Here is a 72,089-nt window from a genome sequence, read left to right as displayed (position 1 = left end):
TGTATGCAGTGCGTAGCTGTCACTGTCTATGGCAAATGAAAAAGGACATGCTGTTCTTTGACACAGTATGTAGGTGCCTCAAGGTGCAGAGCTTCCAGCTTCTCCCTCTGCCTCAAAATGCCAAAGACTTCTGGTCTCTGCCTCATATCAGCCCATTTTAGTGCTTAGCAATCATGCCCCTGCCTCAGATCATAATCCTAATCTCCAAACATCCTGCCATTGCACTTTAACTACCAACCTTTAACTGTTCAAGTGGCACGAGAGGCATCTTCAGCAAGACCCTTCTTTCTGGACTTAGGAGGGTGACATTTCCAGATTCTCTCCTTTATGAGGTCTGGCACTGGAGGGTTTGTGGAAGAGAGAGAAGGGTGTCAGAGAGCAACTTCACACACTGTTCAGAAGAGCAGAAGGTGGAACAGGCTGAGATGCTGGGCATTTTTGGTTCTCTTCTTTTATATTGTAAAAATGATGTTGACTTTCTCTCTTTCTTTTCTCCCCAAATTCCTTTGGCTGTTGAGAGAAAAGGAAATACCTCTGTCTGTTTTCTGTTATCGTAACAGGCAAAACCATCCAAGGCAAGGTGTTTTCCTGGAGGCAGAGCTGAAACTTGCCAGAAAGTTGATAATTCTTTTATCATTGTGAAACTCTTGGACCTTTTCCCAGCCAAAAAATTCATTAGGTGTAGAAACAATGACCAGTGGCAATTTTGTGATCCATAGTTTCCAGAATCTTAAATGAGCCATGACTGTTATGAGAAGAAATTATTTGTTCCGTTGTCATAAGAAAACAGTCCCAACCTGAAATGGAGGGAAATGCTGTTTAACTTCAATGAGGGAAAACAGTGGAGTGGAAGACCTCATCATTGCCAAGAGACTCCAGCAAGACACTGCAGTGAGAGGAGGCAAGACTTATTTCAGGGCTATTGCATACATGATCCTCATATGTTCATCTGATAATGTTTGCATGATATGCTCTAATGAACAAGTAACCATAGTAGCCTCCCAGTGTGGTCCCATGAGCTACATCTTTCTTCACCCACAACGGTTTCTCCTATGCAGGCCTTGGTGACCTTCCTCCCTGAGGATAAAAAAGGTTAGTAATCTGGTAACTGGGTCAGATAACTGGGTCAGAGGCACAGGCTCTCCACCATTTTGCAACATCCCACTGGGGAGGGGGAGTGAGCGAGCGGCTGCGTGGTGTTTAGTTGCCAGCTGGGGCTAAACCACGACATTTATACATCAGCGGACCGTTGCGTGATCGCATGGAGCAAGTCAGAAGGGTGTGTTTTCCTTCACTCTGTAGAAACATAAATGGAAACAAATTAAAGGGCAATAATACACCCATCCTGGTACGCCTATAATGTGCTTTTCTTTTAAATTCATGTACTTGGCAGGTAGCTAAACTGAACACAAAAACTGCATGGGAGGCTAAAGAGGTGGAAGTGTCACTTTTGGGACAAAAAGAAAGTGAATGTGGCATTTGGGATGGCCCTCTGGGAAAGATGAGTGCCAATCCAGACCTAATCAGTTTGACAGGAACCCTGATTGTTTAGATGACCCTTTCTTCTTGAGATGCCTGTAGGAGGCTGTGCAAGAAGTATGACTGTCATGGGAAAAGGGGAAGTTTGGGTCCCAAAATGTGAAATCTTCCAAGATCTTGAGAACACCACAGAGACCTTTTTACGGTCTCACACATGTATGTTTTGTGAGACACTTTCTAGTAACATAGAGGTTGCCTAGATGGATATATTGTAGAAATCTTACAGGAAGACTGTGTTCACTTTTCTGAGGTTTCTTTTGAGCACAGTATCTCTCTTTTTTCTTCTTCTTTTACTTATTTTTTTTTTTACCATTTTTTCTAAGGACCACAGAATAATCTTCCCCGAAAAAAAAAGATGACAGTCTGAATGTGCTGCATGCTTTCACCATGAGTTCAGCAGCCAGAAAATGCATGGAGAGTCCATTTCACAGTGAAATTTGATCTGACATTATTCATTAAAGAAATCTTGTCACTATGGAGTAAGATGTTTCTGATTTTAATGTGTGGAGGGTTTTTTTTGTATTTATTTTACCCTCTGTCTGTGCTGCTGTATTTGGATAAAACAGAACAAAGTGAAACCACTGGTTATGTTATGTTGTTTATTATGGAGATGTTTGGCTTAAAAGTAAGTTTTTTCTCATTGAGAGTCAAATAACTTATCTCTTTGTGTAAAATGAGGTGACATGCAAAGAAAATTCTTCTTCACAGGAAGTTGTATAATGTCAATATCTGTTCTGTGATTTGCAGTGAAACAAAATTCTATGATGCTAAAATTACCAATAAAATTATATTCTTAGAGAAAATTGACATAATTGAAATGTTCACACAATTGAAATATGTTTAAATTTAAATCTTGTTGCAAAAATGTTTCTTTTTGCAAAGGAAAAAAACCCACTCCTTTCCAAAATCCTTAGGATATGATTAATTTCATGCTTTTATCAAGATCATTAGCATGGAAACATTTTAAAATGTTTTCATTTTGAAAATTGCATATGTTTTTACTGAATGGACACTCATTTTAAAGGAAAAATTCCTGATCAGATTCACAGTAGTATAGGGGATACATTATTCCCACCTTTATGTTTTATAAGTCAGGCTAACTTGCTCAGAGTGTTGTGATGTAAAACAAACGATCTGTCCCTACTAGTTGGAAGATACTTTTTAAAATCATCCCCACTGATGTGATCTTGGGCATGTCATACCCAGCTGCTACTGGGACTTGTTCTATTTTAAGCAAGTTTAGGAACAAAATTTGCTTTCCATCCTTGCTATATGGATTATGACCTGACTATATTTCTACTACATGAATTTTAAATGACACAGTAAAGATGAACATGACTCTGAATTACAGGATACAGCACCTAAGCACTTGGCAGAGAGTCTTTGAAATATGTATAATTTCCTGTATAATTCCTGCTTTTTTATGCTTGAAAACTCTAGTAGGCATAGTCTCCATATGCTGCTTTGTTCCATATACAGAGTATGATATATAATTCCAACTTCTATTTAGTCATGTTCTGCTAATAAAGGATAATGAGATACCATAATATAGCAATAAAATTTATGAATAGGCATAAAGTTTGCAAAAGGAGTAAAACAAACACGTATGCTAACAACAGTAACAATAAAAAAAATCTTCCTTCTACAACATTGCTTTTCATAGTCTGCCCTTGAAATTAAATCAAAATCGGGGAAAGCACTAATATCAGAACATTGTGAACAAGCTGTTTCTTACAGCTGACTAATTAGCCTGTATACCCAGCAAATCAAAAATATTTGTTACGTCTTAGGTGAAGTAATCCTACAGGAATTTGCATGTCAGTACAATAAACTTTATCTGAAATAAGGGGAATACCTCCTGCTTGAAGCCGCAGCTCGCTACAAGCACTAAAGGTGGCTGGAGGGGAGAGAGGACCCAGTCCACAGCTGAGTCGCAACAATTCCCGGTATGATCACCCTCTCCAGCTCTCCACTGTTCCTTTGCACTGGTAAAAACAAATCTCCAAAGCCCCAAATGACCCCTTGATCCAAGCTTTTTCTGATATCTTGGTTATGTGAACTGAGGCTGGAATACAGAAAGGAGGAAGGGAATGCATGCTAACTGGAAGCTGTTACATGAAAGTATCTCTCTGTGACCCTGGCAACACACTTAATATTTTCCATAGCAAACAAATCTTTATTATCTGACACAGGGCTCAAGTTAATCCCTGCCTGGAAACGTAAAAATGACAGGAAAGGATTTGATGTTGCAGCTTTATCCGTTGCACTGACAATGCCCGTGGTTAGCTATACCTTATACAATGAACATCCTTGTTCTTGCACTTATATTTTCTTCTTTAATACACCAGAAACTTACCCAACTACCCATACTGTAATACAGTCCCCATGATTTGGGATGGATCAGGGCTTATTTGCATACAGAAAATGAGGCTGAACTTGAAGTAGTGCTACAGCTGTGTTTTGGGTATCTCTGGTGAAACTGTTGTGATGAATGGGAAGATGACTCCAAACATCTGTGTGACAGATCTTACACTTAATGTCTGTGGCTGCACTGGAGATGAAGTTGTGAGATAGGTCGGGACTACCACTGTTAGAGGAAACCTTTACGTCTGCACACACATATATATATATATAGGTGACCGATGACCTTAGCCAGTAGGGATTGGACAGCTGAGTTGCCTTCACTGTAACAGCTGAGTTCTGGTGTTCTCTGTTTTGGCCTTCACATGGTGGGATCCAAGATACAGCGAGAACAGTCCACCAGTAATTGTCCCTCTGTTGTGGGGTTTTCTGTGCTATTAAATCACAGAGTAATACTGATAGAAATTGTTAACTACAGAAACAGCCATGTTTAAAAATGGTTGTTCTTTCATTCAGAAAAATTATTTCAGGAAAGATTATCAAATATAACATATTAGGACAGAAGAACAGTGATCAGAAAACAAATATCTTTCCCAGCTTATCTTTAGTTTCTCTACTATGTAGTTCCAGTTCTGTTAAATTACATGCTATCTTGCTAATTTCTGCTCTGCCTTTGTTCATGAAAGTAGTGTGAAAGAGAAAAAAATCACTCTTTGAATCTTATTTTTAGCCCTACTAGGGATTCTCAAGCTGCAGAGGAATTGCAGTTCTTCTCAACTGGAAGTTATCTATGGTAATTTGGCAAATAATTTTTGTAAATTTGAACATTACATTAACAGAATGAAACAGCTGAAATGTGGTGAGATGAGTTTCATGTCTTTAAACAGTGAACAATGGTCAGAATTAAAAAGAAAATAAATCCAAATGTAAGACAACATTCAAAGAGTGTAATAGAACAAATACCCTTATGTGACAGACATAAGTGTCGTAATTTGTAGTTGAGATATCATAGCCTTAATCTACATAAAGTTAGCCAGACATTAAAGCAGTAGAAAACATTCCAAGAGTTGTTACGATAGTTGTTAGATGGATCCTTAGTAACAAAACAAAGATACAATCTGGTACCTAAGGAATAGAATTTTGGGAGCTGCACAAAAATGTGCATCATACTTTCCGAACCAATGCTGGTGCAAATGTCTCTATATAGGTACAGCTATCTCCATTAAGCACTTCAGAGTCAAAGAGCGTTTTACTCCTACTGTTGCAACTTGACAGGAAATTTTACCAAAATATTATTGCATCAGAAAATACTCTTTGTTAAAATTCTTCTAATGATGTAAAAATATTTATTTGAAATGTCTTAAAACAGTGAATATTCACTGAATCTAAGTGGCAGTCCTGGAAGCTATTTAATAGGTTTGGTCAGACTTGGTGATTGTAAGATGGAATCTTCAGCCATAGGTGAGTTGATCTGATTGGGAGGCCTCTTAGCTGAGGACCTCAGAAAAACACGTTTCTTTAGATCTGCAGCTTTTACTCAACAATGAGTACTTAAGCACTCTTTCGAGTAAATCTGCAGAATTTATATTCCAGATCTATAATGTTCCATATTATATCTATATTCCCTGTTTCCCCTCTTTCATAAATGATAATGGATTATGAGCTATTACACAGAAAAGCAGATTAGAACATAATTTTACAATGGAAAAACAGGAGTTCTTATTATTGACTGTGAGTGCTAGTGCTCATAAAGCTTTGTTTGCCTGATGAGACAGCCGTGTCTCTACAACAGTGGCGGTGGGTTCTCCAGGACACAGCTATGAAATGTAGCTTAAGCTTCAGGGGTGGGATGGGTCCTTTAGCATCCCGTCTCATAAACTGAGTCCTTTAAAAATAAGATTCAAACTTTGAATTAGGCCTAGGAGGGCCATGTTCAGGAGAAAGCTAAGTGAAGCAGCATTAATACACCTGAACAATGTGTACATCTGCAGAGTGCTTGTTCCTTTTTCAGTTCAGCATAATCACTGAATTACAGAAATGGAGGGAGACAAGAGACCTCATGAGATCTTTCACTCCAAGTGTCACTTCCTTCTATCCTGGGTGCAAAACATGCCAACTGAGCAGATTTTGCACAGTATGCACCAGGGTGCAGGGCAAGCTCCAAAAAGGCAATGAGAGAAAAATGTGTGAGAAGTCATGTTTTCCACTTCCTTGCTCCTATCTGAGCTGCCAAGTCAGAATAAGTATGAAACTGGTGCCTTATGCAGAAACAAAATGCCTTCAAAAAAGTGTCCAGCATCTTTTCACCTCTGTGTGATACAGTCTTCTGGGTTCCTCTGAATTTCTGTCAGCTGAATTAGCCTATAATTTGGGAAATAAAAATACAGGCTGGCAAAGACCCGTTGAAAGCCTGTCCACTTTTGACTAAGTCCATCCCTTGACTGGACTTTAAATAGGCTATCTGGAAATATTTTCCCCTCAACTTTTCTTTAAAATGACCTACTTAAACAGTTCCGTTGTATCTTGGCACCATCTATTATAGTGTGTCATGGTCCCTGTAGTGATAACATTTTCCCTAATATGTAACCCAGATCTCCTTTGTCACAGATTAGGTTGTTTTCTAGTTGTGCTGTCCCTCACCGACATAGCTGATCACTGTCTTGTTTTTACAACTTTTATATAAATTAAAAGAGTCTTTTAATATTCATTATGTCCTCTCTAATATAAGCACTCAAGTCAGTCTTTTCCCACTGGTTATGCTTTCTTACACTGCTATCATTCTTCCTAATTTCTCCTAAACTCACTGCAATTCATACACATATTTCACAAAGTGGGGTTTCCAAAAAGATAGGAAGTGTATAAATATGGCCAACCGGGAGTTGCCATTGTACAGAGGAATCCTGTTTTGGTATGTTTCACACAGTGTTTTGTTGAGTAGCAGGGAAAGAATGCTTATTAATATGAGAGACTGAGAATTGTCATTTTTCTTATATGTAAAATGTTTAAAAGTGAGATGTGGAAATTTTGAGAAAGATCAATATTATCTTTCTTTGCAAGACTACAAGCATTTACATTTTAGCAATGAATTTACAAGAATCTCAGCTCTGAAGCTTGTCCTTGTTAAATTAAATTCAATGTCACAAACGTTTACATAAGCAAGGATAATTAGCACCTCTGTAATCACTTTTACTGGCAGTCTATGAAAGAGCTGAATGCTTCAACTTTAGCCCTTTAATCTAAAGTGAAGAATAAGTCAATGTTATGTAATCAAAACTATAAATATTGAACACAAAATTGCCAATTAAGGTTAGGTACTAATAGATCTCTAGGAATAATAATAAAAAATTACAGCTTTCTAATTTTAAGCAAAGTTATTAATAAGAGTTGGGTTTGCAGAATCTTCATTAGAACATCAACTTGTTTTTTCAAGATGTGTTTACACAGTAAATATTAAACAAATATTGACTAACTCTGAGTGGGATAGCAGTAATATTTTTAAAGTGGTAAAAATAGTCCCTGAGACTACCAAACAGGGCTTGAAAATAAAAGGCATGCACAATCAAAGGATCAGTTTCTCCTGATGGCAACTTTTTCTTTATATCAGAAGTCATGAAAATTCTGGAAAATTCTGTTTCATAATTGCTTCTTAAATACTGGTAGGAAGACTGCTCTTCAAGGTATCTTGCCGGTCACTTCTTTCATGGTCATTTTTAATGAGAAATAGCATTCAACTTGATTTCCAGGATTAGCCACAATTTGACTCTATTTCGTGTGATCCACAATCTGATGTGCCTTAATTATGCTATTTTAAAAGATGGTTTAGGGTTTTTCCATATTCAGGAGGCCTGCCCATCTGCAGGTGCTTTTCTTTCTGATATTAAATATACACAGCTATTTCAAGCATGGATTGGCTTTTATATATCTTTAAGCAAAACTATTGATACTGGAACAATTCACTTTTTTGTAATATCTATTTGATAACAAAATTAAAATGAATAATGCCTGTCTTAGCTGTGTGTCTTTTGAACAGCTGATCTTTTCTGATTTATATCAATGACAATGTTAAACCCTGTAACATTGCTTGTAAAGGTTTCCTATGATGAAATGTTCAAACATCAATCCTTTTATTTTCCATTATAAATATCTATTTAGAAAAATGACCTGGTTCTCGATGTTGCATATTGTACTTCTATTTTGGGACACCCCTCTTCATTTTAAGATTATAAACAAATAGCTTCCTGAAACAAACAATATGGGCCAAATTGTTCCTTTAGGGGATTATTTTAGACAGCTGCACAACAAATGACTAGTGTGAGGCTTATTTACACATGGTCATTGAAGCATTAATTTCACTGATTTATAGGACAGCAAAAGGTCTTTGAGACACAGATCCAGCAATTTTGAACTGAAGTTGAAAGAGAGGATTTTCTACCCCCTCTCCCTTCAAAGCTGTTAAAAAAATCAATTGAAGGATTTGTTGCCAGAACAGATAGTTACAGTGCAGTCCTACACCCTGGATAATATTGATCTCATCTCATCATGATGCTGAGTCTCTATTTTTTATACTGTAATCATAATATATATTTGCAAAAGTTTTAATAATATATGGTATTGCTTCTGTAAAGGTAAAAGTAAAACTTGCAGACTTCTTTGTAACTAAAATGTGAAGGTAATACTGTGACTCATGCCAGCAGATCATTTCGAAAGTGAAATGGGCTAAATGTTAATGTGCTGATCTTGGAGACCGAAGTAGGTCATGTTTTTCATAACCATTGAACATATTCTGATTCCATTGACATGTTTTATTGATATTCAGCATTTCTTAATTTCATCTACCCTAAGTAAAAATAATTACATCTCTGCATATGAGCTAGTTATGCAAGCTCTTACATAAAGCTATCTCCAGGAAGTGCTAGATCTTATTGTAAGATGAAACCTCCAGGCTCTGGAGGTTCCTGTTTGTCTTGACTGACTGTAGGGGAAGGGAATGACTAGCTTAGACACAGAAATATGTTGTAAAATTAGTTAATATTACCCCCGCCCCAAGGTATATCAGTGTAAGTAACCAAAAATTAAGGTATTTAAAACCAGTATTCGTTGTTGAAATGTGGACAGCTTTACTGAAAAGGGCAGAAGAAATTTAAAACCTCTTGATTTCTAGTTTGCACCACAACCTGGTGTAAATCAAACATCAAGCTAACAAGTTATCAAATTCAAAGGTAGCTGCATGGAATTTATTTTGTTTAGCATCCACACAGGTTTAAAAGGCAGCTGTAGCAACAAGACAATAGCAAGAAGACTTAGATGGTGGTATTAGCATTACTAGTGTCAGTGATATTGTTGGAATATCATGATTTCCAAGCTTCAAAATATATTATTTTTTATTTGGAAACAATTCAGAAAGAAACCAAATAACTCACACTTATTTGAATTCTGGAAAATTTCCTTGCATTGACACACGAATATCGGTCCATTTAGTCTATGCAAAGAGAAGGTTAAGAAGTTGAGTGTTCTCACAATTTATGATCTTTTCTACCAAATCAGGCTGATCAGCAGATCAAGGTCAGCAAGCTTGTCAAGAACACACAAATTCAGAGAGTGGAGAAGAGACTGCCAGTGACACCTGGTTACAGCTGTAGGGGCAGATCTGACTTCTGTTTGGGTTTAGAGTCCTCCTCATGTTGCTACTGTGTTTGAGATGCTTAAGATAGGAAGCTGGGCCCAGGGGAGGAAGGGTTTTTTAGGAGCAGCATTTTCTGTTTTTCAAAAAAAGAGAATAAGTGGTATATTGCAGGGTACAGATGTGCCTCTTGCTTGGCTAAAGGCTGCACATGTGCAATGCTACAGCCAGCCTGCAAGTACTGAGTCTCCATAAATCTTTAATTATAAGTATTTCAGCAAAGGATGGCTCTGTTGTCTATGAGAATACCTGTTTCTATTAATTAAATAGAAAGTCTCTCTCCTCCACACTTTTCTCCTCCCCTAGTATGTATATACAGTACAAGGTCCTAAAGTTATACAAAATTAATCTTTACCATGGAGATTTGAAAAGAAGTAGCCTGAATAAGAGACATCTTTTAGAATTTGAAATCAATAGTGTGAATGTTTACTTATGAAAATGTTCTTTTGTCATTATTGTTGTTGAAAAAAAATTCCAAGGATTAAAAATCATTCGTATCATTCTCAAAGAACACGTAAGAAATTTCAGCTGTCTAGTTCATAGAGTTTTGAGAATGATTCACACAGAGATTATAAAATTTTCTTAATATCCTTGCTCCCCTATTCAGCAAATGTCCCTGCTTGAATGGCTGTTGGAAGTCACAATGAGTTTTTGTTGGTATATTGGCAATGTTATTATCAGTGTAACTAAAAAGAAAAATACAGTAATATCAGTAAAAATGACTTTGGGATGTCTTTGGAAGGAATAATCTCTCAATTTCAAAATAATTCGGTTCAGAAGCATTACCAGAAACAGGTACCATTATGGTAAATGGTATATTTTCACTTGATTTATTAGTCAAGGGCAGAAAAATAATGCTTAAACTGTCTTCTAAAGGTTAAAAACATATACTTATCATAGACTACATGTTTCTTAGAAGGAAAAAAACCAACCCTATTATATTTTATGAGCATAGATTCCTTCAATTTCCTTTATACCTCATACCTTCCAACTTCCCATGTCACCTCTGCAAAGCCTTCAAAGAGAAAATATTTTAGGAAATTTAAAAACTACTTGCATAAGATGTGATAAAGGAGTAGGGTATCCATGAATAAGCTGATTTTCAGGACTCAGATCTGTCAGAACAACACTGATATTTATGCAGTATTCTAACTTAGGTTCAAATGCTTAAATGAATTTTATGGATAAAATCAACTGCTGTAATTTTGAAGTTTTTCACAATAATGTCTTTGAGATTGCAACTCCAAACATCAGAACTTCTCAGAATTTAAATCAAACAATTGAAATATTCTATACAATTAAAACTCAGTTTCCACACCTTGCAAATAAAATGGTTTGTATTATTTAGCTATCCTTTTCTCTACTCTATGGAAAAGTCTTTATTTTCCTTTGAAAACATTTAATTTTGCTTCTACATCATTCTGAGAGGAATTAAATTACTTTTAATAAATAAATAAATACTGTTGCCTTTTCTCTCTACCTCTCTATCCTATCCTGTATCACTTTTGATCCTCTTCTGAGCTAAATTGGCTATCTGTGGCTTGTCAAACCTACTGCAAAATGTAGTAGAAGACATGGAAACATGAGTTATAATATTTTCCAGGTCTCTGTTTACGTGCATATGTACCAGCCTTGATATGGAAAGTGCTGTATGGTCAGCTACTGCAACTATTTCTTCAAGGAATCCTAGTTCAGTGGTTGCTCACAGAGGATCTGAAGAATCATTTCCAATTAGAGTCTAAAGCAGAGAACAAACCCTACATTTGCTCTTTCCTTCCTGTCACTCTTTCTCCCACAAAGCCATGTTTAAGTAAAAACCTTGCATAATTGCCAGATATTATTCCCCTGAAATACATTTAAAGGTGTAGAAACTTGTTTGTTTAAATAAAATTTAAAAAATGCTTGAGGGGATGGCAAACAGACAAGTTAAACAACTCTGAATCAGTTACAGGTTGGAAGCAACATGTATACACTAGTGAAGTGCTCAGCACATGCTAAGCTACCACTATCTAATACTTCATCTTGATATCACTGGAGCCAACTAGTGATGTCTATCATAAATGTAGTCTCCATCAAGCATATGATGGCATGATTTAAATACACGTTAGAAGAAATGTTAATTTTGTTCACAAATTTTTATTTCAGTTTGGCTCAGAGAACCTTCTCCTTTAGATAGAGCCATGTATAGGCATGAGGAAAGAGACCAAAGACAGAAGATTCCCAGGATTCTTCTGCCCCACTCTGACTCTGGCTCCTTGCACAGTCCTTCCTTGGGTATGAGCTCTGTGAGGCCTTTGGGAGAGTTCAGGGATATGTGGAGGGCAGTGGCTTCTCCAGACAACCTATATCTTCCTTTCATCCTCTTCTGGACCCCTGGCAGCCTCTGCACATCAGGAGGTACACACAGTCCAGGGCTGGCTGCAAAATCATCCCAAGAGAATTTATTGTCACCAGGATCGAGGCCTGCATTAGGAAGTTTCAATATGGAATGTGTAGGAAACTCCAACCACTAAATAAAGTGGTAGACATATATGGTGTAACAATCATTGGAATAACTTCACAAAATCCTTTATTTATTTCCCATGTAGAAGAAAAACTTTTGCAAACATCATTCGGTGATGACCCATGAAAATAGCTCACACCCTAAAGGTCATACTCAGCCAAAAAAGCCAGTGAAGTCAACGCCTGTCTGTTTCAGTACAATTTGGTTTAGAATCCTAGTGGTATGCAGGAATACAAAGGAAACAAAAGGTATACATGAAGGATTGCAGCATGAGGGTAATAGATGACAATTTTATGCTTGTCTTTAAATACATTTCCAAAAACAATAGGATTCTGTGATTATGAAACATCTTATATACGATCAGTAACTAAGAAAGCTATGAAGCAGTTTTTGAAGTTAGACATTTACAGGCAAGCCCAAATTGTTTCAAAGCTTGCTATAGAGATCCATGGATAATTTATGTTAGTTTTCTACAGCTGTTACAGCAAGGGGGAAGCTCAGGAGGAGGAGAGAGATAGTGTTGTGCCAATATTTAAATGGAATGACCCTTAGTTATCAGCCTGATATCGATTCTGTGAAAAAAAAAAAAGGAACAAGTGGTATGAGACACAAGTAATAAAGAATTAGGGAGGGTAATTAATGTCAGTCAACAGTTTGTATAAAATAGATGTTATTAAACTAACATCTTTAAACCCTTTTAATAAGATTACAAGTTTGACTGATAAAGGTAGCAGTACTGATAGAATACAAATGCTTATATATAAACCTCTGCAAAGAGTTTGACTTGAGTTTCCATGACATGTTGATTGATAAAACAAAATATAAAATTAACACGATTCAGATTAAATGTATGAAATAAACTGACGACTTGTCTCTACTTTTGACCGTAAAGAGGGAATCATCTTGAAGGCTTAGTTTTCCATCAGGACACACAGGGATCCTTGGTCCAAGCTACGATTTTTTTCAAATCAACATTAAAGAAGAAAACGGAGAGTAGCCATTGATCAAATTTACAGATTAAGAAATTTAGGGGAGAGGTAAAAAACAAAGGAGGGTCATCACTGCAGAAAGATCTGGATTATTTTTTTGCCTGGACATACTTCAATGTAGTTAAACATGCAGCCATCACTGTCTGTTCTGAAAAGTATTTTGACCTCCAAAGGGATTTACCTGATGTATTAGATGACCAGCTAACAGTAAGCCTCTGATCTGATTCTTTCATACTTCTACGTCCTTGGCCAACTAAACAGCAAATTATCAAGAAAAGCAGACATTTCATTTTACAACTATATTTAGCATAGTGAGTCCGTTCCTGGCTTACTGTAACCAGGACAAGTGGTAGAAAGCTAGAATGCACACTTCAGCAGGCAATTTCATACCTCAAAATTGATTATCTCAAGCTACAGAGATCTAAATATTTTAAAATATGTGATGATATTGACATTCAAATTGTATTTTTGATAACTAAACCTCATTCTGGGGTTTTTCTTTTCATAGATTTTTTCATTTCTATATAATTGTACGTGCTATATGGTGCTGATCCTGATATTCAGTGACAGGACGCATGGGAATGGTTCAAAGCTGCATCAGGGAAGGTTCAGACTTGATATTATGAAACATTTCTTTACCGAGGGGGTGGTCAAACACTGGAACAGGCTTTCTAGAGATGTGTTCAATGCCGCAACCCTTTCCATGTTTAGGAGGCATTTGGACAATGCCCTTAATAATATGCTTTAACTTTTGGTCAACCCTGAAGTGGACAGGCAAATGGACTAGATGATCATTTTAGGTCCCTCCCACCTGGAACTATCCTGTTCTGTTCTATTCTATTTTAATTCAGCTGGTCCCCTAATTCTCTTAGGAAAAAATCTCTTTCTGTCATCCTATTGCTTAATTATATAGATTATATCAATAGCAATTTACAGAATACACTGTGCATGAGCAAACAGCATACAACCCTTTGCTAACTTATTACATCTACTAAAAATAAACTTGTTTTGCTTTATAATCAGAAACCTAAGTAAGAAAATATTGTTACTTATTCATAAACTGAAATATCAATGCTATCAAAAACAATTAAACATTTAATGCTAACACAATTGTAAACCCCACTTAATTATGGTATTTATACTATTTTTATACTACTAAAAACATATAAAAAGCTGAAATCATTTTTATTTCAGTGTGTCTTGAAGCATCGTATGACGCTGTAGAATAATAAAGTCATTCAGACTGGAAGGGACATCAGGAGGTCCCTGGTCCAAACTTATGGTCACAGCAGGGAGAGCTATTGGTTCAGAAAAGGTTGATCCAGTTGGGGCTTGAAAACCCTCAAGTACAGAGACTGCCCTGAGCAGCCTGTTCCGCTGCCTGACTGTCCTCATGGGAAAAAGCTTCTCCTTACATCCAGGCTGAACTCTTGTTTGAAGTTGCACTCTTTGTCCCTTGTCCTGGCGCCATGTACTGCTGTGTAGAGCCTGGCTCCTTCTCGATAACTTCAAAGTTCTGGTTCAAGGTGTCAGGTGTTGGCATTGCAATAAAACGTTTTTGTATTTTGCACATAAAAAACAGTCACTTTGCTTAAATACTAGAGCTAGAATCCTTCCATTAACAACCATTTTAGCACCATTTCCACTGATTTTCATCGAGGATTTTGGTGATACCTATCTGTAATATCTATAAATAATCATGCCAAATTAATACAAACCAGCCTCACAGCTAAATACTGGCAGAGTTATCTGCATAGTTTAACAAAGGAAAAGTTAAAACATGACCTGATAACAGGGAGGACAAAATATGGATGTCTTCTTCGATCTAGCAGAGCACAACAAAAGCCCAGGGCTGAATGTTGAAACCATGCCAATTCATGCCAGAAATAAGGTGTACACTTTTAACACTGGGAATAAATAATGTTTCAGATAACCTGCATGAGGTCATGGCATATTCTCCTGGAAATATTAAACGGGACTGAATGCTTTTTCCCCTAAAATATATGCTCTACTTCAAAGAGGAATTAAATTAGGAGCATCCTGTAGCTTGTGTTATGCAGGGGGTCAGACTAGATGATCACAATGGTCCCTTCTGGACTTAACATCTATGAATCTAAATGGAACATAGCACCAGGAGAACTCAAATCCCCTCGCAGATTTAATAAAAGTCAAGAGTACACGACTGACCCAGAAGCAATTTTAAGAGTTGCTAGCATGACCAACTGCTGATAACATAGGTCTCTGCCAAGTGGCCAGACACCAGCACTGAGAGAACACATTTCACAACCTGACATCTGGGATTTCAGGTAGTTGTGTGCATTACATGTAGCAATGCTAATGACTGGAGAAGACGAGGAACACTTTAAGCTACTAAGAAAGAGATTCTTTTAAAGAAACAAATAGAAGACATTTCAGTTTTCTTAATTTTGTCTCCTTACAAATTAAATAATAGGATTCATTAAATCAGTATTGCAGTATTTATTTTTTATTTAGAAATTAATATCTAGTAGTTATTAACACTACATACCAAATTTATTCAGCTCCTAACATTGGTATTTATTTTGAATTGTTAGCTGAAAACCTTATTATTAACTCTGCAATAAAAAACAGAGAAACTATAAAGGAAAAAGACATAGCTATAGCTGACATAGTGGCTGAGCATGGATTTTTCATTTCCATATCTCTGTAGACGATGAACGAGCCAATTTTATTGTTTCATAATCACTTTTTCTTGACCACCTCAGCTCTATTCATTTCTTGTATGCTGGAATCGCTTCACTAATTTAAATATATTTATCTCTCATTTAAAATAAGATATGTCACAGAAACAGAGGATGAGGCTGATCTCATTTAAATTTAAAAATATGCAGCACAAATGTGGTTTTTGGTTTAGTCATTCTGGGATTCCTCAGTAATCAGTAAAGAGGAACTTGCACTTTTGAAGTGTGATTTGTCTGATCTACTTCAGATGTTATATTTGAGGATGAGATTCATTTCTCAGGTTAATATTCTTCAGTCTGAAAAAGAGGCAACAGGGAGAAAGGATGTGAAATGCTAATGGACTACAGCATCATGAATGGCCTGCAAAAAGGTGAAAAGAGATTAGCTGTTCAGTGTTCCTAAAAAAAAAATAATTAAAAAATAGACATTAAACGAAGGTGACTGTAGCTTCATGAAATCAACGACACAGAAAATGAACAAAAAGGAATTAGTTCTTCAGATCTGTGGAACTCCATGCCAAAGGACTGTGTGGCTGCTTAAAGGGTGTATGGGTGTTAAAAGAAGGCTGTACAAGTAGATGTAGAAGAAATAATTCGTGAATTGCTAAAATCTCAATATTACATGCACTGCACAAAAATCCTTTGAGTTGAAATAACTGGAGACCAGGGGAGTAATCAGGAAAAGTGCCACATATGTTCTGACTCTTCCCTGAGGGAGACGGACTCCCGGTCAGCCTAAGTCTGCTTGCTGTTATGCTCACACACTGACCATAATGGATGGCTTGGAATAGTGGTTTTAGATTAAAGTTAGCATCTACACTGCAGATGACTGCATTTCATCAGATTAAGTCCACAGTGCCTTTGCCAGTAAAATCAGCTCGGGTTTAAAATAGGTTGTATGTGGGAGAAAGATGGAAACCAGCCAATAAGGTGCTGGATTTAACATTTTTGTAGGCAATCTAACTTCTCACCATTTTTCTGCTTGTACTTGGTTCCTACAGTCCTTTAATACAATCATAGGGCTATTTGCTGTTCAAATATTACTCCGCTAGTTCTTGAAATCTGAAATCCAGCAGGGTTTCCCCGGGCAGGTGTAAAAGGACTGCTGTGGGTTCGCCCCGTAGGCAGCCGAGCCCCACACAGCCGCTCGCCCGCTCCTCCCGCGGGGGCGAAATGAGAAAACTGAGTTACATAGCCCACCGGAGGGACCTGATTCTCAGTTATTTACAAAAGGAGGTTCAGCTGATTAGACAACTTAGTCTTAATTTAAACTAGATTAATTCTACCCTTCATTTCTGTGCTTTTCAGAAAAGGTTAAAATTATTCTGTGTTAATACATTGGGGGGCAGAGGCGTGTATGTTTGTACGTATCCATACACTGACAGAAGAGAGAAACTAATGTATGTTTGGACTATCTTCCTTTCAAGATGTGACTCTTCTCCCCATCAATGTTGAATTTAAATAAACTGTATTATGTTCATCTATGAATTTAGAAGAGCATCTCAGCAGGTTATTTCAATTACTATAACCCTCGACTATTTGCTTCAAACACCTAATATAGCACACGTAAAAGCCTCCACATCGTCTCCCGTTTTCTGTGACTCCTGCCAGATCTTGTAAGACAGCTTGGCATGTGCATATCGTCACATTCTCTTTAAGAAACTGCAAGGTGTGTATGGCTTTCCTTTGGTCTTAGTTGACTACTCTGATGAAAGCCCTGGTAAGAAGCAATACTGCCTTTGAGAGCAGAGTAAGAAAACAGTGCTCAGAGGGCTCTGCAGAGTTCAGGGTTTCCACTGCACATGCTCTTTACGTGATCCTCATGGTCCATTTTCACAGTGTTTCTTTTATTCCCTGATGGACCATAGAGAGAAATCTGAGCAACATTAGCAGCCATGGGTTGCTGCCCAGTGTACTTCCTTCTTATTTTATTCTCCCCTCTCCAAACTGGTGTCCAATATATAATGAAGCTCAATATATTCTGCTGGATCCAGAATAATGTATCCTATATTTATACTATGGTGATACTGCCATATCAGCTGAGTTAACAGGTATTTTATACATATAATTATGCATTTGCTGAAAATCTGAATTATAGCATCCTTAAATCAAAAAATAAAATGAAGCCAGAATGTGTAGCAACATTATTCAGATAAGTATCTCTACGTTGATCACTTTGAATTTTTCACACCAGAGATTTCATAGATTTAATCATAGAGAAGCTTAAAGCAAGTGACAAAAACAACCCTCCAGACTTCCCATATGCTTTTAAACAGAATGTGGAATGAAGGGGGAAAAAAATGAAAAAAGACTTTATAGTACATTTTGAAGGATAGGCGACTTTACCTACTGTAACAAGTCTCCGTGTGTTTCAAAAATGTGCAGCATCACAGATCATAAAGAAATAAATAGATCATCAGCTAACAGCAGAGCAGGGAGGTTTTTAAAATATTGAGTTCATGTATGCAGAGCAAACTCTTCTGCAGCATTGTAGATTGAAAGGGATATAGATCAACAGGCACTTTTTTGATAAAATGTCTGCATTGTTCAAACATTTTTATGGAATACACAAAATGATCTTTGGAAAATTATAGCATGCTGTAGAGTACAAGGAAACAGATTCTGCTGTAACAAATAGAGCAACAGTGTGGCTGGAGGTAGTGGAAAATATCCTTTGGTGGTTTGTAGTGGCAACCAATGCAGTTTAAGGGTTTTCTGTATCTCACTATTGTTCATGTAGCGTGAGTATTACATCATAGAGAAGCTCTCTTATGGATTTATGAACAAACTACAATGCTCATTTTGCTATTGACATTATCTGTCTCAGCTCTGTGTATTGATGGTAAACAAAAGACCCACCAAACAGCAAGCAAATCAAAACAAAAGAGGTTGATGATTTCATCAATGGAAGGAAGACAAAAATATGGTTATTAATGTCCCAAAAGGAGCATAACTTCAGAAAGAGAAATATTAAAAGGAATAAGTCAGTTTTCCCACCAAGAATGAAGCCTTGCAATGAAAATGATACTGTGGTAGGCATCCAGCAATGATGACCAAACATTGCTAACAGCTTTTATAACCTTGAAAAGATTTGGAAAAATAGCATGATTAGCATTGTCCCCAAAAAAATTTTTTAACACTGTCATCTTTATGAAAAAGTCAGAAAGACTTTCAGTAGTGGTTAGGAAGAACTCTTAACTAATTCAAAGGCTTTGATCGCAGGAGTTTATCAAAATTTATTGGGAAGCTCATTATATTGTAATTTCTAAGTAAAGAAGCAAATGTCCTGAATCAACCATAAGAAAAGAATGGGGATCAAAATATTCAGGATACACTTCAAGAATAATATCAATATAACCTTTATGTGAAGTGGTAACATGAACACCATTCAGAACTAGAAGATGAATGAGAGCTAAGAAAATGTTACAGAGAACGATTGGGAAAGAAACTCAGTCCATCAGCATCACACTTAAAATCTGAAGACCATCATAAAAATAATGAAATAAATTGCAGAAACCAGGGTCCAGCCCATGAACAGGATGGCGCAGAAAAATAGACAAAACCAAGAGAATAATTACTTTTCTTCACTGAAGATATTATAAAAGGTTTTTACTCCCCAAGGAGAACTGAATTTAGTAATACTTTAATATTTATGATCAGTTTCTCACTATTCACAGTTTAGCTGTGCCTGTAGTCATTCCCCAGTATGCTGATTATGCTTAAGAAATGCTAATGAGTAAATTAGTTAAAAAAACCCCACTATGATATAAGACATTGTGATGGGACACAAGGGATTCCTTCACAACCCCTACCAGTCCCCATTTAATAACACAAATCTCAGTCAGATTTAAGAAGCATTGTAAAGAGTGAGGAATAGAGGTTTTGAGTCAGCTTCTCTTCATTTCCCTTAGGGACTTTGAACCAGTGTTAATACCCCTAGAAGTCTGTCTGCTAACATCTGGGAGCCCAGCAAAAGGGTCTTACCTGCAAAATCAGATTGGTAAAAGAACCCATGCTCTATATTGAAGGATTTTCTTTTTGTTACAAAATGTAGCTATTCTTTTTATCCCACAGTTTTCTGATAAATATATTCAAAACATTGTCCAAAGCTGATGTGTCACTATTTTATATTTTGTTTTAATTTTAAGTAGTGTATTCAGTTTTCTGTGTTTATTAAACATCAATATTTGCATAGTCATTCAGAGATACATGCTAAAACCATGGCCAATCAAGCCTGGCTAATGTTATACATATATTTAAACCTGACCTTCAGCTGTTCTCTCTTTTCAAAACCATTTCTTCACTGTTGTTCAGCTAATAGATTTTTAACACCGTACGTGGTGAGGAGTGTGCATCAGCATCTTTTACATTAACTATCTCCAGAAGACAGAAGAAGGAAAAAAATCTGACTAAAACCGCCTGAATAGATTCAGCTGTACAAGCACAACCTATTCATTTGTACAGGAGAGTCTGAATGACAGAGCTAAGTTTAAATGTGGCAAAATGCCAACTTAATTGAAACTGATAAATATGCATATGAAGGGCAGCAGACATCCGGTTTATTATTTGCGGTTTTTGTTCCTGTAGATTCCGCTCCGTGAAAGCTGGCAGTGAAATCTTTATGTTTGACTAGAATGAGCCCCTTTTTCAGACTTTATTTTTATTGAACTTCTTTACATTTGATGCAAGTGATTTGGGTGTTCCTTTAAGGGTCTTGCACCTGCTTTCTTCTAATGCCCGCAGCCAGGTGTGAAAAAACCCACGGAGTCTGAGGATGAAGGGAGTTCACTATAAGATGGATGCATCAACCTTCACTACCTTTGAATCTAAGAGTATGGATTTCCACAAAAAAATTCACGCCTATTTTTCCACAAAAAAATTCACGCCATTAATTCATGCCTGTTTTAAATATAACATCATAATTAAGTAAATATATTTTTCACAGAATCGCAGAATCACTAGGTTGAAAAGGACCTTCAAGATCATGAAGTCCAACCATTAATCCAGCACCACCATGTCCCCTAAACCATGTCCTGAAGCGCCACATCCACACGTTTTTTGAACACTTCCAGAGATGGCGACTCCACCATCTCCCTGGGCAGCCTGTTCCAATGCCCGACCATTCTCTCAGTGAAGAAATTTTTCCTAATATCCAATCTAAACCTCCCCTGGCACAACTGGAGGCCATTTCCTCTCATCCTATCACTAGTTACTTGGGAGAAGAGACCAACACCCTCGTCGCCACAACCCCCTTTCAGGTAGTTGTAGAGAGCAATAAGGTCTCCTCTCAACCTCCTCTTCTCCAGACTGAACAACCCCAGTTCCCTCAGCCACTCCTCATAAGACTTGTGCTCCAGACCCCTCACCATCTTCGCTGCCCTTCTCTGGACATGCTCCAGCACCTCAACATCCTTCTTGTAGCGAGGGGCCCAAAACTGAACACAGGATTCAAGGTGTGGCCTCACCAGTGCCGAGTACAGGGGCACGATCACTTCCCTACTCCTGCTGGCCACACTATTGCTGATACAGGCAAGGACGCTGTTGACCTTCTTGGCCACCTGGGCACACTGCCGGCTCATGTTCAGCTGGCTGTCAACCAGCACCCCCAGGTCCCTTTCCGCCGGGCTGCTCTCCAGCCACTCCTCCCCAAGCCTGTAGCGTTGCATGGGGTTGTTGTGGCCAAAGTGCAGGACCCTGCACTTGGCCTTATTAAACCTCATACAGTTGGCCTCTGCCCATCGATCCAGCCTGTCCAGATCCCTCTGCAGAGCCCTCCTACCCTCCAGCAAATCAACACTCCCACCCACCTTGATGTCATCTGCAAACTTACTGAGGGAGCACTCGATTCCCTCATCCAGATCATCTATAAAGATATTGAACAAGACCGGCCCCAGCACCGAGCCCTGGGGAACACCGCTTGTGACCGGCCGCCAGCCGGATTTAACGCCATTCACCACAACTCTCTGAGCTCGGCCATCCAGCCAGTTCTTTACCCAGCGAAGAGTAAACCTGCCTAAGCCACGAGCTGCCAGTTTCTCCAGGAGAATGCTGTGGGAGACGCTGTCAAAGGCTTTACTAAAGTCCATGTAGACAACGTCCACAGCCTTTCCCTCATCCACTAGGCAGGTCACCTGGTCATAGAAGGAGATCAGGTTGGTCAAGCAGGACGTGCCTTTCATGAACCCATGCTGGCTGGGCCTGATCCCTTGGTTGTCCTGCAGGTGCCCTGTGAGCAATCTCAAGACCAACCGCTCCATAATTTTCCCCGGTACAGAGGTCAGGCTGACAGGCCTGTAGTTCCCAGGATCCTCCTTCCGGCCTTTCTTGTAGATGGGCGTCACATTGGCAAGCCTCCAGTCTTCTGGGACCTCCCCTGTTAACCAGGACTGCTGATAAATGATGGAGAGTGGCTTGGCAAGCTCCTCCGCCAGCTCTCTCAGTACTCTCGGGTGGATCCCATCAGGCCCCATAAGACTTGTGGGTGTCCAGGTGGTTTAGCATGTCCTTGACTGCTTCCTCCTGGATTATGAGGAGTACATTGTGCTCTCCATCCCCGTCTTCCAGCTCAGGGGGCTGAATACCCTGTGGATACCTGGACTGGCTATTAAAGACTGAGGCAAAGAAGGCATTAAGTACCTCAGCCTTGTCCTCGTCCTTGGAGACAATGTTCCCCGCCATATCCAGTAGGGGATGGAGATTTTTACTGCATTAGTTTTCATTTAAGTAACTAGAAACTTGTAAGGGAAGTAATTTCACGTATTTGTGGGGGAACCACTGGTCTTTATATAGACTTTAACTCATTTCTCTTTCCCATGAATCTCTCTGTACTCTTCCTACCTGCCACCCGTCTATTATGACTGGAGTTTAGTTTTAAACCTTAGTCTAGCAAATATCTCACATGTATCTTCAAGCATTCAAATATTCTTCCACAGTACAGTAGCAAAACTCATGTGCGCAGATACTTCACGTATACGTGAATGATTGGTGGCTTGCACTGTTAGGCCACTGAGTAAGGGAACTTGAGCACAATTCCTGGCCAACAAGTAAACACAAAGGCAAATAGACATGGACAGTGAATGATTAACTGTTAGTGGTAGTTGAAAGAAGCCTGTTATAAATGGGATTTCATGGGTTTGGGGTCCTCTGTGAAATTCAGAGTCTTTAATTCTGACTATGGCTAAAATTTCTTTTTTCTTATGTGTCTTTTAGCATGCAGTACCTTGCATTCATTTTCTCTGTTTAAAGGTCAAAGTGCATGCCAAACCTTTAATTCAAAAGTGTATGCCCAAAGGGATTTACAGTCTTGCAAAACTCTCATAAAAATTTACAATAGGAACCAAAGACCTTAGAATCAAGGCACATAGAAATCAAATCTATTAACACGCTGATCCCAGATAATGAAAAATCTGATAAATCACCAAGTTTAAGGGCAAAGAGAGCTATTATGATAATCTCCTACATTGCACAGACTGTAACTTTTCACCCAGTAATTCCTGATCTCTGGGTGAGCTACAGCTCTTCTTCTAAAAAGACAAACAGCTTTAGTTTAAACTTTAGTGACAGATACTCTGTCTGAACCCCTTGTAGTAGTTCTAGCAGTTAATCACACTCATTGTTTCATAGATGTAGTTGATTTCTGGACTGAACTTAGCGTTCTCTGTCAGCCTTTGGATGTCAGCACGCCTTTGTTATATCAGATAGCGCTCTGCTACCAGAATTCTTTCCCCAGTACTACTGTCATCATTTCAGGATCACTAAATCTCTTCTTTGATGGAGAAAGATGTCTAGTCCTTCAAAGATTCCCAAAAAAATTTTTCTCTCTCTGTTCTGAGCTCCTTCAATAAGGTTGTTGAAGTTTTGTCTTAATCAGTTTACATGGTCTAGTGATTGGCCTAGTAACTCTGTACTTAACCTTCTCCTTCTATGCCAGCTATTACTTCAGCCACAGCTGGGGGAAGCGCTTACCAGAGAACACAGGACCATCCTGCCAGTATGACCTATATTCCTGGTTCATAGGCATAGGGATTTATATTTGGTTTTAAATGAGAAAAGCACATCAAGTGTCTCTCAGGAACCAATTTTTACACATGATTATTTCTTTTCTCTCAATCAGTTTCAGTCATCTGCAAATTATATCACAGTTTTATGTTTGATCCAAAAGAACTGGGGTGGGAGTGAGTCATCTGTGACCCAAGTTCTTACCTCAGTTTTCCAAGGAATGTGGCATTGACATTTTCTTCATCTTAACTCTTGAGTCTGCTTTGGGTAAGTTTTATATTTTTGCCTTAACTTGTTCTTTTTCCGTTTATTATCCCTAACTTCAGTTTTACCCAGTTTCCAGGTTACATTTGTTTAGTGATCGGTGAGTGATCAATCATTTGTGATTTGCAATTAGAGCTCTGTGGCCTTTGGTATCATTCTGTGCTTGTACTTTCAATGCCTAATAATCTTGTGTTTTGAGGAATCGTTGCAATCCTCTGCTTTTTTTCAGCAACTTCCAAGATGCTTTCACTTAATCCAACTAATGTTTTATCAGGTCAGTATAGTAATGCATACATCCTTGTCCTATAGACATTAATAACACATTTTACAAAAACAGCAATGCAGACACTGTGCTCTGGTAACTGCTGATAGTATTTACCAGTTACAGTAAATAATAGTAATACAGTAAAAACCAGTATCAACCAGTTACAGTAATAATACTGGCAAATTTTTTAAAGCTACTTTATGATACAATCCATAGCTGGAGTTGAGTCCTCTTTTATTCTTTTTTTTTTTTAATCAAGTTCAATTATTCTTATACTTACCTCCCGTGGTTTAACTCCAACCAGCAACTAAGCACCACACAGCCGCTTGCGCACTCAGAAGAGCAAAAGTGAGAAAACTCATGGGTTGAGATAAAGACAGTTTAATAAGTAAAGCAAAAGCCGTGCACGCAAGCAGAACAAAACAAGGAATTAATTCATTACTTCCCATGGGCAGGCTAGTGTTCAGCCATCTCTGGAAAAGCAAGGCTCTGTCATGCCTTTTGCAGATAGATACAACCTTGTTTTGGCAACATTTGGAGTCAGTTGAATCAAATTCTTGTCTGACAGGAAAATCATGTAACTTTCTTTGGTGTAGCATTATGTGCATTACCTAATATGTCGTCAGCAGATTTTATTCAGTTTGAACACTAACCTTACTAAAGGTAAGTAACACCAACCTTACTAAAGTAGCTAAACTTACTAAGTTTACTTACTAAGTTTAGCTACTAAGTTTAGCTACTAAGGTAGCAGCATAGTTTTTAGATCAGAGGTGGTTTACATCTAACTGGATTGGGGCATGGGGAGGGAATAACAAATGCATGGCTGTATTTGTTACAGAAAACCCCTGAAAATTATTTAGACACAGAAGTATTTAGAGCAGTGAGTTTCACTGCGGAACATAAGCTCTGAGACACATATCGATGATTTTTAATAGGTTCATAAAACACCTAGAAAAAAACAAATATTTTGTCAATAATGTTAAAAACCTTACTGGGTTGGAAGAGACAGTCACCAGAAGTCCTTTCCAACCTCAACCATTCTGTGATTCTGAAATTTTTCTTATTGGATCCAACACTTTCTTTTAAGGGAAGAATTGCCAGTATGACTTTGTTGGATTCTTTGGGATTCAGGGAGAAGGAAAGATCTGGAAGTTAAAAAAACCAAAAACAAGCCATTTGAAAAACATTGATCTACAGTAAAATCACAAAATCTGAAGTAGCTACTGAGCTGAAGTCTGTTTATTTGCTCTAGATTTACATCTACACAACTTAACCATTTTGCTGTGGGGAACTTGCTCAAAGATATTGTTTGTTAGAGAATATTTTAATGAGGTAATTATAAAATAATCAGAATCATCAACTAGCAAATCACTTTTGAGACAAAATTTTGATCAAAAAGTTACTTGTATGTGTATTTCTGAATACCACAGAACAGTGTTAGGCTTATTAGATTCCAAACATAAGCATCACAACAAATAGTTATTGTCGCAAACCTGTAGTGGAGGCCAGTTATTTTTGGTATCAGTTCCTTAGATGCAGAAGAGTCTTTTCATTTAGTCAACTGCAGACATCACATTTTGATGATGTAACAGTCACTTTAAGTCATTCATCTGAAACCCTTCATTCTTTGTAATAAGATTACTTCACACTACCTGGCAAAACTTGCTTGACATAAAGGTTTATTGCAGGTAATGAAGCAAATTCACACCTACAGAATTGTAATTGCTCTAGCACTATTTCACCCTGAAAATGACTGAAGAGAATTAGTGGGCTTTTTAAGTTCCTGTTAACTAATAAAGATACCAGTTTGTTTGGTGGGCTCTATGTCAGGCTGTTCAGAAAGCAAAAAAAAATTATACAAGGTGCGTTGATATTCTAGCTGTTGCACTTGTCCTTATGCAGACTCAAAATGCATATACGACAATAACACTGACAGTCTGAGATTGACTTGTCCATTACAGGCTGGCTTTATCCTCTGATCACAGGATAATGCTTTCACAGCTAAGACAAAAAGATTTCTGGTGAGTGTTACACTCCAGAGAGACCCAAAAAGCACCCTGGGTATACGTCTACACAGGTCAATGGGTCTAATTATTTGCCAAAATGCTACAATCCCCACAGAAGTCAATGCAAAATGAAAATGACAGGAAAATTTGCCTTGCATGCGTATGGTTGAATTTGGTGTGTTGTCTCAGGTAAATACTTTTAAAGACAAACTGTTACTGTGATATGTCTAGTAGTAATTTCTGAAAAACTGATATTGTAGCACACGTATGTGGTATACATACATTAATTTTAAGTGTCCAACAGCACTGAGCGGAGAGCATAAAATATTTCTACCAAACATAATGAATTAAACCCTTATATCTAGAAACGGGGTTTTTGTTTTCTTTTTCCTTAAGAAAGGAGATCTTTGTTTTGCTAGCTACCTATTGATGAAGACCAAAATGAAACGGTAGTCTCTGTAAGTTCCTAATAAATTAGTACAAGTTGTAAAGAATCTTTAAACGAGTTTGTGAAAGATGAAATTCACAGGAATTCACACACTGTATCCAAATTTGCCTTGCAGATGATCAAGAATAATTTGCAAAGAAAAAGATGGGTTTGATAGGGAGCTTATAGGGATTTCCAGAGACCTTGACTCAGTCTCCAAGTCTGTCACAGCTTTGTTATGTGACGTTAGCCATGCAGCTGCAATTCATTGGACTAAACCTATCTGTGTTTCTGCGTAGTTGTTAACAGATACAAAGACATTAAGCTGCCTTTATAGTCAGTGGAGAGAAAGACACATTTTTAGGGTGTGATTTACCTGATCGATAGATACTGGTTGATGTTGAGGAGAATTACAGCTTGGAAGTTCCTGTTTTTCAGGCATGATTTAAAAGAGACCCTAAAGTCACTGGTTTACATGTACACCATGGACAGCTACAACTGTTCAAATGAGTCCTGCTGCTTGTGTATTTGTGCCTTAGTTTCTGCATATAAATTGAGGATAATTATCTCTTCTTTTTACAGTTGTTTGCTTTTTAAGTCTGTAGGGACCATATGTTCCCAAGATAAGGCATTCGCTCATTTTATATACACATATACAAATGCGGTTTCAAGTTGGAACAGTTCAACCACTACATTGGTATTAACATAATCATATTTTTAAGAAATTAATTTAAATAAATTATTTTCTTGACCCCCAACTGGGGTTTATTTTTTTTCTGATAGTAACATAGTTTCTCTTTAATGGCAAATATATCTGCAAGTTGTCAGAGCATCTCAATGTCAAGATATGCTAAATATATGAAACTTCATTCAGAAAATTTTGGCAATTTCATCAACTAAAAACCCACCTTAAAACAAAAAGTAGTAATTTTTAATCATTTAACCCTCCTCTAGAAAGCAGGTACTGCATTTTCCTATAAGGTGTTGTTGCTACTGTAAAGCAAGCATGTGCAAATTAATGCTAAGAAAGACAAAGTGCCTGAGTGATTTTGGACTTTGCATAGTTAGTTGAGACTGTGTCTCCTCTTGATTAATACCTTCAGACAGCAGAAATGTGAGGGCATCACAGAATGATTTAATTCTCCAGTAGCCAGAGAAGTGAATTTGGACATCAAGGTCTCCCTGGATTTCAGTAACGCAGAAGATTTAATTTCCTATTAGTTTTGGTTTTGTAAGTTCTGGTATTGCTTACTCACTAACATTTGGAAAATACTGTTAATGGATAGAAAAGGATTAAAGAATGCTAGATGTAAATCCCACTAGGTTTTATCAGTCATCATTATTCAACCTAATGAGAACCTCTAAGTGTTTTCCAAGAGGTAGATGGGTGCCTAAGTAACGTACAAATCAAAGAGCAGGTGAAAGCTAAGATTTCACCCTGTACAACACCACGACTGAAAATGAGCTACCAGGCTACCATGTGGTGCTGGCAAATCATCTGGCTTGCTGTGAAAAAGGACTTGACATTGCAAAGTTAAAACCTCTAAGTGTCGCTTACATGAGGGGGCCTAACTGCAGCTGACTAGCTTATGTGTTGAACAGGCTGGCTTGGCACTAAAGAAAAATTGCAGAAGGGTGTCCTCCCACCAGGAAATATGAGTGGGAAAATACGAGACCTGATACTTTAGGATGACTGTATGAGGGAAGTCATATGCCACACCGAGTTTTTATTTTACTCTTTCAGGGATGTTTTCATGTATGAACAAGTTTTCTGACAGTATCTTCTTTATAACAAACATCTCTGCACTATCACCCAGTGAAAGACCTGAAATGTCAGATGGAAATTGAGAATGAAAAAAATATCAGATAATTACAGCTAGGGAAAATGTTTACTCTAACATTTCAGGAACAACATTTTTTTTTTAAAGATATATATACTGTTATTTTGATCATATTTTAATAATTCAAAATACTTCATCTTTAGACAGAATTAATTAAATATGGCCTGTATCCAGGTTTCCCACACATATTCAATAGGTCTGGATATCTGAAAATTCCTGTCATGCAGCAATGTGGACACCAGCAAGAGATGTTTCACAGCTACCAAACTAAGGAAATATATATTTTTTTTTAATTCTGTTGTTCACCCATGTAATCTATGAAAACTCGACCTCTCCATTGATTGAGTCACACTGAAGTAGAAAAGCTGAGACATTTTAACTAAAATAATACCTTTTTTCTACCCCAAAAACCCCCAAAACCTTAAGCTGAAAAAAGAATTAAGACAAAATTATATATTTATTTCTCAATTTCTTTTTCTTTATGTTTTAAATTATATCTATTACTTTCAGTTTAAATTTCTAAAAAACAAACTTTTTATATAAATGTTATAAAGCCATTCATTTTAAATTGTAGGTATGAAAAGCTTCAAATTTTCCAAACCTCTTTCCTTTATCGGAAAGTACTTGGCAAATTTGAGCTAACTTTAAAAATAATTTCATCGCTTCTCTGCAACAAGCTTTCTTTGTCGGTAGCTGCAACATGTTTTACAGCTATTCATTTAAAAACTTTGAGAGACCTACACATCGTCACCATGTAAATACCAAAAATAAATTAAATCACAGTCACTTCTTGTCATATTAATCAATATTTATTCCTTAATTTATTATTTATATAACTGAATTTCAGTCCTAATTGTAAGCAAGCAAATAATGAGATGCTTTTATCAGGCCAGTATGTCATGATAGCTGAACTGTTTTTGAAGATTTGCACTTTTCATAAGCTTTCTAGCACTTGTCTCATACTTCACCTGGTCTGCACTGAGCTCATACATATAGCTATTTTATTACCTGCTAAGTATTTTGATTACAGATTCTAATCTTTAAAATAAAGAAATCTGTCCTGATACCTTCTAGCCACAGTATCCTAGCAACAAAGCTTCCCCTTACTTCCCTTGATTCAGAGTGAGAATAATTTATGGATACTTAAGCTTTTTTGTTTTATTTCAAGCAGTCTGACTTTTTTCTCAGAAAAGGCTTTGTTTCCTTAAAATGTTATAAATCAATGAAAGATCACAAATAGGAAATTTTAAACATCTTTTGTTAAGCAAAACAACACCTTAGCACACTTGCAATCTTACCTGAATTCACTTGGACCACACACATATTAAACTTTTATTCTCTGTATGTAAGGCTGGCAGAATTAGGTCACAAATGGAGAAAGGAAAGTTCCCTTCTTAAAAGTGGGAGTTTGTAGTTGGTAGACTAGTAACTTCTCCTTTGAAATACAGAAAACAACTTCCTTTCATTCATTGAAGATTTTGTCGTATAAGATACCCTAAAATAGCAAACCTATATTGATAAAATCTTACTCATTATTCATCATCAAAGGTTTAGTTGAAGGTGTGACTTCTTTACTCTTTAAGGCAAAGTATTAAATGTAAAACTTGCAAAGCTCACAAACTGTTTTATCCCTATCCTGTGGCCTTCTCATAGCTGTGTGAAGGCAATGTTGAGCACTGTCCAGCTCAGGACATTACTATTCTCCTTCCTGCTACTGGCACTTAAATACTTATAACTGAGAGACCAGTTGAATAATTGTCACCCATTTATGAGCTCAAGTGTATAACAGATTTGAATTGTATTTATCTGGTCATCTTGAGGATACCAAATATTGTTATATTCATGCTGTAAAATCTTTCTGTTATTGTACAGAAGGTGTATTTAACACATGGCAATCTCCTCTGCCATCTCAGTCCAGAGGCAGAAAGCTTCCCAACGTCTTTGTTGCTTAATGCTCATGCTTATATGGAGGTGCAGAAAGAGTGGGACTGCCATTCTACACAACTTTTTCTTCGTCATGTTCCCTCAGGTATGACTCTTTCTACATTATTGTACTTTTTTCTTCTTATGATCCAATCAAATCAAATGAAACCGGTGAAACAGAAATGAATAATGATCTACCTAGTCATGGATACATTGTCCTGCTATTTTCTGTGTATCCATTTAAGATTCATTGCATATACTTCAGATTTCTTACGGATGAACTAAAGGAGGTTCTGTAATGTCTTTGTCTGATACCCATATCCAAGTCACAGTAATTAGTTTACTCTCCATAAGAACAAGAAAGTCATCACACTTCCGATAAGATTTTATATTGGCCATGTAACTTTTTCATCAGTTCTAGTAAGCTGCATGAGCACCCAAGAATTTCCACATTAGTCTGATGCCTTGGCAAAATACACAGGGACTTTGACTAGATCTATCTTCCAGTGTTATCTCACACAGGCAAGACAGGCAATTTAAGTATGTACTCCGTGATTCATTCCTCTTTCAAGCATAAACCAAACTTGCTCTTCATTTAGAAAGTCTTCTATCTTGGTCAAAATTTGGAGAGGGTAGAGGTCTCAAAGATCTTGAGACACAACAGACTGTTGCGTAGAGGAAAGTTCTTTCAGCTACTAAGCCTTTTCAATGTCCAAGATCACAGGAGAGAGAGAGATACTAGAACCCAGGTTTCATTAGTCCCGATGCTCAGAGAAATACTAGTTATTATTAGAAATCATCAGAGACTATACTATAGTCTCAGGTCATTTTCCAGACTCTTGAATCATTTTGATGACTTTATCATATTATGAGAGGTTTGACTATTACTCAGTTTTTACATCACATCCACTTTTAGTTACTGGAAGATAACTACCATGATGCATTAAGTTCTTTCCCTAGATCTTTTCCTGTCTCCTCTCTGGCTCAGATCATATTCTGCAAATCTTGACAATCTATATCCCAGTATCAGGCAAGATAACATTCTTTTTTCTACTGAGGTGAACTTTCAGAAGGTACTTGATAATCTGGTAGCCTTCCTACAGGAGTTTTCTGAAGCAGAATCTGGTATGTTACAGCATAGTTGTCTGAGCCAATTTTCTATCAACACTTTTTATCGTGTGTTGCAATATTTTTCTATTACACTTCTGCCTATGGCTATGGCCTTAAAGTCCTGTGTTGCTCACATAATCCTTGTGATGCCAGGTTTATTCTGCAGAACATGTCTCCAGGATTTTGTCTGCAGCATCTTCAGAGAAGTAAGAACCAGTATACCCTTTCTGATTTGTGCCATCTGAACAGAAGCTGACTGACACACTCTGTTATCCATTTTTTTCATGGACTTCCAGTTTGTCTATGGAAATTTACAGGCAACTTATTACTTGAAATTTTAACTTCAACTTAACGAGGCTGTTTATAAATTATGATCAGTTCTGTGTCAACCTCTTTAAAGAGAAGACTTTCTATCACACTTTGATAGTTCCTTGTTGAAATGATGAGGCAGTCAATCTGACTGTAAATCCACTGACCCATCACTCATGAAAAGTCCATTGTTTTATGCTTGAATGAAGTATTTGTTACTGTGAAGTCACACGAGTCACCATTCCCTACTTTTTGTCGTGTCACAGTAAAGTGTCTGGGAACAATTAAAGCATTCAATCTTTTTAAAAGAAAAAAAAACAAGATTTCTTTCAGAGCATAACCTCTCATTCTTCCATGATGTTACGGAGTTTTTCAACTTGCTTGTCTCTGTGGCTGCCAATACAGAGGTAACGCTTGGAAAATATCTGTTTTAGAGACACTGGACATCAATCTGAGTGTCTTCAAACTATTTCTAATGTTTTTTCAAGCCTCTGTAAAGAGGATTTGCATGTGGAAGTACGTCACTTTCCTGAGGAAGGCCCCATTGAGCAGTTTTGAGCCAGTCATGTCCTCAGGTATGTGTCATTCAGATACAAAAGTGCTGCTTCCTCTGTGTGCAGCTGTCCACCTGGTGCCTTTATGCTCAAGTTTCACCACTTTTTTGGTGATACTGGGACCAGTGTAGCTCTAGACAATGGTCATGACCAGGTTAGGGAAGAATATGGCAACAGGTAATCTACAGAAATTCTTGTAAGGGTACCACAGAGGCTCAGGCTCCCTGGGGAAATGGGGCAGGGCCTGGCAGCCAGGGCCTGTCCCATTACCCCAGACAGGGAGCAGGGCAGCCAGGGTCCGCTGGGACAGTCCCAACCCCCAGCATCGACACCTCCCAGGGGACGGGGATAGGTCAAGGCCTAACTGGGCTTGGCTCAGCATGGCCCATGGCTGGGCAGAGTGGAGCTGTGGGAGCTGGAGACCCGTGTTTGCTGTGGCATCACTGGGGCAGGGCCTGACCTCCCTCTGGGGCAGCAATGAGGTCCCGGGCTGCGGGAATCACAGCATAGCATAGCATCATTAAGGTTGGAAAAGACCTTTAAGATCATCAAGTCCAACTATCAACCCAACACCACCATGCCCAATAAACCATGTCCCAAAGTACCACATCCACACATTTTTTGAATACTTCCAGTGATGGTGACTCCACCACCTCCCAGGACAGCCTGTTCCAATGCTTGACCACTCTCTCAGTAAAGAAAGTCTTTCTAATATCTAGCCTAAACCTCCCCTGGCACAACTTGAGTCTATTTCCTCTTGTCCTATCGTTAGTTACTTGGGAGAAGAGACCAAGATCCACCTCGCCACAACCCCCTTTCAGGTACTTGTAGAGAGTGATGAGGTCTCCCCTCAGCCTTCTCTTCTCCAGAATGAACAACCCCAGTTCCCTCAGCCGCTCCTCATAAGGCTTGTTCTTCAGACCCCTCACCAGCTTCGTTGTCCTTCTCTGGACACGCTCCAGCACCTCAGCATCCTTCTTGCAGTGAGGGGCCCAAAACTGAACACAGGATTCGAGGTGTGGCCTCACCAGTGCTGAGTACAGGGGCACAATCACTTCCCTACTCCTACAGGCCAGGATGCTGTTGGCCGCCTTGGCCTCCTGGCCACACTGCTGACTCCTGTTCATCTGGCTGTCAACCAGCACCCTGGGGGTCTTTTTCTGCCAGGCAGCTCTCCAGCCACTCCTCCCCAAGCCTGTAGCGTTGCATGGGGTTGTTGTGGCCAAAGTGCAGGACCCTTAAACCTCATACAGTTGGCCTCTGCCCATCGATCCAGCCTGTCCAGATCCCTCTGCAGAGCCCTCCTACCCTCCAGCAAATCAACACTCCCACCCAACTTGGTGTCATCTGCAAACTTACTGAGGGAGCACTCGATTCCCTCATCCAGATCATCTATAAAGATATTGAACAAGACCGGCCCCAGAACCAAGCCCTGGAGAACACCGCTTGTGACTGGCCACCAGCCGGATTTAACGCCATTCACCACAACTCTCTGAGCTCGGCCATCCAGCCAGTTCTTCACCCAGCGATGAGTAAATCTGTCTAAGCCACAAGCCACCAGTTTCTCCAGGAGAATGCTGTGGGAGATGCTGTCAAAGGCTTTACTAAAGTCCAGGTAGACAACATCCACAGTCTTTCCCTCATCCACTAGGCAGGTCACCTGGTCATAGAAGGAGATCAGGTTGGTCAAGCAGGACGTGCCTTTCATGAACCCATGCTGGCTGGGCCTGATCCCTTGGTTGTCCTGCAGGTGCCCTGTGAGCACTCTCAAGACCAACCGCTCCATAATCTTCCCTGGTACCAAGGTCAGGCTGACAGGCCTGTAGTTCCTGGGATCCTCCTTCCAGCCCTTCCTGTAGATGGGCGTCACATTGGAATTGTGAGGGGAGACCTTGGGGGAGGACAGACAGGGCTGGTAAGGCCATTGGTGACCTCTAGACCCCAACAGCTCTCTGCTTGGTTCTGACAAAACAGAGTTGACTTGGTTCTTCCTGTCAGTCAGTGAGTTGGGGCTACCTAAGCTGGAGATACATCTGGTTTACTGACTTTAATAGGCACAAATGGATCCATTCTCCATGCATTTATCTAATCCCTTTTTCAACCAGAGCTTGAGAGTGTTTTTAGCTCTTCAGTGCCTTCTGGCAGTAATTTCTACCTTATTTTCAGCATATGTGACTGTTACTGTTCAAAGATGATCATCTGCCTCCTGTGTCATCCAGTCCCAGGTTGAATTCGGGGGTCCTCCCCATGCACAGGCTGCCTGCCAGCACTGCGGAGCTCTGCCCATGCTCGGTGTCATGGCACAGGCGTGTGCTCCTCACACAGCACCAACTCTGCAGAGAGTGAGGAGGAGTTTGTTTGTCAGAAATGACTGTTTTCGTAACAGATTTGTTTACTTAAGCCTTGGGTGTTGATCCCCAGTTACATCCTACTCTTAACAGCCCTTTCTGGAAGCATCAGAAAGAAGGTGAATTAATGAAAAATTGCTTAAAACATTTTTGAAAGTTACTTAGTCTCCTCAACAAAATAGTGACCTGGATTTTGAAAGCTCCTGAAATTTACATATATTAATCTTATAGCCACTCAAAAGTGTCTCTTATAAAATGGAAAATAACATATCACAGTACCTTTGTGTTGCTAACTTTGATAGTGTGTTGCCTAACTGTATTTTAACTATATTCTACAGCTGTAGGTGTAATTATGCTTTGCTGTTCTGGTTTCCTGTTCTTTCAGCCAGAACTTCTTTTTTTCAGTGGTAACCTTTGAATAATTGCCTTGGTTTCAGCCAGGATAGAGTTAATTTTCTTCAGGGAAGCTAGCGTGAGACTATGTTTTGGATTTAGGATGAAAAAATGTTGATAACGTGCTGATGTTTTGAGTTCTTGCTAAGCAGTCAAGGACAGCCCAACTTCTCGTGCTGGCCTGCTAGCAAGAAGGCTGAGGGTGCACGGGAAGCTGGGAGGGGACATAGGCAGGACAGTTGACCCAGGCTGGCCAAAGGGATATTCCATACCATATGATGTCACGCTCAGTATATAAAGCTGGGGGGAAGAAGAAGGAAGGTGTGGAGGGACGTTTGGAGTGATGGTGTCTGTCTTCCCAAGTAACCTTTATGCAAGATGGAGCCCTGTTTCCCTGGAGATGGCTGAACCCCTGTCTGCCCATGGGGAGTGGTGAATGATTCCTTGTTTTGCTTTGCTTACGTGTGTGGCTTTTGTTTTATCTATTAAACTGTCTTTATCTCAACCCATGAGTTTTCTCATGTTTGCTCTTCTGATTCTCTCTTCCGTCCCACCGTGGGGGAGTGGGCGAGCAGCTGCGTGGTGCTTAGCTGCTGGCTGGGGTTAAACCACAACAATAATGAACAACAATAATGTCTGTGAAAGAATCCTAGCCTACATAGTAGTTCCCAAGTTTGGTTCATTTTCATTTATATACACTTATAATGACTCATTATTTCAAATTTAAGTGGGTTGCAAAAAAGTTTTTTCTTTAGTTTTTTAATTGTTGAATGAAATTTCAAGCTTTGTTTATGAATCCTCCTAAATGCATAATCTGTTCTCCTTCCTTGAAAGCTGGAATATATTTAAGGTTTAATAACATAATAAAACGTTTGATAGTATACTTCTGTCTGTTAAATGTATTCTCTTTTGTTATAATAAAAATTAATAAAACGGAGGAAAATCTTTCTTTCAGACATTTTACATTTATGGAAAATGATTGTTATGTCCTTAATATTGGTAGTTAGTGATGTAGCCTGTGATTTAATGAGAGCTGAGCTATCAGTGAGGTTTAATGATGTTGTGAGCTGACTGAACCACAGCTATTTGTTAAAGGCATGTTCACAAAACTATGATTTCTATCATACTGTGTATGGGTGAAAAACGAAAAGTCTATGAAACAAATCAACAAAAAGAGACAAAAGCAAAATATACTATATACACCCCTCTAACATTTATGAAGAGTTAAGTCCTGGCTCAGTAAAAATTTTGCTATGAAATTCAGTGTGGTCATACCCTTCCCTGTTAAGATTAAATCAAGGACCATAAAAATGCCATTTTGACCCCCATCACTTAATAGGAGACTACCACCAGTGTTATCACTGTGATTTTGAGCCACACCAAGGTATCATTACACCTCTGAGAGACTAGGAAATTGCTTAAGCGCATGGGAGCTATGTAGGATTAAGGGGCTTAGAAAGTATGGACAGAACAGGTTTTGGCCAGAAAACCCGAACCAGAAGTGAACAGCAAAAGAGCAGATCATGATGTTGGAGCTGTGATGGATGATCCCTAAGATTTGGACTGGAGGAAAAGCAACTGCTGTACTTTGAGAAAGGAAAGACATATAACGAATAGTGGATTCAGTCTGCTTTTTCCTTCAGGGCACTGTTTTTCCTCTTCCCTGTGGCGTAAAAGCTGATGAAATCTTTCCTGGAAAGCAAGAGGAAGAGCTGCAGTGTGGGTGAAAGTGAAAGCAGGAGACACACTGAGATCTCCTTCCTTCAGGTGACTGGTTTCACCTGTGTGGTGCCTGTATTCCCTTGGCCTGGTCTGTTTCCTTGATCTTTATCTTAAATGGAAATTTCTAATACACAGAGAAGAACTTAAAAAAGTTCCCATTGAAAGCTATGATCTCCCTACAGTTACAGTAAGGTATTTGAACCCGTATCTCTTACCACACAAGAAAGACCTACTCATTAAGATATCCTATATTCTTGGGGAATGAAGCGTGGGGAAGCTTTTTAGTCCCTTTCAGTGAAACTATTGTTTAACTTGGAGTAATTTAGTGTCAGAAATGAGTGGAAAGAGGGAAAATGCAACCACAAGTCTAAACTGTGTTGATGAGAGAACTCATCTAGAAAAGGGAGGGAAGCCTATATATCAGTCCATTGTCCACTGAGTACTTAATATAAAATTAAAATAATAGAGCAAAAACAAAATTCCAGGCTTTCTTACTGCTCAGATTTGTCCCAAACACTAAATTACAGTTACTTCTCTGCTTATTTTCTATTGAGTCTGCTGAATATTTAGATATTTCATGCAAAGTAGAAAGATTTCTAACAACAGCAACTAAATGTATTTATTTTCACCCTATCCTGATATACCCAACTGCCCAGGGACAAAAAGGACAAAAAGGCCTGAAAAGAGATAAGAGGCCTGGATAAAAATACCTTTTAAGCAAAGAAGCAACCTGAATCTAAGATGTCCTTAAACTTAGTGGTGCCCTATATACAGAGAGATTGGCAGATGGGCATGTTTGCAGACACATTTTGGACAGAGACAGAGCTCTTAGACTTGCTATGAGAGCACCAAGCAGATGAGCCCCTGCAGGCAAGGATATGATGATTCTGGAGCGAAATATAGTAGATAAAGGGAGATAAAGTATACACCCTTAAAGTATTGGGTAATGCTGTAAGAGCATATCCCAGATATGGGTGGCAGCAGCATGACTTCTGAGTTAGCCCCTCAAAAGCAGTAGATGAGGCTTCCACTAGATTCTAATAAGGCAGAAACTAGAAACGTAACTCCTCAGAAAGGCGAATCTTGTCTTCCTAGAAACAGAATCATAGGTGCTCATGGAGCTGTCAGATCAAAGAGGGAAGACCCCAAATGAGTTGAACAGGCAGAATTAGATGAATTATAGATAGAATTGAGGGGAAAGTTTTTATTTCACTGTGTCCGTCATAAATCACTTGTTAGCTGAAGCTCATATGCATGAGGAGACAGCTCACTGCCTTCAGTGTTAACTGGGAGCAAGAGTGACGTGAGTTCCAGTTCACCCACTAGCTCCTGTTACTGTACTGGATTCAAAGCTGGTTAATCAATACCACGTTCACTCAGTGCTTTCCCTACCTAGCAGAATGCCAGAACACCTATACTAAAGATAATGTGAAAAGTGTTTTCCCTTCACCCAAATTGCTTCCCTTCCTTTGTTGCCAAATACCTTATAGCTTCCTATAGAGTATCTGTTGTGAGGCTTAGAAATTGTCCGAAGATCATAAGGGAGAAGATGCCATTAAACCTCGTAGCCTAGATCCAAGACAAAAATGGATATTAATTAGTACGCAAACAAGGTGTTAGCTATACCTACATGGGTCCCAGTTCAGTGCTTATGGACTGAGAAAGCCAGAGGGATCAAGTTCCTCTAGCTATGTAGGAAGAGGAATGCCTTTTGTTGTTGTTGCTTTCACCGAGGCTTTAAATGAGATATGACATTCTAATCCAATTTTAGGATAAGATACTTGTGAAAAATATTAATGATAAAAGGTGCAATGTTGGGGAATCTTGATTTTGGATTCAGGTATGAAAATTTTGAAATTCAGCTTAGGACACATAAGTTCCATTTTACATGTGAGTCTGTGCAGCTGAGATGAAAATGCTCCATTAAGATAGAAATTTGGGGATGCAGTGAGGGATGTTGTTTATGTAGTAACTCTTGAAGATACTATTTCACCCCCCTAAAATGACTGTGGTCAAATTATTGTGTTCAAAAGACATGTTTAACAAGAAGCAAAAAAGAACAAAAAAGAACAGGATCACTGTAACAGTCAAGCTCCCACACAAAATAAATCCAGGAGGCCACAACATTTCGTATCAGTGTACTTGAAAGGGATAGAGAGGTGGCAGGACCTGAATGAGTCTTAGAGCAAAGATAATGAATCAGCTTTGGAATGAGGAAAGCTGGTGATCTGAACAACAAATCCAAAATGCAGGGTATGATAGAATAGGTTTGGTAGCTGGGAACATTTGTTTTGAAAGATTGCACATTCAGGTAAAGCAGATGATAAACTTCAAGGAACAGAACTTAAATTGAGTAAGCTAATAGAGGTCTGATGAATAAAGCAGAAAAGCCAAGATTGCATATTTTGAGAATTTTGAGAATTCCAAGTTCTACAAAAGGGAATAAAATTCACAGAGATATCAGAAATAAAAAACAGTGGGTTTTCTGAGCAAACAGGATTTTTTTAGTCACTGTGCAGTTCCAAAAGGAAATCAAACAATTTTCAGAGACTAACAAACAGATGTGAAGAGTGAAGCTGCAATGCTGAAGAGACATCCGTAATTTCTTATTCAGTGTTACCTTTGTAAATCAAAAGCTGGAGAGAACTTTGTATTTTATGGATTATTCTCAGACAAACAGTAATTAGAAGTTGTTTGTCTGAATAGGATGGAAGTATTTAATGTGAAAAGATGTGTGGATGATTGCCTTACCTCTTTCACTGTCAGAATATGTTAGAACTTAGCTGCATATTTCATACGACTCTACTGTTTCACTGCATAGTAAGTACATGGGAATAGAGACTTAAAACACTAAGATTTAACTACTATACTGTTGGGAATGGTGGTAGTTTAAATTCCAGTGCTGACCAGAGGACATTCCAACAGATGCTTAGTGTCTGTAATTAGTGTGGGAAACAGACTCTAAGCAAGAGTCTTTAAGGTTTAAATCTCACAAGGGAAATATAAAGACTTAATATGAGGGAGAAAAAATGTATAAAAAGGAAGAATTTACCTGATGATTTTTTTGTTGTTAATTGTAATTCTGTCCTGGCTTCCAATGTTCACAATGGGACTTTTTGTACCATAGTTTTACCTGAGGCAGATCTACATTTTTCGATCAAGCCTTTATTTCCTGTGGTATGATTGTGTACTCTTCACAAAGAGGCATCTTGTGGTGCCTGCAAATGTATATTATAATTCTTTTAATGTACTTCAGACCTCTTGTACAGCATACATCAGAAGAGAAAGTGGCCATTGTTCTATCTGAATGTAGACTTAAGAACACCAAAAAGACTTTCACAGGTGCTTGCGATAGCAGCCTTAGCCTTATCATTAAATAGTTATTGTTGATTATGATTAATTTAGCAGTGCTGTCCAACCCTATGGATTCTGAGAACCCTCCACATATAAAGGATGCCATACAGGACTCAAATTGTTTTCCTCTAAGTTTTTTTTTATTCTTCAGGGCAAAACTCTGATAGGGGAGGGTTTTTGGTTTCCATTGCATTCCCGTCTTTAGGTGACTGGTAAAGGCTTATTGTCAGGAAGCAACTCAGTGTCATTCCTGATGTGTTCCACCTACCAGATTCCCTGGCTCTGCTGAGCTCCATGCCCTTGCCAGTGTCCTTGCTGTCTTCCTGCTGGATATAATTTCAAATATTGGCTTTTTTTTTTTAAACAGAGTATTCAATGTTATTTTTTGGACCATGGTATACAGATCTGCAGTAGAAGGTAGTCACTTGGTCATAAGTCCTGTTGTTCAGTCGTCTCTGGTTCAAGAGGGCTTGACTTAATTAATTACCATTAGTTTAGTACTTTATAAGGATGGAGAGATCATATTCATTTAATCTGTTCTGACAAAAATGGGACTCTATTTACAACTTTCTAACTTTCAGTATCAAATATTTTGTCACAGATTTTGACCACGTTGCAGAGCTTTCACTTATGAGGTCCATTGCAACAGCCTCTATTTTTCCTTCTGCTGTTTCAGCAATATCATTTGAAAGACCTTTTGTGGTTTAGACCCAGTCAGCAACTAAGCTCCACGCAGTCACTCACTCGCTCCCCCACAGTGGGATGGGGGAGAGAATCAGAAGAGTAAAAATGAGAAAACTCATGGGTTGAGATAAAGACAGTTTAATAGGTAAAGCAAAAGCTGCACATGCAAGCAAAGCAAAGCAAGGAATTCATTCTCTACCCGCCATGGGCAGGTAAGTGTTCAGCCATCTCCAGGAAAGCAGGGCTCCATCACACATGCAACAGTTACTTGGGAAGACAGACACCAAAAAACTCTGAATGTCCTCCCACCCCTTCCTTCTTCTTCCCCCCAGGTTTATATATTGAGCATGACGTTGTATGGTATGGAATATTGCTTTGGCCAGCCTGGGTCAGCTGTCCTGGCTGTGTCCCCTCCCAGCTTCCCGTTCACCCCAGCCTTCTCATTGGCAGGCCAGCACGAGAAGCTGAACAGTCCTTGACTGCTCAGCAACAACTCAAAACATCAGCACGTCATGAACATTTTTTCATCCCAAGTCCAAAACATAGTCTCATACTAGCTTCTATGAAGAAGATTAACTCTATCCCAGTTGACACCAGGACCGACCTTATACATTACTTGAGTCCAGTGTGGAAGACATCGCATTTTCATAACAAGAAAGTTTTCATCCATCTAAGTATTTCAGTTTAAGTAGATCTTAGAGTGAAAAGCAGCAAAATTATATGAAATAAATAAGAGGTTTGTACACGAAGAGGATGAAGAGGACAATGAAATTGTGCTGAGTCAAGATCCCGTATTTCACTTTCTGCCAATCAGCCTCCGAAGATCTTCGTCATTGCTGTGTGGCTTTGCTGTCCTTTCTGAAGTCTATCCGCAGTACCCTCTACCATCTGCCACCAACCTTCCTTCCCCAGGGACCAGATTCTCAGCTGATGTAAACAAGTGCAACCCCAACTCTTTTACATGCGGCCTGATTTTGATTCAGACTTTGCCTCAGGGTTACTTTGTCTACTGTCATCACTCCTGTTGTCAGACCTGACACAGGCTGAGTTTCTCCCAGAGGCTTGGCAAGGAGTGACCTTGGCATCGTTGCAGAGTTCCAGTAACTTCAAACCAGGTCACCCTGTAGGACCTGGTTGTAGTTCTGGGACTTAAGCTGAAAGCTCTTCAAGAAAAATATTTAATCTCTTTACGTTCTGAAATTCCATCTATAGAAACTTCAAGGTGAAATGGAGGTTGCAGTCACACAGCAGTGCTCGTTGCTTGATTGCTTTACATTTACGAAATGTTACCCTTTTTCATTCCAGAAAATACATATCCTAATCTTTGAGGAATATTCAAGACAGTGGCTGCAGAATTTTAACTCAATCTTCAAATATTTTCTTATTTTTCAAGCAATGTGTTTTCTCAGCAGAAATCCACCGTTTGATAACATTAGTTTATAGTAAACCAGTGGACCCATGGCTACATCTATTTTTAGCAAAATCATAGTTTTTCCTGTGAAATTTGCATTAATTAATGCATCTATTAATATCTGATTTTTTGGCATTGTTTTGCAAATATTAGTCTCTATAAATAGCATGTTCAAATATCTGTAAAGAGGAACTAAACTCTTTAAAATTTTAAAATTGTCTCTGTTTCCTCACTTTTTCATCCCCTTCCACTACCCTTAGGTTTTCCCTTTCCCACCTCATCCTGTTTTAAAGTCTCCAAGCTGTAGTGAGAAAAAACCCCCTCCCATAGGTTTCCTATTTGTAAGTGTCTGACTCAGATTACGAAGGTCTTCCCTTCCCCCTAGAGGGGGGAAAAATGATACAACAGATGGTTCTCTCTCTTTTTTGACTACATATTTGGTGAGATCTGCATTTTCTTTTTGTAACTCTGTTCTGGTGCGTTAGAAAAAAACCCCTTAACTCTGCAGTATGTTTTACTTTCTGAAGTGGGTTTTCTCTGACAACCCCAGCTGTAGCACTCGTACCAATTTTCTCCTTACTCAGTTTTGAAAAGAGGTTTGGGTTTTTTTGTGTGAAGTCAGCTTGGCAGCAACGTTTAATCACTTTTTCTTAATTTTCTGGCCATTCCTCATTACCTGTCTCTTACGACAGTATGGTGAATGCACACGCAGCACCCTTTTTTAGTCAACAGCAGCACTAACAAAAATACATCATTAGGCAGGAAAAATTCTAATACTAGCTTTCATTAACAAGCAAACAAGAGGCAAAGTAGTCACAGGAGTCATGAATACAGACAAAGGAACCTGGCAGTACAGAGTCATTGCCTATAGCACCCCAACCTCCTAAACTAACAGGCATTTGCTTAGTACTGTTTGCAATAAGCCTGATTGTTTAGCAAGAACTGTCACTTCTATACCTATTTTCCATGCTTCAATAAACATTAATATTATATTTGTGTGCTACCAGATAACTCAAAATACACATTTGATCCAGTTTGGGAGCAGAGAAGGGCACGAAGCGGGGCTTGCTATGGCATTTCTTCAAATGAGCACTGAAGCATACAGTACAGTGTTTAAAGCCTTTGTATTCAGGCATGTAGGAAAACAGATAATACACTGAAACCTATTCCAGGAGAAAGCCTGAAACTTCAAGTTTAACACAACAATATTTTTTGAGCAAAACTGACCATACAGAATGAGTTTTTATCGGCTTCTTACTTTGCATCATGGGATTTTCTTTTGATCTCATACCACAAGACCTAAAGACAGATTTATTCTATGATCAAAATGGAGCCTAAACCCATTGACTAGTGAAGAGTTTACAGGGATACTCCCCATTATAAGTAAGCCCTAATCTCTTGAGAATAACATAAATAATTAATTTTCTGTATTTTTGTCAGGGAAGAAATCTTGCAAATTATCCTAGAAAGATTGCCTTCTGGGTGTTCTGACAGATCATTCCTCATGCAGATCATTTAGTATATTTTTGTCTTCAGTATGCTTCACCTTGCCTCCTTTGTGTTCAGCCCTAGTGAGCACCTGGGGATTAACTGAATGTGCAATAAACACCTTCATCTGGTTATATGTTTTTCCATTTGATTTTTCTCAACTAAAAGACTACTGACAAGTCATCTTTTTTGTAGAGAAATTTTTGTAAAGTTTTGAAAGCAATCTGCTTTTTAGCAAAAGAATAATAAACTTGTGAAAAAGTTGCAGCAATACATTTGCTAATACATAATTTTTCCTCTGCACTGTCAAAAAGGGAGGTTTCAAAGACAACATTTTCTTAGACACCTAGATTTTAGTTATGCCAGTCATAGGAAGGTTTCTGCCTCCCAAGGCAGACTCTCTGATCATTTCTGGAGAGACAGGGAGAGGTCAGAATGAAAATTTGAAACAAAAATAAACATTTTGAGACCATTTATTTTTCCAGAAAAACAGGGGGTTTTTTCCTCACTCTGAAGTCAACAGATGCATTTTAAAAATCTCAGAAATTGTCACAAAATGGAGCTGTCATCTTCCAGTAATTTTTAACAGTAGCTCAATTTACTGGGTAGTAATGCAGTTCAAGCTCAATATCAAAAACTGAAACCAAAAGAACATCATGCTGTAACAAATTGTCATGGGAACATTCATCAGTGTCTTCAGAAAAAGTCTAAGGGGCACATTACTAGTGAGAGGACTGGAAATGACAAACCAAGACGAGTCTGTTAGGGGAAAAAACAACTGTAGTCAAAGATAATTTCTTTGTAACCAGATTTCAGACTTCAAGGAAATGGCTAAAAAAAATATGTTCTAATTAGGAGGTTTTACCATTTCTAATTTTGTTTTTTAAAAAAAGTTATTCTATCATAATCCAATATCTTAACGTGGAAAACAAAACAAACAAACAAACAAAAAACCTGGATCAATGACGACAAAAAGGGAAATATCCCAAATCTTTTTTTTTCTGCTAATTCATAAAATTTATAGCACAAACTAGGAAACTGGCTCAGAGAAACAGTAAGCTGATCCAGAGAGGTGCCTTGAATTTTTATTGCTATAAAAGCCTTCCTGGCCTTCAATTTGGTCTGTAAGTATGTTTTAGGCACAAGAGATCATCTTTCTTGCAGAGGTGATCTTCAGGGACCCCTTTTCAGCATGTTTTTGTTTTTCACCTAAGAATAACCAGACTTTATGTGTATTAACAGTAAAGGATCATCGACAGGACATTACATAGTTTTTGACATTGCTTTGTGTGTCAGGTGCAGGAATAGCCTATGTTACAAACCAACACAGAGTTTTTGGTAAAGTGAAAGTAGCTTCTTTCCTCAAATATTAATTAATAAGGTTCCTGGGGTTTTCCATTGGAAAAATGGGTGGCTGCAAATTTTTTTCTAACTGTTTAAATTGGTGAAACATTGCTGTATATCCCATCCATCACACTTGTCTTCTTTTATTGCCCTCCTTTGTTCAGCTTTTCTACTTCTACTGCCTTTCACTTTGAAAACTTGCTTTTCAGATTGTAGAGTGTTTTTTCTTACTTATCTGTTACTATACCTGCTTTATATTGAGTGCCTACCTTTTCATTGAGGGAAAGTTCCTACCTGGAACAACTACCCATAAAAAGGGAACAGGGAATTTGTCACTAAAACTTGGAATATACCCATCACATTCAAAACAGGGATTTCAGGCTCATTTGTTAAAAGATAATCACCTCACCAAAGACAGTATGCTTAATTTTTTTTTTTGGCTTGCTACATATGCCTTTTTTTTATTCAAAAGTCCCTGAATAGGTTATTTATATTATTTTGCAAATTCTTTTTGCTTTATTTACTTTGCATTTTAAATTTTCATTTCAGGCACTAAGGTGCACCACAATACAGAAAAGTGCCTTCCTAAAGGCATGCAAAACTTTATTGACAGCACCCAGTTCAAGATCACTGCTGTTCTCATCTTGATTTGGCAGCGCAGCTGTATTTTTATATATTTATACTATTATAAATTCCACTTAATATCTAATGTAACTTAGAGACAGACAAGTAGCTCCACCAAAATGTTCCTCGCAACTCTAAGCCTCTGCGTAGACTTTCGTGGAGAATTGATTCATGTGTTTCTGCTCTGATCAGTTCGTGTATTTTCACAATACAGAGGTCAGCAATCTGTAAGGTCACGGATTTCTGATAATGCTGAGGAACTGCAGAGACCTGAGCATAAAAATAAACAAAAGAGTATCTGAAATAGTGTTGTACAGGTACAAATATGTGGCAGTCATCCAAAAACTCAGAAATTGTCTTTCTTCAGCATGGGGCACGGAAACAAATCAAGTATATGTCAGCGAGAACTGGACAAAAATACCTGTAGTGCTTTACTAAAATTACCATGCTGCAAGCCTTCCCCAAGTGCTTACAGTTGCACTTCTGTAATGTCCTCTCTGGAGGAAATCAGCTCCAGTTCTTACTCTTAGGGGAGTTATTCTTGTCACATGAATGCTCAGGCTTTGTTAACTTTTGTACTGACTGTTGAAAGGCATTTGCAGGCAGTGCAAAGCAAAGCAAAGCTCTGATTAACATAGTTTTTATGCTTTGAGCCAAGAATGCCTTCTGGGAACTTTCCTCTTTCATTTTTGTTCACTTCTGTTCTGTGTTCTTGGAAGAAACAATCACCATTTCCAGTGTACGCAGATGATACCTATATTTAACACTTCTGTCAAAATGCTGTATTGAGATCCCTACTCACTCTAATTGCTTATGTAAGACAAATTATTGTACGTTAGCTGCAAGATAATAGGTCCTTTAAACAGATTAAAACAATGGCATCTAATTTTACTAAATAAGAACACTGTAAAGCAATGTTCATTAACTCGCTTCAAATCTCTGCTGATTTTTCCATACATAACCACATCTGTAATATACTTTATAAAAAAATCTGAGGTTTAGAAGAAACTGATTAAAATTTTAAAAGGCCATTTACCTTTCTTTGCAGAAATAGAAAGACAAAATATTAGCCCCAGTCAGCAAGAAGGTTGTCAATCCAACTCACCTGACATTTTCTTAATTTTGGATGTAGTAAGAAAAGAATTTAACAGAGTATCAAAGAACATTGATTTATTTCACAAGAATAAATCTGAAATATTACATAGAGATGTCAGTAGCAATTTATTATTGGTGTCATATAGAAAAACTGGACTAACAGCTTACATTTAATTAGAATGGGTCAGCAGTGTGATGGATTCCAAAGTGAATTTCCTGCTTTTCTCTGGGTTCTGGCTCACATCACAGAGTGGTCTTGGAGATCAGGAACCGTATCCTCTTAGATGAAACTAAACTGGAAGAGTAGTTCCAAGAGGATGGCTAGTGCAATCGGTCAGCCAGTGGTCACTCAGTCCATGGGACCAAAGTAAAGTTAGCCTAAAGTAAACAAAAAATAAAACCAAAAATACTCCAGACCCTCACCACCAATTGTTTTCATTACAGATGATCCGTTCCAACTGGTCTGTCGCTATTTCTTAACATAGGCACCGCCATAAAGGAACTCCCAAAGTAGCAAGTCCAGTTCCCTTCACGGGAGCCTTAAGTCACTTAGCACATTGCTTCATATCTACATGGGGTACATTTTAATATATGCCTCAATATTACACAAATATTTTCTTTCATCATGCATGATGTCATAATTTAATTCATTAAGAAATTAATAACAATAGAAAACAATCTTCAGCATGAATTTAAAAACAAAAAAGTTTGACTGTTCAAGGTGACCATAAAGCTATGAAATTTCTGCATACATTGTGCATTACTCAGGTGAACACTATGGTTGTGCACAGCCAAAAGTGGATTTTGTGCTATAAAATGGGTAGTTTTGTGAAGGGACATTTTTAGAGTAGCCTCATTTTCATTGTTCACAACATGACAATATCTTTTAGACAAATTATCGCCAATTTTTTATGTTTGACGTGGTAAAATTTAGTAATTGTAGTAAGAAATAAATGCAAAATATAAAAATGAAATAGTATATAACTGTATGTGTACTTGCCCGCTGATGGTCCACAGCTGAAACATGTTGTTCCCCTCAGAAATAACGAAGAAAATCACCCTCAATGTTTTACACCACAGGCAGCTTTTATTTTCAACTTTTGAACTCCTTTTTCATTTACGTGTGAGAAAAAAACTTGCCTGGTAGCAATGTAAGGTAAAATGGGAATGACAGCTTGAAACAAGAGAGGATTGCCACTTTCCATCAGAAGTCTGCTAAGTTCCCAGCTAGAAAATGTTAACAGCTAGAAAGCTATGTTTGGAGAGCTGTTTCAGTTTCCTTCACCATGAACACACATGAAAGATTTGTATTAGGATGCATTTACTGAGTCTGATTTTTTAACGTGTTTCTTTTGTTTGGGTTTAAGTAATACCCATGGACTCAGTGTACATCTTAAGAAAACTTATTTGTCTCATCTATCTTCTGAATAATTTTTTTAAGTGAGGTTCTCATGCCCTAGACATTTTTACAAAAGGGGAAAGTTTCTAGATGAAACCTCAAGTGAACTGTTCCTATTATGGTTCAGTAAATGTCTTTCCAGATTTTTTCCACACAGAAGAAACCTCATTCCCTCCTATGGAGCCTATTGCATAGTATGTTTGCACATGTTTTTTCTTTTACCTAGCATCCAAAAGCCAGGTAACTCTTCATTAACATTAATGATAGATACATGGATATTTTCCTGGAGAACTACTTGAGAAAGAATTTTCATATTTTCAAGGACCTGTAGAGAAAATATTGTGGATTTGCCTTACCAGGAAGAAAATGCTGTAAGCATGCATGATACAGTGAGGGAAAAAAACAACCAAACACAAAACCAAACCCCAAAGAAACCCCAAAAACCCAAAAATCCCCAAAAAGTCAGATGTTAAGCACAGTTTTGTCAGAAGGCAGATATAACTGGGTTCTTTGGAGGGCCACATGCCTGTGTAATTGCTTTAGTAAGGGGCATATTCTCTCTCACTCATTCAGCATTTTCAGATTTCAAAATGACCTGCCTAACATGAAATTTTGGGGCCTATTAAATCAGGCACAAACTTTTACATTTTGAGGTTGTACAAAGAAATACCATTTCTTGGTTATTTGTACTTCTTGCAAAACTGACACCTTCATGTGATCCATGACTCAAAAAAAATTTATCGTCCTCTTTGATAAAAATTAAAACATTGTTCCACCAGGTAAATACTGATGATTGATAGTAACCATATGCAACATGAACTTCCCCCACGTCACGTCCTTAATCTCAGGAAAGGTAAAACGCAAAATACAGAGCTTGCTGTTGCATCACAGAGGATGAGGAGTCTAGTAAATAGTAGAGAGGAGTGTATGTAGTACACTGTCTGAGGCAGCACATTTAAAAAAAAATAAAGCTTGATTCTTCCTCTTAGTTTCATTTGAATAATCAAGCTCTAAATTGGAGCACTTAAATGGAAGTCAAGGAACTTGGAGTGTGATGGAGGAAGCAGTAATCAGTTTGAAAAGATGCTGAATCTCTGATGAGCATTGAATATGTCAGATTAAGTTATGTCCTAGAAAGGGAGGTTCCCTGAACAACTGCTAGTCACTTTAAATTATTCTGCATTTCAAACAGGAAATCATCCAATTAGACTAACAACTGCAGAGACTGGAATAAGCCTTGTGTATTAGAAAATAAAAAAAGATGAAGCTGAGTAGTATGTAAAACAGCTAAGATAAGTAATTTTCCCTCTCCTTTTCTCCAATAAAACTTAATTTCAAGGACTTTTAGGATAAGGCAATAACTGCAAATTTATTACATGTGATTAAAACACAAAAAATCATTTACCATTAATTGTGTTGGATGATTTTATATGACACTTCATATGGATGTTCTATTTCTCCCAAACTATCCATTGTTTTTTTCAAGGTGGGTGGAGGTCTCCGTATTTCTTCTTTTCTCAGGTCAGTTCCAATACCATCACTATTATTTCAAACAGTTTTAATGAAGATGAACAACACTATTATACTGGAATGACTCTCTAGTTAAGTCATCTACATTTGAAACTTTCTTCTAGAAGTGCCCCTCAGGGGTCCGTATTGAGATCAGTACAGTTCAATATCTCCACTAATGACATAGACAGTGGGATCGAGTGCACCCTCAGCAAGTTTGACAACACAAAGCTGAGTGGTGCAGTTGACACACCTGAGGGACCTGGACAAGCTTGAGAAGTGGGCCCATGTGAACCTCATGAGGTTCAGCAAGGCCAAGTGCAGGGTCCTGCACCTGGGTCCGGGCAACTCCCAGTATCAGTACAGGCTGGGGGAGGAAAGGATTGAGAGCAGCCCTGCCGAGAAGGACTTGCGGGTGCTGGTGGATGAAAAGCTGGACATGAGCCAGCAATGTGCTCTCGCAGCCCAGAAGGCCAACCATCTCCTGGGCTGCATCCAAAGCAGCGTGGCCAGCAGGTCAGGGGAGGGGATTCTGCCCCTCTCCTCTGCTCTGGGGAGACCCCACCTGGAGTCCTGCATCCAGCTCTGGAGCCCTCAGCACAGGAAAGTCATGGACCTGTTGGAGCAGGTCCAGAGGAGGGACACAGAAATGATCAGAGGGATGGAACACCTCTCCTCTGAGGACAGGCTGAGAGAGTGGATGTTGTTCAGCCTGGAGAAGAGAAGGCTCCAGGGAGACCTTATTGCAACCTTCCAGTGCTTAGGGGGCTTAGAAGAAAGATGAGGACAAACTTTTTAGCAGGCCCTGAAGTGATAGGACAAGGGGTGGTGGTTTTAAACTAAGAGAGTAGATTTTGACTGCATCTAAGGAAGAAGTTTTTGACAATGAGGATGGTGAACCACTGGCAGGGGTTGCCCAGAGAGATGGCAGATGCTCCAACTGTGAAAACATTCCAGGTCAGGCTGAACGGGGTTCTGAGCATCCTGATCTAGTAGAAGATGTCTCTGCTCATGGAGCAGGGGGATGACTACATGACCTTAAAAGGTGCCTTCCAACCCAAACTATTCTCTGATTGTCTGATTGTCTGTTTCTCTGATATATACAGTGTCCTATTAAAACACCTTGAGCATTCTACTGTACCTGAGAAAAGAAAGAAAACCAATATACTTTTACCTGGAAACCCTCCATGTAGTTTCAGGATCAGAACATGTAAACACACCTCCATGTCAAAATTATAATCACCATTTAAAAACTGGACTAATATCAGACATTAGTCTCTAAAAAGACAAAATAGAATGGCGTGATGAAGTGCTAACTACAAATGAAATTATATCGTTATTTCATTTTTATTTTTGTCATGAAATGTATTTTAAGCCAAGAAAAATATTCACATGGTAAAGCTATATATTTCCATAATGATTCTCTTAGACACCTACAGATACCCTCTGAGTGCTGTTGGCAGTGCACATCCCATAATTGGGCTTCCAGAGACATGCTTCATTTCTGAAGAGGTTGTTCCTTAATGAACCTCAGGTTAGATGAGGACTTTCATTTTTTTTAACTTACCATGCACTAAATATGAGGGCATATTCTTATGCTACATACACAATTTCCCCTACAGACTTTGCTCTTAAGTGTTTTGCCTGGGGTTCTCTGTCCCTTTAATACACCCACAACATCTTATAACTTACCGGGAGAGTTCATTGAAATCACAGCTGAATCTCTAGAAGGCAGAGATACAGCCTTTAAGTGCTGTAATTCCTCTCAGCTTACTTTAAAATGCTTCATTCCCCTGATGCCTTTTAAATGAGCCTCAAACCACAGTTAGGAAAAAGTCTAATAATTTTCCTTAACATGTAATTTCAAATTGCATTCTTTAGAAGATCTTTAACTAGTGTTCAAGCTTTGAAAGTCATGATAGGATCAAAGCCAAATTCATCATGAAGAACAGATAGAGGAAAGTGACTAATTTATGATACCAGTATATATTCATGTCACATCAAGATTTAGTCAGCTCTGGAAAGATTAGATCTACATTGCCACTGAAAGGATAATTTTTACTTAAGATACACAATTTCAGTAAGAAAGCGGAATTAAAGAAATCTAGGAGACAGAGACAATCCAAAGCCAATGTGTGCAAAAAGTATCATTTAACTTTAAAAATAAAGAGCGTGTTTAAATGGCTGATGGAATCAAAGGTTGAAACATGTTCAAATGAAAGGTTTGAATAGAAAGCCTGTTGCTTTTAGGTTACATAGAAGATGCTTGTCCTTGGGAAAATTAAAATTTGTATTAAAATGTTAGGTTTAATATTCATCAATGTCATAGAGTAATTATGTAATGTATTGGGACCAAAGAGTAGCATAGCACTGCATAAACTCAGACTGATAAATGCATGGAAATCACTGTGACTGCGGCTGAAATGTAAAAGTATATGGAAAAAAAAGAATATCTTTAACACTACAAAACACTGCGTAATTATTTTGGTCATATGGTCCAGTTCAAACACCAAAAAGCAGCATTGGCATACAGCTGCCAAAGAGCAACTGATAGTTCGCACAGCACCGAACAGGCATTTGAAGTCCTGTCAGCTTGCGCCGTAAGTCCAGCACTTGGCCTTGACGCTGACATATAAAACAAGTAGAGTCCAGAGCTGCCCAGCTGCCTGTGACAGAACTGCTCTCAAACAGAAATGAAAAAAAAGGGGTTTAAGATCGCACCCATAGAGTTGAATTTAGCCAGAATCTACACCAGACAGTACTTACATACTACCATGTTTTATGCCAGTGATTGGTGTATCCTGACAAGGGAAAATCAAGAGCAGGAGTTACAGAACAACATTTTTCTCCTCCTGTCAAAGACTGATTCTTGTATTGCATAACAAAGGTCACCTAATTTGACCGTAGCACATTTAACGTATGAGAGCTGGTGTAATCATGTTACAGGACCCATTGAAAATCAGCTGTAGATTCTCCTTTTATTTTTTTAAAGCTCCTCATGCCTGGATTTGGAGGAACTAGTTACCTAGAGGAGACTTTTTCTTGTGGTCAGTAAGTACTGATTTGATCCAGCAATGATAGTTTCTATGCTCAGTGTATCATGGTGTGGCGGCTTTTTGTCATATACTCAGAGATTTTAAACTGTTTCATAGTGTGCTTCATCTAAACAACAGTTTTTAAATTGCTTCTTTTAAGCAAATGAAGAGTAACTGTAATCTTCTAATTTAATCTTACACATACCAGGAGCCAAGGTTTACATAGATGAGCTCCTGACTCCTGTTTAATCATGGCATTTGAAAATAGTATGCATTTTTGAAACACATCCAGCCCATCTCCAAAATTGTTCACTATAATGATTGTTGTGTTGCTTCAAAAATTGAACAGTTAGCTGGTATGAACTTTACTCTTGAAAAAATAATATGTTAATGTAATGAATGTTACTCCCCACATAGTTTTGAGAAATAGGTCTTGCCAAACTAACTTCACTTTTATGAGAATGTGAGTTTATCTGACAGATGCACAAGTGCTAATGCAATAGATTTCTGTAATGCATGACTTGATGGAACACACCTTAGGGTTAAGAAACTTGAGTGACACAAAATTAGTGTGGTGCCTACAAGATGGATTAAACACTGGTTAAACAGTATATCTCAAAAAGAGATTATAAATAATAAATGTTGACCAACTAGGTGAACTTCTGTGGAGATTCTATGGGGAAAAAATATTTCGACTATAATTTAAAGCTTATGTCAGCAGTTGTTGAAAAAGCAAAATCATTGTCAATTAAAAAAAAGAACTTTTTACCATTCACAAATAACATCAGAGAAGAGTGTTTGGCTATGAGGAAATCAGATAGATGTGGAAAAAGGTAGTTTAAAAAAAATTTATTTACTTGATGCGCATATATACATATATATAAATTTGTAAGTTCCAGTATGGAAAAATGTTGGAATATCTCTCATAGCTGCAGACAGAAAACTTTCATAAAGCAGTGACACTGGAAAAGACTTAAAAATACTACTAGATGATCTTCTAGATATGAGTGTCCACTCTGGCACACAACCTAAAGGGTTAATGTGATCCCTGCATGTGTTAGTTCTGTCATTACTAATGGCCAAGGGAATAACATTTCTCATATTGAAGAGCTTGGTGGAAAACTGGAGGATTCAAAGAAGAGCAACAAGGCTTATTAAAGGGTTGAACAAAGCCTTAGAATGAAAAACCTGAGGAGCTCAACCGATTAGTTCAACAAGAAGAACACGGATGGGTCATTAGATCACAGTATATAGGGAAGAGAGACATAATAGTGAACTTTTCAGTCTAGCAGCAAACGTTGAGAGGAACACGAAGTGTGAAAGCTGAAGATGGACAAATTTAAATTGAAGTTCAAGGACATTACTAGAGTAAACAATTCAGTATTTTGATCAGAATATATGTACAGATGTTCATTCTCCGAAAATCATCGTAAATAATCCACAAGGATTTAGTCAACTGTGTATTTTAAGAAACTGGTAAGTGTCCTTAAGTAGTTCCCAATAACTACTCACATTTTTCTCTTTAGTTTCTATTTACCAGCTGACAAAGCCCATAATTATCTGTATGCTTATGAAAATAGCTCCTGGTATGCGCCAGAGAATGTGTGTTATTGGTTTCCACACAAGTGTAATCAAATCATGATCACTTGCAATAATCACCATTAATTTTTAAGCTTGACTTAGTTCTTCAGTACCTCTTAAAAAAGAGGAGTAACCTAGAATTTAATCACTTGGAATGTTACATTTTAAAAGTTAGAAAACTGTCACTAATAATTTAGAGAAACTATTTTGCTGTTAATATTGAAAGAAAAAAGTACTCCAGTATGTTTCTGTTTAAAGTCTCTGTGTTTTTACTGTGCGTTTTGTGGAAGGGTTGTGATTTGTGGGTTTTTTTTAAATTTTAGATCATATTTTCTAGACATGCTTGGCCATTTACCTCGTTATTTCTGTTCTGTTTTGGCTTTCTTCAGCTGACATCAGGGAGTACCTTATTTCCTCTTTTCTTAGTTAGAAGACTACTCTCAAGGCCAGCAAGATCATTTACTTCCAACTTGTCTTGGATTCAGAAAAAAAGTAACAAAGCATTGACTCCTTTTCCCCCTGTTGTACATTTGACCCTTATTAAATGGATATAAATCTAGTAATTTCAACATTCCAACTAAGGAAATATTCCCATCAGGTTTCAGAAATATCAGCTAAATTTTTACACATACATCAGCAATTCAGGCTTATTACCAATGAAATTGGTGTATAAGCAAATTAAAATTTTTTTCTCCAAGGCCTTATTGCTGAAGATGTAATTTTACTGACATCTTAATTTTCTGGTGTATTAATAATCTTTACCTGCTTCCTTTTTCTGTACATGAACATATTTTTTAATAAAAAGCTATATGAGAAAATTACCTTGGTAACATGGAACCAATGTAATTTATTCTTTATGCTGATATTTGTTTGTGTGTATTTGTCTATTGTGTTCATTATTTTCCTCTTTCAAATTATCAGCATTTTTCTTTTGACAGTATTGTACACTTAACTGTATTACAGTATTTCTTGATGAGATAATATTTACATTTTTACATTGTTTTCTTTTACTTCAGACACATTTAGAGTATTATTATCTGGTCATTATTAAAGTCCTTTTGTTTGTTTCTTAAATAATTTGGAAAGAAAAATCATTTAATTTAATGTGAAGTTATTATTTACAATGGTTTCTCACATTTTTAATCAAAACTGACAAAATCTGAAAATAAATGCTAAAATAAAAAGCTGAAAAATGCTGTTTTAAAGATCAAAATCAAAATGTGAGCTTCTCAAAAAAAATCCCTATTAAAAAGTCATTTCAAGTAATAGTGAAATTTCAGTGACATCAACACTGCACTTTTTAGTGAATTATCTATTCATTTCGTTATTCATCTTTGTTTCTTGGGCCTATCTGGATAGATTGCTCATTCCTCTTCCATGGAAAAGAAATAGCTTACTCATTTTTCTTGGCTGATGTTGCAATACATCTTTCCCTAAAAAAGATTGTAGGACTGGCAGGAACAAAAAAGGGAAAGATTAACTGTCTTGAAGCTATACATTAATGCTGGAGATGCATGAGAAGAAAAATTAATGTTTCTCTCGTCCCTGTTGGTCTTAAAGCGGTTAGTATTAGACGAGGTTGCTCATAACGGTAATAACTTTTTTTTTCCCCGTTACAAATTATTTCAGTTTTGAAGGGGAACACACAAGGCACAGAACCTTGCTGTTTGACAAGACATGATCTTGCACAGAGCTTATTTTCATTGGGTCAGCTCAGAGAAACTGGTGAAACTAGGAAACTATCCTGCAGAATTGTCTTTCCTTTTTTTTCTCAACAGTAACCTGTTTTCCTCCCCACACTGAACAATAATGTGAATTTTGTGGGTTTGTTTCTCAGAAAATACTGTGTTCATGGTATTTTTTTATCCGGACATAGTCTGAAGACCATCATCAGTTCCCTTTCACTTGGTCACTTGGAAAACTGCAATCCTTAAAGAAATTATTCCTTTCCAGATATCAAGAATGTGACCGAGTATATGCACACAACTGTTAAAAGGGGTTTTGCATATTTATTCAGTAATACGAGAGTGGTCTTGAAGGATTAGAGGCACAGTCATTGCCTTTACTGGGGAGCAGCAAGGGCTGACTGCTCCGTAAGGACAGGCAAGCCAGGAACCAAAGGTGGCAACAGGGCTGGCAGGGCAGGGCCCTCTCCAACAAGGGCAAAATGCCACAGTGCTTGAGCAGCATAGAGCAGAGCAGGCTGGCGGTGGTGGCCAGCTGGGGTGCAGCCTGCCAGGTGCACCCGTAGTGACGAGGCAGGCTGAGGTCAAGGCAGAACTTCAAGTCAATGGGACAGGATCAGGGCTGAAGCACTCATGGTTCACAGCTTTAGACAAAGCATCTCGGCTCCATCTCCAGATTACACATCTTGGCAAACACTACCCTTAAATCCTAGAAATGTTGAATGTGTAAAAAATAATTTATTCACCGGAAATGAGGTCCTCGCTGTCACCATGAGATACTTTGAGACTGATACACCTGGAAGACATGAGAGACTACAACTACAGATCTGTGAGACTTGAATGGTGTTAATTTTGGAGAAGTCCCACAAACTAGTATGGAGGAATAGTTCTCTAATGGTCTATCATACATGATGGAATAGATGATTAGTAGAAGAAAGCAGGGAAACTTATCACAGAAGAAGGAAGTATTGCACAGAGTGAAAACTTGATAAAAGACAAAAATAACTGCAGAGACAAAAATCAGTAAGGATTATTTTTAGTCTCATATTCCTAATATTGTAATTAACATCAAAATGTTAATCAGCATTAAAATGAATATTGATAGGGAAACTGTAATATTATATAAATTTTCTAATCATATTCTCTGTCGGAAATCCCAATACAAAATTTCTGCTGTAATACTGGATAATGTGGAAGAGATTTCAATTTATTTTTTCTAACCAAGAAAGAAAATATTTTTTCTGAAATTGCAAAAATATAGCATTATGCCACAAAGTTTTTTTGCAAAACACTGTGATGCACAACATAATACATTCAAAATGGTTTTTGTTGGGATTATCTATATGAAATGCTTGAAGTTATTTCTTAACTGTTCTCAGGTACTGTACATGTAAGAAGTTGCCTAGTTTCTCTTGCTTGGACAATGAGTTTTTGCATTGCCTATCTTACCAATCAATATTTTACAGGAGTCATTTTAAAAGAATGACAGTTCCAAGGAAAAAGAGATTGTTACCTGGGATTTTAGGTAAGCTCCCAAATCTAAGGGTAGTTTCTGTAGGTTATAGATATTATATTCCAAACACGGTACCTCAGTGACTGTCATGAATTAAAGGGACTGTTTCATTATAGTAGTCTTATAGCATTATGGATAAGTTTCAGATGGGATTAATAAAACACATGAGATAAAGACACATAAAAGTGGTGTCTACATATATCTGTCCATCCATGAGCTATGTATCTAGTCTCCCATTATAACTAGTGGAGATCTGATCATTAAAATTAATGAAGACTACAAAGAGGTTATTCATATCACCCTGAAGTGACCATCTAGGTGTCTCAATTCAGCCATCCACACATAGTTATCTAGAGCTATCTGTGGTTCTTCTGGGCATCTAAGACATCTAGATGAGGCTAGCATATCTGGCACAAACCTAGAGGAGACATACTCCACTGGAGTGGTAGTTAGAAATCAGGTACCTAGAGTGTTTCCAATGGCCATAGATGCCTATGCATGCAAGTGAATTACTCTTCTCGTGCCTATCTTGCCAAACTGCTGAGTTTATAGACCTCCAGCAACTATAACAGCAGCAGAGATGCCTACCTTCTGTTGTGCTGGGTTGAGCTTGGCTGGCTGCCAGGTGCCCACCTAGCCACTCCCGCTCCTCAAGAGGACAGGGGGAGAAAAATGTAACCAAAACCTCATGGGTCAAGATAAGGATAAGGAGATCAGTCAGCAATTACTGTTATGGGAAAAAAAGGCTTCAATTAGGAAAATTAAATTAATTTATTGCCAATTAATCAGAGTACGATAACGAGAAAAAAAACCAAATTTAAAAACACCTTTCCCCTACCCTCCCTTCTTCCTAGGGTCAACTTCATTCCTGGCTCTTCTACCTCTTTATGCAGAGCAACACAGGTAGATGGGGAATGGGGGTCACTATCAATTCATAAAGCTTTGTCTCTGCTTCTCCTTCCTCCCCACACTCTTCCCCTGCTCCAGCACAGGATCCCTCCCATGGGAGACAGTCCTTCATGAACTTCTCCAGAGGAGGTTCTTCCCATGGGCTACAGTTCTCCATGAAGTGCTCCAGAATAGGTTCTTTCCATGGAGCACATTCCTTCAGGAATGGACCGCTCCAGCATGGGTCCCCCGTGGGGTCACAGGGCCTACCAGAAAACCTGTTCCTGCGTGGGCTCGTCTCCAGGGGCCACAGGTCCTGCCAGAAGTCTGCTCCAGCATGGGCTCTCCACAGGATCACAGCATTCTTCAGGACACCTCCACCAGCTCCAGCATGGGGTCCTCCATGTGCTGCAGGGGAACAACATGCTTCACCATGGTCATCACCACCGTCTGCAGGTAAATCTTTGCTCCAATGCCAGGAGCACCTTACTTCTTCACTGACCTTAGTGTCTGCAGCGCTGTTTCTCTCACATATACTCACTCCTCTCTCCTAGCTGCTTGTTGCACAGCATCTTTTACCCTTTCTTAAATATGTTATCACAGAGGTGCTACCATCATCACTGACTGGTGCAGCTTTGGCCAGTGTGGGGGTTTGTCTTTAAGCCAGCTGACACTGGCTGTCTGACATGGGGGCAACTTCTGGTGTCTTCTCATAGAAGCCACTCCTGCAGACCCCTGTTACCAAAACCTTGCCATGTAAACCAAATACTCTTATGCAGATACCTACAGGTGGATATCTAAATTTAACTATTGCAATTTCCAACTGAATCCTTTATTATGAGTCTACAGTCAAGGACATAGTATGTAATAGAAGCTTGTCTAAAAGATTTCTCAGATGGTATTGAAGGTAAAGTATAACATTTCATCTACATGACAAAAAGAAACTTATTTCATATCTCACCATAAGGCATTAGTGAAGAATGTAATTTCCACACGTCTATGGCTATGAGAAGGGTTAACACTCAAGAGACAGAAGCAAATCAAGCATATGGGAAGAATCACAGCTAGTGTAAATCAATGCCCGTTTACACTGTCTGATCAACTGGCCCAGAGCCACTGACATAAAGCTCATCAGGAGTTCTGAGAGCCCATGGATGTGTAAATAAAGCTTTCACACTAGCTAAGTCTTTATTAGCTTACTCTTTCTGAGGTCTTCATTTCATTACCAATAAACACGGCATTTGCCTTCCAAAACCACTCTTCAGCTAACCCAATACATATTTTGATTATAAATGAGTAGCATGCAGATATATTTGCAAATATAGCTTAGTGGTACTTGGGCAATATTGAATGTAAATTATTCTTTACATAGTTACAGCATCCATGATTGTACACCCTCATTGCTTTTGGGATTTATGTAAAAAAACCAAAATTTATTTTCTTATGGTACCAAAAACCAGGTAGTAAGTAACATTTTGTCTGTACTGTAGATGTTATGCAGCCGATGTTATGCAGCCAATATTATGGGGGCAAAAACACATTTCAGTTGATGAAAACAAACTTAAACTGTAATTTTCTACTTTGGGTTAAGAGAGTGGAGGACTTGTACATTAAAAAGTGATCAAACTCTCCCTGACAGAACCAAATTATTGGAAAAACCTTTGCTTTACTCATTTTACAAGTCTTCTAAAAAACTAAGGTGTGTTTGTTTGGGTTTTTTTAAGAGGGAAAATTAACTGTTTTAAAAAAAACCTGAAGATGAAACATTAAATTAATTGAAAATAAACTAAGATTTTTCACAGCTTTGTCACTCTTGCTTTTTGCACTCCTTTGCTCTTTCTTCTATTTGTTATTTTGCGTATTAAAGTTATGTCAACATACTGCAGCTTAACAATACAATTTATACTATAAATGTTCAGGTCTCTTTGGTTCTGGACTCCTTTGTACTCAACTGAATTTGCACCAAAGAATTTAAAAGCTGTAAGGAAAAGATGTTATTTACCTTTCACCGAGATAGGATACATTATTACAGAGATTAAGATCCAGATTGGCTCAGTAAATAGAATGAGGGTAAATTGTAGGACCTTAAATCCAAGATAGCAATTCATGAAATTTCTCTCCTTTGAAAGAATCTTTAAGGCAATGATGTTTGCACTTTGTCCAGCTTCCTGCTCTGGAGCTTATGGTGTCTCCTGACTATGTTCATCTTGTTATCAACCAATTAACGATAGAAATATACAGCAGAAATATTACAAATGCACAGTGGGAAATAAAAAAAAAAAAAAGCAGTATTGAGAGAATTATCTAGAAGCAGTATCTGCCCTCTCACAGACCAGCAGCACAACTACTGGGCCATAGAGCCTTCCTCCTAATTCCTCTTCTTCAGACTCTGATTATGAGCTCATGTTCCCACAGTAGCACAGCTACCATAGAGTGAGCGATGCTATCCCAAATAGTGCTCTATGGCCTGGTGTTACCATACTCCGTTGGAGTTTAGGAGACACTGTTAGCAATTGAACTTAAAATCAAAGTCTTCTTGCATTGCTTTTTCTGTCATATTTAAAAAAGATTATGTATTGACACATACATCCTTAGAAGAGCTTTACAAACATGGGAGCATGGCTAGACAGAGACATCTGAGCTTCACCTTAGGGCATGATTCTTGAAAAACAAAACAGCCTCTCCACTGATTTTGTGTGTCTTGGGAAGCATATTTAAGCTGAAAGAATATAGACTTGTATACCTTTACTCAGTGTTGCAATTACATTAAACCAGGAAGCCACTTGATTTTACTAGGCAATTTCCAAAATCTATGGGTTGCTGTGCAAAAATGACACTTAAAATACTATGTACAATCATAAAATGAGAAAAAATGTGTTTATACTTTCCCCAAAGACTATAAATCTATTCTTATAGCACACATTGTGAGAATGGACATTAACAAGGAATTCAGAGAATAATCTTTTCTAGGAAGACCATTTTCAATATCTTCCTCTCCTCCTATAGTAATTTTTTACTCTTTGTTTACACTGGGTTTTTTTTTAATTTTATTTGCATCTTTAAAATTTCTTTCTTGATCTTTGAATAGTAATTTTCTATGCTTTGGTACATACACAGCATAATAATATTTCTTTAACATTTACACAATAGCTTACATAATAAATATATAAATAAAGACACACAAAAATCAAAAGATGCCTCATTCTGTTGTCTTGGAAAGCTGGGATTTAGCTGGTTTTAGAAAAGTTTGTAGTTAGATTATCAGATAAGTTTTATATAAATATAAAAAATCTCTAGAGTTTTTGGATAACTTAATAAGCTTTACTTTTCTTAACTTTCACATGCACTAGAATTTTAACCTGTGAGATAGATTATGGGGGTTTTGCAGTAAATGTTATAGGGTGGTCATTTACAGTACCTAATAGTAGGTGAACCTATCAAAATGAACATTATTCAACAGATAATAATGTTGCTGCAAGCTGTAATTCTGGTTGCCCTAATGTTTTCTTAAATTTTCAGTAAAAACAAATTTTTTGGAACAAATAGTTTGGGGGTTAGATGTCATCACTACTGCATGGAAAAAAAAGGTGAAATGTAGAGTCTGGTGATTTTTTTCACTTTGGTATGTTTGTTCAGGGACAACAACACTTGTCTATGACATCCACATGAGGGAATATGAACCCAAAGGCTCTGATTTGGTGAACTATGAGCTGCTCTAGGATGAGTCATTTTCCATCTTTCCTGCTGATACTGCTTCCTCTTTTACGTTTTCATTGAGCCAGCAAAGGAAAGAATGGGTGTAACCAAGTCATTATGGCATTCTTCTGAAAGGTCAGACTTCTGCATCTAAAACATAGCTAGTCGAAAGCTAATTTTGGTGACAACAATGTTAACAGCAATTCTGTTTGAAGCACCAGACTTCAAGGTGTTTCAGAAGGTCAACTGAAAATTGAAGGCCAATAACATCCTGGCTTGTATCAGAAATAGTGGCCAGCAGGAGTAGGGAAGTGATTGTCCTCCTGTATTCAGCACTGGTGAGGCTGCACCTCAAATAATATGTTCAGTTTTGGGTCCCTCACTACAAGAAAGACATTGAGAAGCTGGAGCGTGTTAAAGGAAGGGCAACAAAGCTGGTGAGGGGTCTGGAGCACAAGTCTTATGAGGAGTGTCTGAGGGAACTGGGACTGTTCAGTCTGGAGAAGAGGAGGCTGAGGGGAGACCTTATTGCTCTCTACAACTACTTGAAAGGGGGTTTTAGCGAGGTGGGAGTCAGTCTTTTCTCCCAAGTAGCAAGTGATAGGACAAGAAGAAATGGCCCCAAGTTGCACCCGGGGTTTTGATTGGATATTAGGAAAAATTTCTTCACCAAGAGAGTGGTCAAACATTGAAACAGGCTGCCCAGGGAGGTGGTTGAGCCACCATCCCCAAAGGTACTTAAAATACGTGTGGATGTGTTGCTCAGGGTCATGGTTTAGTGGTGGACTTGGCAGTGTTAGGTTAATGGTTGGACTTGATGATCTTAAAGGTCTTTTCCAACCTAAACAATTCTACAATTCTATGATCAATGTTGTTGATCCCAGCACATGGCTAAAATATTGGGATATTATTCAGTGGATCCCTTGCATTATCTGGAGAGAAAAACCATTTCTAGAGAAACAAAAATATTCTTTATTAAAACTTCATTGTCCTGTTGTAAGAGTGATCTGATTTTCATAATATCTGTTGGGAAGTCTGCACTACTTCTGTACATTAATAATACATCAGTCAGAGCTGGTTAAAAGGATACCTCAGCTGGTCTAAAATGCATACAATTTCAGATAAAAACCTAAAAATATAATTAGGCCCAGAACTTGATGAAAGCATGGAAACGTTGAGAAGAACGTGTATTTCTTTCCCCTGTTTCCTTTCCAAACTCACCATTAGTAAAAAGTATGTGTACTGGGGTAAAGTTTACCTTTTAAATAGAACTAAGTAATTAAGGTATGCAAAAAAGGTAGATATGACAAAGAACGATTTTCAATATTTTACACCATGGTCTGTTAACAGTTACTAAACACTTTCAACAAAGACAAAAGGGACAGCTTAATCCCTGTATAGTTTTCAGTCTAATCTCATTAAAGTTTATAGCACAGCCTACTAGATTTTCTTTTCAATGGCATATTTCTTTTGCTGATATTCACAAAGAGTTTCCAGTTGCCACTTGATGGTTCCCTTCAATTGTTAGGGTATTTTTAATGTGTAACTCTGGCTTCATATTCCATGTATGTAAAGCACAATGTAACACTGGATATAAAATTCAAGGTCAAACCACCATATATAAAATGCTTCGGATTATCGCAGACTCCTAGAATACATGAGGAAACTTTTTAATATAAAAGTATGATTAGTCCTCATAAATCCCTGCTGTTTGTTTCAGGTAATGGGGAGTAACCTTACCCGCACTCCCTTAGCACCATGATCTTGCCAAAACCAAATGTGCATATAGTAACTGTTATATCTATTCGCCATAAGAGAGAGGAACTAAACCATGAATGTTTTCCTGGAAAATAGTGACCAGATTGACCAAAACAAGATAAAGAAGTAAATAACAGTACCTGCAGATTAGTAACCAAAAGTAAAGATGTGACTTTGTGTGTGTGAATGTGTGTGTGTTCTATTATTATTTGTTATTGTTAAGTAGTGATAGTTTATTTTCTACTAATTTCAGTTATTGTATTTTGTTAAATTTAGTTAGCAAAATAAGTGTTATAAGTATTTGAATTAAGCAAGAGCTTGTTTGTTCCCTTAGTATAACCACATCCAACCTAATCAATCAACTTTCACAGAATACTTTAATGAAATTTGATGGGAGGTGCATGGGCAGAAGGCATTGGATTTATCAAGAGCTGTGAATCAATCCCTGTGTTTAAGCACCAAGCTCCTGTGTGACAAATTGTTGTAGAGGAAATAACACATGAAATCCTAAATCCGTTTTAAATACTCTTTTGTAATGGTTATTTTAATCAATATCTTTGATTATGTCTCTTAACCAATCTTTCATCTTATTTATTACAGTGAATCTCATAGTTAAATGATTTCTCTTAGTGTTACATTTACTTCAGAATTTTTTTTAATACCATTGCACATCAGAACTCATTATGAAAAAGATATCCATAGCTGAGTGACACTGGTCTGCTAAATAAATTCATCATTGTTGTCCTATAAGAAATTAAATTTCTTAAATTTCTTGCTTTACAGATGGCGTGAAGAAAAAATATACAAAGTCTGACACTTGCACATTGTTTAAAATTGTATGTAAGTCAAGATGTTAATCTTGAAAATGTTGGCTATTGCTATTACTGAAAATGCTAGAAAAATAGAGTGGGAAGGAAGAGGTGGAAAGCTTCCACAGTCCATATAAGTGTGTTTAAGTAGGCCAACAATTTGACCTGACCTTACCGTATGTTGATACAAAGCAAAAATAAAGAACTGTTTTCTAATTCATTCAGATTTGTTAACCTCAAAACACTTGGAGAACTATTGGCAAAAAAGTATGAGATTTTAACAAGTCAACATTGCCTTTGCAAGGTACGAGGAGACGACAGGTTAACATCCGTCTAAATCACAGAATCATTAAGGTTGGAAAAGACCTTTAAGATCATCAAGTCCAACCAAATGTATATTACCATATGCCTGCATGGAGTTTTATAGAGCTTTGTCTTCTTAGAGTCTTATGTTCAAATAATTCAGTTGGATGAAGTTATACTTGCTTACATTATGTATCTGACTGACTCATTACTGGTGTTTATATTAGCTGATTGCAGAATGAGGAAATCATGGCCTAATTTCAAGTCAGAGAACATTCTTTGAGAAAATGAATGCTGGTCTCTTTTAAAAATGCATTATGCCTTCTATCTCATTTGGAATTGAACGGTTATTTTGTTACCAGGCGGCTTTAGCACTGTATCATTGATACCATGTAAATAAGGAATTGAAGTCTTGTGACTACAGAGTTTCTTAGAGCGAATTTCTGATTTTACTCTTTAACAAGTTTGTAATTTTACCTCTTAAGTATAGGTATTTCCACTTATAAAGGCTGGTACTGGTTGAAGGCCCTAGAAAGCACTAATTCAAATGCCACAGTGCTACTTCAATGACCAAGACCTTCCCTTCTGTTACCAATTCTTCACAGGTATTTCCGTGATTACAATACTACACATAGCAGACATCAGGCTCCTCTTTTCATGTAATTCAGTGCGAAAAAGCCTGCTCATCTCAACAGCATGAGATCAGGCATAATTTTTCCCAGACAAGCAGAGGTATTTTGCATAGCTGAAAAGCCAATCTTCTACTCTCATGTTAAAGAACATTTAATTACTATAGAAGTGTAAACAAAGTTTTGTATCTTAAGGTCTGTCTACCCGTATCTGTACACTTATTTCTTTAAATTGGTGTGGCAGTGTTTCATTTCTGCTTCTGGCTTCAAGATTTATTGCTTAGATTTAGTTGAAAGCTGTTCTTATTACACCACAGTGAAACCTGAAAAGCATGTCTTTTCACATTGTGCTGTCCCATTTCAGGTTTGGCTGACGTTGTTATTTGAACTGATACACCTCTGTGTGCAAGAAAGCATTGGTTCATCAACTTTGTGTTGTTACTAAAAGCAAATTTTTGTTCCAAGGAGCTAAATTGTAGATGCTGTAGGTGTTCACAAGCAAAGATCAAATTTCCCCATAGTCTTATTTAGTTGTATCCAAAGAACTAAAATTTGACTGTCTAGGGTTCTAGAAACTCAGAAAACCATCAATGTCAATTACAGGTATTAAACACAACAGCTAAATGCGATCAAAAATCTTTTTTCAGGCTTCCGAGTAACTGAAAAATAAAATACCTATAATTTATTGAAGATTCTGGTCAAAAATTGCTTTTATGAATCTAGGATTTAAATCTTGAGTAACTAAAATTTTTGCAGTTCACCTTGTTGGAGCCAGAATGCCTCCACTGTTATTCACACACATTGTAAGCTACTATGTACCTTCTTTCACCTTTAAAAATCTCAGAATCGTAAAACATGTACCTTCTTTTTTAACTTTCTGCTGGTTTTGTAAGCACATGTTCCCATTTCACAGAATCATAGAATGGTAGGGGCTGGAAGGGATCTCTGAAGATCATCTGGTCCAACCCCCCTGGCAAGGCAGGACCACCTAGGACAGGTTGCACAGGAACACGTCCAATCGGGTGTTGAAGGTCTCCAGAGAAGGAGACTCCACAACCTCCCTGGGCAGCCTGTTCCAGTGCTCTGTCACGCTCACAGTAAAGAAGCTTTTCCTCATGTTGAAGTGGCACTTCCTGTGCTGCAGTTTATGCCCTTTGCCCCTCATCCTATCACTGGGCACTGCTGAAAAGAGACTGGCTCCATCCTCCTGACAGCCACCCTTCAGATATCTGTAGACATTGATAAGGTCCCCTCTCAGCCTTCTCTTCTCCAGACTAAACAGCCCCAGGTCTCTCAGCCTTTCCTCATACAAGAGATGTTCCAGGCCCTTAGTCATCCTCGTAGCCCTCCGTTGGACTCTCTCCAAAAGTTCCCTGTGTCTCTTGAACTGGGGAGCCCAGAACTGGACACAATACTCCAGATGAGGCCTCACCAGTGCAGAGGAGAGGGGGAGGATAACCTCTCTCGACCTGCTGGTCACACTCTTCTCTGTGTGGCCTTCTTGGCCATCAGGGCACATTGCTGTCCCATGGATAACTTATTATCTACCAGGACTCCAAAGTCCTTCTCCGTGGAGCTGCTTTCCAGCAGGTCAACCCCTAACCTGTGCTGGTGCATGGGGTTGTTTCTCCCCAGGTGCAGAACTCTACACTTGTCCTTGTTAAATTTCATGAGGTTCCCCTCCGCCCAACTCTCCAGTCTGTCCAGGTCCCATTGAATGGCAGCACAGTCCTCTGGTGTATCAGCCATTCCTCCCAGTTTTGTACCATCAGCAAACTTGCTGACGGTACATTCCAACCCTTCATCTAGGTCATTGACGAAGATGTTGAACAAAACTGGACCCCGTACTGATCCCTGGGGAACATCACTAGCTACAGGCCTCCAACTGGACTCTGGGCCGCCAACCACAACTCTTTGAGCTCTGTTGCTTAGCCAGTTCTCAATCCATCTCACAGTCCACTCATCCAACCCATACTTCCTGAGCTTCACTATGAGGACATTATGGGAGACAGTATCAAAAGCCTTACTGGAGTCAAGGTAAACCACATCCACTGCTCTCCCTTCATCTACCCAGCTAGTCACTCCATCATAGAAGGCTATCAGATTGGTCAAGCACAATCTGCCCTTGATAAATCCGTGATGATTACTCCTGATAACTTTCTTTTCATCCATGTGCCTAGAGATGGCCTCCAGAAGGAACTGTTCCACCACCTTCCCAGGGATGGAGGTGAGGCTGACCAGTCTATAATTTCCCATGTCTTCCTTCTTGCCTTTTGTGAAGACTGGGTTGACATTGGCTTTCCTCCAGTCCTCAGGCACCTCTCCTGTTCTCCATGATTTTTCAAAATTGATGGAGAGAGGTGTTGCAATAACATCAGCCAGCTCCCTCAACGCTCGCGGGTGCATCCTATTAGGGCCCATGGATTTCTGAATGTTCAGTTCAGCCAAATGATCTCTAACCTAAACCTTGTTGACGAGTGGAGAGTCTTCCTCCCTCCAGGCTTTTTTGTTTATCCCCAGGGTCTGTGATTTCTGAGGAGTCATCTTAGCAGTAAAGACTGAAGTGAAAAAGACATTCAGTAACTCTGCCTTCTCTGCCTCCTCTGTCACCAGGGCTCCCACTTCATTTGCCAAAGGTCCCACATTTCCCCTAGTCTTCCTTTTACCACTGATATACTTGAAGAAGCCCTTCTTGTTCTCTTTTAATTCCTTCACCAGATTAAGTTCCAAGAGGGCCTTGGCCTTCCTTGTTGCATCCCTGCATATCCTGACAACATTCCTATAGTCCTCCCAAGTGACCAGTCCCTTTTTGCACCTACTGTAAACTCCTTTCTTCCATACAAGTTTTTCCAACAGTTCCTTGCTCATTTCATCCATATTAGCGTGTATCCAACAATCTCTTTCATTTGATCTTTAGCACTGGTGGAGTTTGTAGTCCTGAGGGACATGGGGCAGGAAAAGACTAAGTGAGGACCCTGAATTTTAGGGAAGCAAACTTCCAGCTCTTCAGGGAGTTAGTCAGTAGGACACCCGGGGAAACTGCCCTCAGGGACAAGGGAACAGAACAGAGCTGGCAGATCTTTAAGGACACTTTCCACAAAGCACAAGAGCTCTCGATCCCCAGGTGTAAGAAATCAAGAAAGGAAGGCAAGAGGCCAGCATGACTGAGTGGAGACCTGGTGGTCCAACTACAGGGCAAGAAGGAAATGAACAGGCAGTGGAAGCAGGGACAGGTATCCTGGGAAGAATACGGGGATGCTGCCCAGTTGTGTAACGATGGGGTCAGGAAGGCTGAGGTGCCGCTGGAGCTGGACTTGGCAAGGGATGCAAGGAATAATAAAAAGGCCTTCTATAGGTACACCAGGCAAGACTCCCTTGTTGAAGCCATGCTGGCTGTCTTGAATCACCTCTCTGTCTTCCATGTGCATTAGCATAGCTTCCAGGAGGATCTGTTCCATGATGTTCCCAGGCACAGCGATAAGGCAGACAGGTCAGTCCCAGGGTCCTCCTTTCTATCCTTTTTTAAAAATGTGTACAATGTTACCCTTTTTCTTGTCTCCAGAGACGTCACCTGACTGCCAGGACTTTCGACTCATTCATCAGTGACATACTGGGATTGAAGGCACCCTCAGCAAGTTTGCAGATGACACCAAGCTGAGGGGTGTGGTTGACACACCTGAGGGGTAGGATGTCATCCAGAGGGACTTGGAAAAGCTCAAGAAGTAGGTCTGTGTGAAACTCGTAAGGGTCCTGCAACTGGGTCGGGGCAACCCCCCAGTATCAATACAGGCTGGGGGTATTGAAAGGGATTGAGAGCTGCCCTGATGAGAAGGACTTGAGGGTACTGGTGGATGAAAAGCTGGTTGATGGCTGGACTTGATGGTCTTAAAGGTCTTTTCCAACCTTAATGATTCTGTGATTCTGTGATTCTGTAATGTGCGCTCATAGCCCAGAAGGCCAACTGTCTCCTGGGCTGAACCCAAAGAAACGTGGCCAGCAGGTTGAGGGAGGGGATTCTGCCCCTCTCCTCCACTCTCATGACACCCCATCTGGAGTCCTGTGTCTAGCTCTGGAGTCCTCAGCACAGGAAAGACACAGACCTGTTGGAGCAGGTCCAACACAGGGCCACGAAGATGATCAGAAGGATGGAACACCTCTCCTGTGAGGACAGGCTGAGAGAGTTGGGGTTGTTCATTGTGGTGAAGAGAAGGCTCTGGGGAGACCTTACTGCAGCCTTCCAGTACTTAAAGGGGGCTTATAAGAAAAATGGGGACAGATATTTTAGAAGGGCCTGTAGCATTAGGACAGGATGTAATGGTTTTAAACTGAAAGAAGGTTGTTTTAGACTAGCTCTAAGGAAGAAATTTTTGACAATGAGAGTGCTGAACCACTGGCAGGGGTTGCCCAGAGAGGTGGTAGATGCCCTATCCCTGGAAATATTCCAGGCCTGGTTGGAGGGGGCTCTGAGCAACCTACTCTAGTGGAAGATGTCCCTTCCCATTGCAGGGGAGTTGGACTAGATGACTTTTAAAGGTCCCTTCCAATCCAAACTATTCTATGGTTCTATGACTCTATAATTTATTTGAAAATTTTAAAATATTGGAGGTTTTTATTGATACTTAGAGACATAGTATATATCTTAAAGCTTGCTATCCTCAGATATGACAGTGCTGCAAGACCCTATCAAATCTTTTGAAAAAGGACTTTATTGTAGTTCAAAGCATATTAGCTATTAAGCATAAATACAATGAACTGAAAAAAATAATAAACCGAACAAATATTTTCAATTAACTTAAAATATCATTATATGGAAGAGCTTAGGAAAACCCCACCTTGCTGAAAAACTGTGTTAAAATTAAATTCTTTCTGCATTGTTTTCCACCAGCGTTATAATTCCTGTCTTGAAATGTCATTATCATTGCTGCCAACTTATTATAGTTCAGGAGTTATGTTCCTACAGATATCTCTTCATTCAGTTTTAATGTTATGAGAATTCTTGGTACTGTCATAACATATCAACATTGGGAAGCTTCAGTGAGCTCTATAGAAGTCTATTATTGAAGCATATTTGGCAGGTGAATAATCTGAAGTTTGGATCTTGATTGGCTGGGTTGCATTTTCGTTAGCCATAAATAATGTAGATCTGAACTCAGCTGTGATCAGCATTCACTGTCTTACATCTTTGTTATTTCAAATGACTCACCATGTCCAACTAAATGAAAATATAAGCAAGCAAACACAAGCCTTTCTTGTACTATTTTCCCTGTAAAATATTTTGTAGATGAAGATTCATTCCCAGCTACCGCACAGACCAACAAAACCCAAAACCTGTTCATTGACTTTCATAGGCTCATTTACAAAAAAAGTAAGAAATAAGCACCAGAATGACCAGAATGATTATGATCATTACAACGAATAACCAACAATGCTGTTGATTCCTGTAAACACATTTTCAGAGTTATGTGAATATTTCATGCTTGCTATTTAAACACATCACTCTGCGGTACAAAGATTGGTCTAAGGACACTTCAAATTCTTACTTCCCTGCAATATAGTAGGAAACGCTTGAGGAATTCTATTGGAAACCATCTGGCAGCAAATAAGTAGGAAAAATTAAAAAGCTTATTTTCAGTCCTGAGTCCCCTTTTAGTGTCTGCTGTCTGTTCATGTTGTTGTTCACCCAGCTGCCAAGTGGAACAAAATGTGCTGCTGCTATTCTGGGGTTACAAACAGCATATTTAAGAGAACAGATAACATAATTCAAGATTCCGCAGATTAAGTTTTCTGAAAACTTTAAGGCACATAACACTTTAACCTTGTAATATTCTCACACACTTTGGTCAAAAAAGTATTAAAAAAATTGTTAGGAAATACTAAGTATTCCTGTTTCTACACAGAATTGTGAACAGTTAATAGGAAAAGTAATTTGAAAAGACAAGGTTTAATGAGGCAGTCCAAAAGACAAGACCTAGATAATCCACTATAGCTTTACTGAGGATTTAAAGGAATAATAAGCTTTGTGACAGAATTGACATCAGTTTATTTTACAAGACATCAAGCTTACCGTATGAGAAAATTTAGGAAAAGTGTGTTTTAGGGAAAGAGGTGTCTCAGAAGCAGCCAGTGTACATTGTTTTGGAATACTGCAAGTCTGGAAATACGTAGTAACCTTTTAGAAAATACTTGCATTTGAGCATTATACTTATATGCAAGAGCCAAACTTTTCTTTTTCACCCTCTAGTTCTTTACTAACCATTGCAAGAAATACCGAACTTCAGGAAAACTCAGTCTTTCTATTTACCTTGCAAATTCTCCATGAGGAAAAGCAGATG

Source organism: Phaethon aethereus (assembly GCF_964289735.1).
Source record: "Phaethon aethereus genome assembly, chromosome: 1".
NCBI classification, from domain to species: domain Eukaryota; kingdom Metazoa; phylum Chordata; class Aves; order Phaethontiformes; family Phaethontidae; genus Phaethon; species Phaethon aethereus.
This window is presented reverse-complemented; position numbering follows the sequence as displayed.